General features: G+C 37.6%; 1 long non-coding RNA gene across 1 annotated transcript; it reads right to left on the bottom strand.

Moving 5' to 3' along the window:
- Positions 1–22387: 22387 nt before the first annotated feature.
- Positions 22388–39637, bottom strand: LOC144288825 (uncharacterized). Its single transcript, XR_013356849.1, has 3 exons — positions 39480–39637; positions 25794–25915; positions 22388–22520 (listed from the first exon to the last, which is right to left on the bottom strand). It is a non-coding gene; the product is annotated as an uncharacterized LOC144288825 (long non-coding RNA).
- Positions 39638–72089: the final 32452 nt, after the last annotated feature.

The following is a 72089-nucleotide window of genomic DNA, read 5'->3' as shown; positions in this document are numbered from 1 at the left end:
ACCCAGGACCTCATTCATGGACTGAATCTTTTAGGATCTTAAAACCGTTTTATTTGTTTTAAAACAGAGATGTGGGTCTATCATGTCAGCGTATTTGAAGAGGAGAATATCAAAAGGTCTCTTATTCCCACTTTCTCTTTTTTTCCCTCCTGTTTGGTACACACTGTGGTCTTAGAGATTTGAACAAACTTTAAAACTATGTGTTTACATACCAAGTAAATTTATATTAGTTCATTTGCAGTTTGCAAACTGTGTTCCGATTGTAAGTGCAAACATACACATACACACACACACCTTAAAGTTCAAAGGAAAAAGGTCAGTCCTTCGAGTTCATAAATTACACCAATTAATTGTACAATACACTGTTGCCATTTTGCAGAGGATTGATGAAATAAAATGAAGCAAAGCAGATTTCATTTGGAAGAAAAGCCTCAATGTAAAAACATAAAGGAAGTAATCTTTGCCCAAAGTATTATGAACCAAACCAAAACAGAAGAAAGGGAATAAAGGAAGTCTTGCAAGGAGGAGAGGGAGGTAGGCGGAGATAGGAAATAGCAGTGGGTGCCATTCCCACCACTACAGAATCTGCGCAGCAAATTGCTGTGCTTTAAAGAGAAGTAGCAATCAGCACCGATTGAAATATCCCTGAATGCAGTTATAATGACATTTCTCTTCTCCCTCTTGTGTCTGGCACGATAGGCCATCATCAGAAATGTGCACCATCATGCAAGGTACACTTTTTAAAGATAGGAAGACCCCTGCATATGATCCCAAGACCAAGAGCCTTCTATGTATGTGAGGCATATACCTCGTTTCATGAGGAGTCCAGTGCTCAGAAAGGCCCCACACTTGATTACATGCTCTGATGTCACCATCTTGAAATTGAAAGTCTTGATTTTTTAATAAGAGGTTGCACAATTTTATTTTACCCTGGACCCCATGAATTATGTAGCCAGTCCTATTGCCATCTAGTTAGAGAATGCCCAATTGAAAAGATATTTCTTCCATAGTTTCCCTGACTAGGTAATCAGTCGAAGAGAAAAATGCAAACAACAAATAGAACATTGTCACATTTTGTGAGGCTATTCCTGCCTCTGTCCATGCTGGTTACCAAAAGAACGGTGGGATGTTCAAAAAGCAGTCAGCAGCCGGGGACCCCAGCTTTGTATCAAAGATCCACCAAGGCTGTTCTTGGTTCCTCTATTGATTGGGCTGAGTTACATACCACCCCATGTCATGTCACATCAAACATGACTTGATATGACAAGACATAACATGACCTGGTGAAAACAGAAGAATTGGAGGAAAGCATCTTTTTGTTTAAAATGCCAAGGAGAATGTGAGACAAATCTAGAAGAGCAGAGGTGATCATAATAAAATAATGCTGCTAAATTATAAATGATAGTCTGAGCTTCCCTGGCCCTTTTCATCCATTGCTATAAAGGCACCACAGACTTGGTTAAGCCATCTTGCAGTTTCTTTACAGGTTCTCATTGCAACATGCTTTGGTTGTGAGTAGGTCATGGTTAGTCTTCCTTATTCAATAGTGACATGAGTCTATCAATGTTAGATGCTGTTTATTTTTTTATGATTTTACTTATGTATGCATGAGAGACACAGAGAGAGGCAGAGACATAGGCAGAAAGAGAAGCAGGCTCCCTGCAGGGAGCCTGATGTGGGACGGGATCCCGGAACTCTGGAATCATGCTCTGAGCTGAAAGCAGATGCTCAACCACTGAGCCACCCAGGCATCCCTAGATAGCTGTTTAAAGAAAATAGTATACAAAAGTTTTTAAAAGGTAGTTAAGAAAATTGTCAAAGGTTAAAATATTCAGAAATCATCAGATGGTTTCTTTTTGGTTAGTGGGGGAAAATAGCTCTTTTTGAAATGGGCGTTGCTGGTGACTTAGTCATGACAGAGTACATGACTTGGGGGAGGGAAGCTAATGTGGTAGGATTTTGTCACCTCAGATCTAAAGGGTAGTACTGCCACCAGGATTTATCACCATCTAGTGTGATTATATAAAGGAAAAGGGCTTTAAGGATAGCCAGTTCTTCCAAAAACTGCCCAGTGCTCCCAGGCAGTCCATTGCCAACAAATGCAAGCTCAGGATTCAGTTTCCTCTCAGTCAGGCTTAAGTAAATCAGTGACCTTTAATCTCATTAAAGCCTATTGAAAAGGAGATTTAAGAAAACTATGGATCTCAGAGATGGCCCATCATCCCGGATTCCTAGTTGGGTTAGAATGGCTCTGCCCAATAGACAGGCAAATGATCCCATGGGAAGAGGCTGATGAAATCATCATGGGGCCAAGGCCTAGAGCTGTGGATGCAGGGTGTTCTGAAACCACACACTTTCCTGCCACACAAGGACAAAGACAGAGTTCGCTCAACACCTGCACTTCGCTAGACCAAAAACTTCTGCAATAACCTAACCTCACACTCTAATTACCCGTGTTCACACCTCAGCTTGACCTTTTCTCAACTAGCATAACTTTGGATGAGTGGTTTAACTCTTCTGTGACTCAGTTTCATTGGAATGGTGATATACCTATTCAGTGGGTTATTGTCAGGATTCAATAGAAGCAAATACGTGTCATGAATTTAGAATGCCTGGTGCATACTAAACAATTAATAAAAGTGTTTAATAAATCACACACAATCAAGTGAGTGATCTCAACAGTCTTATATTTATAAGACAACATTTAGAGAATTTCTCTTCCCGTCAACACTTTTTCTTTAGATGTTATATTGTTTAGGTTCCCTGATCTTTCTAGAAGCTGGGCATCTTATGAAGACTTGGCAATTGCAGGTCTATTATTTTACTGGTGAGCCCAAGGTGACAAAATGCAAAATGGTTCACTGGATAGTATATTGACTAGAAAATCTTGGATAGGTAACTGGGTTAATAGTCTGCTCCCGTCATATTCAAGTTCATTCCACCTATAGTCAAGACATAGATGATAATTTTGCTCAAGTTCACACAGACCATATAAATGTTTATAAGCTCTTCTTTCTCTTTTGGTTTTACCACACACACACACACACACACACACACAAACCCCACATAAAAAAACAAACAGATTCTCTAGTTCCATGAAGTTACAGAAACTAAGCAACTAACTTAGCTTTTTCCAAAATGGAAAAAAAAAAAAAAAACTACGAAGAAGGAAGCAGAGTTTTAAACTCATGTGAGCCTTTGGAATGTTGCCTTCTTTATATTACCAGTGACACCTCTAGAGCTTACAAGAAAAGAGATGAGTAGAAAGTAAATACCTTTGACAATGTTACTGAGAGAACATTAAACGTTCTATTTGTAGCCTGTTATGTGAAAAACCCACCTTAATCTCCTGAAAAGTGGCCTTAGCATTCAGCATGCTATCTTATGTTTTGAAATTTATTGTTTCTGTGGCTTTCCAATAAAATTTAAGAATGCCTTAAGGTTTTTTGAATGAATTTAAAAATTAAAGCCATTCGGGTTGCCTTGTCACATGAAATTCAGTGTAGAGGAAACTTGGGAAAACTAGAAGGCCACTTGACATTGGTATCACACAGACGTTGGTATCACACATGGTGTCCTGCCTGCCCACCATGGGCCTTTGGATGAATCATTTCACTACCCTAGTCCTCCCTTTCTCCATCTGAAAATTATAAAACATTCTTGGGATTATTGTGAAGAGAGAAATGACACATGGAACATCTAATACAAAGGCACTGCCCTGATGCCTGACCAACAGTAGTAGGCACTCAATAAACACTAAGTTATTATTGCAACCATAGCTACTGCCACCACCACTCATATTGTCATTCCATCATCATTGTCTTCATTGTTATCACCATCATTATATGTCTGTGCTGGTCACTCTAGAGCATCTTAGCAAATATAGTCAGTATTTTTTAAGGGCTAGTAGTCTCAAATAGGATCAATACAATAAGTATACGCAATATATTAGTGGTATCATTCTTTATCTGAAGTGTTTCCATTAGGAAAGGGTCGGGGGAGAGCCATGAGCCTGCCTGGCATATGTGTTCACTTAAGCTAAGTGCTAATGCACTGACATTGGCAGCAGGAGTGGTGGACCTGCCAACCTTGTGGGGTTTCTAAAAGGAAGAGTTGGCATAAGGGGAATTCAGATAGAGACAGGGATGCAAATAACCGTACAGCAAGCATTGTGGCTGCTCCTAGGCCCTTGGTTTATTTATAGTTCAAAGCTGGCCTGAAAGGCAATAAGAAAATGACTTAATGGTACCTCCTCAGCCTGAAGCAGGGCTTGCTTTTTCACCTGGAGAGAGCTTTGGACAAAATCCCAGTTGGCCTAATATAGCAGAGCCATGCCAAGGGAGTGTCATGAGGGATCAGGTCCTCACCAGGAAGCTGTTGCCCTGAATGGCAGCCTGTGTGCCTTTGTTTGCTTTTTCTTGTTTTTTCTTTTTCTTTTTTTTTTTCTTTCTTACTGAGATTTCAGGCTGCCTGCACCCCTTGGGGGAAGCCCTTGTTTTGTGAGCCATCTTGTGCCTGAGCTCTTAGAATAGGATCCAGGAAAGTACCAACTACAGAGTGACTAAAGCGTTGGGCTAGAACCCAGGAGAAAAGACTCAAAAGAGGGTTAATTAGGCAGTCAGGAAAAGCTGAGGGCAGTTGAACAAAAGTCTTCAAGTACACCTAGTGAGATCCCACAGAGAATAAAATGCAGTTATGTGCTGTCTCTAAGGAGAATAGAGTAAGAGGGACTAAACTCCAGACAGAGAAGCCCAAAGCCATCCTTTTGGGTTCACAGCCCATTGTGCATTCACTTCCCAACATGCTTGCTGCTAAATTGTCTGTTGACAGAAAAGTGGTGGGGGGGGGGAGCAAAAGATTTCTCCTCCCTTGGCCTCTTGAGAGATGGTAGATGATGAGGGTCAATGAAGAGGTGGCCCACAGAAATCTCCAAAGCTTTCTTCTCCCACTCCTAAAAGGGATTCCATTTTTATCGCTTTCACAACAACCTTTGCCTTTATCACATCCAAAGTAGATCCATGTTTAAATCTGCAAGGATTAATGAGGTAATATAAAATGAGGCCACGCAATCATTAGATAATAGGGCTAAGCTGCTTTAATACCAACTTTGACGTGCACCTGCTTTATTAATTTTTATCTGTGTTTGTAGAAGCCAGAATTGTTCAGTGGTTAGAATTTTCAGAGTCAGGTTGTGGCATGATCTCTCTCTATCCTGAGCTGACCACAGCAATCTAGCAATCTGCAGCAAGAGTTTCCCTTGGTGGTGGTAACATGGGACAGGCTCATACCCTTGCAGCTCCAGCAGATCTCATTCTGGCCTCTTCCTAAACTGGTGGACAGAAAGAAACAACCTTCGACCAGATTCTCACTTTCCTAGATTTTTCTTCATTAAATATTATTTTCTATAGATCAAAATGGTGACTCCTGTGTCCTCAGATGTGAAGGCCAGTTGTGAAGCCAATGAAATTTATTTCTTACCTTCCCACTTAATCCTAGGCAACCATTTCTCCCTTCTTCTCCACCATCTCCCAGTCCTGCCAAGTCAAAGTAAATCAAATAATCACAGTTATGAGAGACAGAAAGTCGATCTTTAACCAAACCCACACTACTTGAGTATGCCTTAAAGAACTGAATCAATATATTCATTGACTTGGACTTCACAATATAAGTTATCCAGCTTGAGTTATTATCAGTTATCATGGTGTCTTTTACTCCCCAGGTACTGGAGAAGAAGTTATGAGGGAACAGGTAAACTACACAGCCCTTACCATTTTTTTTTTTTTTTAGAAACTTGAAAAAATATTTATGGTATTATCATATCTTTGTGAATAGGAAGAAAATTGGCCTGACTCAAATGTATGGTGCCAGGAGGGGTGGTAGAAAATGAGGCCACAGAAATAGGTATTGAAGGGATATTATCTGTCATGCCAGGAAATTTGTACCTTGTGCTCCTTGTACCAGTAAGGAGGCAATGGAAACCTTTCAGCATGGTCATGATGTGACCAGGTATGATGGCTTCTTGTTCTTCTCAGGTTTTGATTTTTGGTGTTTTGGTTTGGAGATACTATTTTTTGTTTCTTTTTGGTTTGTGCCCTAAGCATGCAAGATGGATTGAATTGAGAGAAATTTTATAGGAGGAAGATCAATTATCAGCAATAAAACATGATGGTAAGAGGTGACAAAGGGTTAAGCTAAGACATAAAAATTAGAAAAACAAGGTGGAGAACACTCTGAAAGACATTTGAAAGGTACAACTGACAACTTGCAGCTCCTTGGTGTTTGTGCATTCAAGACAGGGAGTAGCTGAGGATATCTGAGTTTTCCAGCTTGTTATAAAAAAATTTGTAAAGTATGGAGAAAAAACTCTGAAGGCTGGCAAATACAAATGAATTGTCATAATTTAATGAAGAGAAAAAGAATTCTATTTGGTGACTCCAAGCTCTGTATCTTGCTTCGAGACCTGGAAAGATACTTGAAGAAATAATCAAACTATCAATTTGCAACTTTCTTTGAGAAAACAAGATCCTGAGTTGCAACCACAGCAACTCAGGAAAATCAGATTGTCCGGATCAATCTCATTTCCTTCCATGCTGCAATGACACCCCAGAGTGATAAGGAGAAAACAATAGTTGTGATCTACCTGGATTTCAGCTAGACTTTTGATTCCTATTTCATTTTACATGACATTCTTATTAACAAGCCAAAGAGATATAGGCTAGCTCCAAGATTGTACTCAAAAGAGGGCTACAGGGGACCAAACTAAAAGGAAAAAAAATTTAGAGGAATTCCACTGTGGTCAATCTAGTTAATATCTTTGCCAGGAGCCATTGAAGAGAATGCTTTGCTTCTTTGTTTGGAAGGAGTTGCTAATATAATTTCAAATTGATGATAATGAGTGAGGGAAATGTTTTTGCTCCTTAAAGTGTTGGAAATAGTAAAGGGCAGGGACCTACAAGATATAAGAAGGGAAAGATACAAGATGGAGAGAAGCAGATGAGGCCCTGCAAGTAAGTAAACAGCAGAGGTTATCACTCACATATGTGTGGAAGTTAGCTGAATTTCCAAAATAAAATCAGAAACATCTTCTACCACCTTCATAAGACTTCATGTCAAAGTTTAAAGTAGGCTTAAAATATTTGAGACAACTCCATTTGAGTTACTTAGTAGTACTTGCATACGGGGAAAAATTAGTTAAGAAATTTTCCTTCTTCATATGTATAAGTAGAAGAATGGTAGGAATAGGAATTGGCTCCTGGATGTAGGATTCACTCAATGTGTACATATGTTAAGTAACTCACTTGAATGATTCTAAGGGGACTCACTAAGAGAGCTATCCTAAAAAGCACCAGCCCTAACTGCTGAATGATACCTGAATTTCCACCATTACAAAAGGGAGCTAAAATGGACTGAATCACTTCTATGAGTCAAACACTCTGCATGGCTTATCACATATAACTTCTTTAAATACCCTGCATGGAGGCACTATCTTCTTTATCACACAGTGCAGGAACTCTCTGGCTCAGAGAGGCCAAGTCACTTATTTATAGTCACACAGTTCATCAGCAGTAGAGTCAGTACTTGAAGCTGGGGTGGTCAGCTTCAGAATCTGTGCTGTTTCTGTTATAGCACATTAAAAGTCCAGTGTTTTGGTTATTGTTTTCTCATACCCTTGGGAAATCTGGCATTTCTAATTGTGACTAATTCACTTTAGTGTGAATAATTTTCAGAATCACCTCAGTACCTAGATCGGGAAAGGGCTATTATAAAGAAGGTGAGAGCCAAACAACTGGAAGAATGGGAGAGTGTATCTCCAAATGTAAGATAAGACACAATATAGGAAACTGACAACAGTGAAGACAAACTCCTTAAACATGTGTCTTGGCTAAGCACCTATGATTCCTCATAAAAGATAGAATGATAGAAATTGGTGCAAATTCCAGTAATCAGGGAAAGCTCAAAGAGTCCCCTACCCAACATACACTTCTACACATATACTCATAAACACAACACCCTAGACTTCACACACAGCACACATACTGACGCAGAATAGATTAATAGCAGCCTTCACCCAAGCTAAGCTTATTGTCACATGTTCACTCACTGGTCTGATGTGATGAATTTCTACATGCAGAGTCCCTCAGCTATTTATGGATAAATGCATACTCAGTCCTGAGTCTTCTGACTGCAATGAGCAAGTCTTCACTCCTAGGGACTATACATTTTTTTATAGTTTAGGTTCACATCTGTCTGAAACCATGGGTTTGATAAAAGTACTTTTCATTTGGGATCGTTTAGCTCTTTTCGTTCATGGATTATTTGCTAGCTTAAAATATAAGCTAAAACTAGAAACTGGAAAGGTGTTATAGAGCATATTTGTTGGTTTTGATTTTCCAAATCCATTCATTCTCCCCTTTTCCTTGGTTAACAGCAGATTGATTTCATTTGGGCATCGCCCCCTCCCCACTCATAGAATAGACAACTTTGGTTACAGGAAGATTCCTCTGATCCTAGCTGTTATTTTTACTTGTGAGGATGTGATCCAATTTACAAAAATGAGATATGAAGAGGTATTTACCAGAGGTCCCAGAGAGAGAAGTTTCCACATACTTTAGACAGAACTACAAGAAGAGACTGTCATTCTTCCTCAGAATGGTGTGTGAATTCTCAAACTAGCATGGCCATTTCTTTTACCATAATGGAATTCCAGCTTGAAGACAAACTGAATGAACACAGAAGGGCAAAATAGCAAAAAAGATAAAAATGAAGCATAGAGGAGAGGCCTGATGGTGGCAGGGATCTTGGTATCAGATTATACCAGAAGTTACTCATGTGCTTTGCCATTAAGTCCCATTTTAAATTTAAGCCGATGCAGATTAAGTTTTGTGTCACTTGTAACATAAACACCCCAACAAAAGCTAGCTATGCTTTTTGTTCTTGTTGTATCAGCAAAAATTACCCCACAGTATGGTTGACTGGTCGAATCTAACTGCAGGTTCACAAGATGGCGTAATCAATAAGAACATCTCAAAGGCATCCGTGCACATAGCAAAGTGGAGAGTGTTAGTGTTAGTACAGGGATTAGTTCTCCATAACGCACAAGATCTAGTTAGAGAGACAGGGAATAAACTACTGAGATAAACTAAAGGAAAATGGGCCAGCCAATACAACATATTCCCAAGGATGTGGTATAGAACAAAAGCTATAGTTTAAGGGAGTTTGGAGGTAGGGAGGGTCTGTTTGATATGGGGTTATTAAGAAAGCTTTGGAGAAGAGGGGAGATTTGAGCCAGCTCTTAAAATAGAAACCATGTGACAATAATGGTACCAATCAATATCCATCTGGATTCTTTCTACTTCTCAGAAAACCAGGTAGGAACCTCTGAGATGCATGGGTTTGACAATTTCAAACAGGGGAGAACATATTCTCCATTCTAAATGTTTCTGCATGGAGGTCCTTCATCTAGAACCATGTTCTCAAAATGGGGTTTCTGGGCCAGCATCGTTATCATCATCATCATCATCATCATCATCATCATCATCATCATCCAGGGCATGTAAGAAATGCAAACATTCAGGCCCCATCCCACATCTACTGACTTAGAAACTCTGGGGTTGGGGCCAAACAATGTGCATTTAAACAAGCCCTAACCACTGATCTCGAGGGGTTCTTAAAGTGCCCTTAACTGGGTGTTAATGAACTTGGATGGGGGGGAGAAAGAATTTCATTTTTATTTTCACTAATCTCTAACCAAAATACAGCATTTATCTCCTTATGAAACTGGGCAACAAACCATATTGTATACCATGGTACACATCACCAGTAGAAATCGGAGATGCTGTTATATCACATTCCTGTGGTTGCAGATACCTCAAAATATCACTAACACTCATGGCAACTTTGAAATTATTGTAATTTTTAAGACTGCTATGAGATCTAAATATATTAATAAAGAAATACAACTATTATTGTATCTCAAAATTTAAAAAATACTTTGAAAACTGTCTTAATATAATTGTTTCTGTTGGAAGTCTACATATTTTATTTTATATGTTTAAACAATAATCATAGTAAAAGGACAAGAGGCTTCACTGGACCACTGAGGAGGAGCATGATATGAATATTGTAAACCCCTGACATGTGGGTAATACTGGTGTCTCCCGCTGTACCACAACCTCAGTGTTCCCAGCAGGACCAAGGTTTATGATTTGAGTGGTGAGAGATGCAGAAGCTACAGAAAAAGCCTTACTCCACCCCTTCCCCCTTCCTCTCACTGTATCTTCCTGGGTGGAGAACTCACATGCTCTCTGCCATGCAGTCAGGGCTTGTGAACAGTGGTCCAGTTCTGCCTCTGGCTGGTGAACATGTTTGTCTCATTCAAAGCTGAAGTACCACAAGGCCCACATGGACACAGAACTAGTGTAATGCACCATGTTCCAATCCAGCTTTTACCACTCACAAAGCTAATACTTTGATGTCCAGCTGTCTGTCTCATATCCATTTATTAATTGGTTCCAAACTCAGGCAGGGAAGAAAAGCATCATTCACTGGGCTTCTAAAACTTCACCTGTCTGTATGCCTATCTTGTTCTTTTATTTTTCTTCTGAAAATATAGTAATGCAAAGAAGACAGTGCAGGAAATCAGGCGGCCCCATCTTCACCCAAGGGGTTTCTTAATTGTTCCTTAGCGGCGTTGGTATCAGATGCCAGACAGAAGCTGCAGCCATGTACTTCCTCCTCGGTTGTCCTAGAATCAGTTATAAAGTAGTTGGGTCATTGCCCTTTAAAAGAGGAGGAAAGGGGATCCCTGGGTGGCTCAGGGGTTTGGCGCCTGCCTTTGGCCCAGGGTGCGATCTTGGGGTCCCGGGATCACGTCCCGGGATCGGGTCCCGCCTGGGGCTCCCAGCGTGGAGCCTGCTTCTCCCTCTGCCTGTGTCTCTGCCTCTCTCTCTCTCTCTCTATATATATATATATATGTGTGTGTGTGTGTGTGTGTGTGTGTGTGTGTGTGTGTAAATAAATCTTTTAAAATAATAATTTAAAAAAATAAAATAAATTAAAAGAGGAGGAAAATATGAAGTGATAATAGTCAAGGTCATCGTTGTGCATCCAGTGAAATCTGTAAACCAGCTGTAAAGATTCTTCTTTAGCTCCCCAGCATAGAACCTAACACAGCTCTATAGACAGACACTGACTGACTTTCTAGATCTTCAGATTAAACTTTTCCCCTGAGCAGCTCTTTCCTCTTTGCTACTATTAACCTTTGGGGACAAAAATGGCTAACCATATTATGAACTGAAAGAGAACAATCATGATCACAATGTTTAGCTATGTAATATGCAAGGACAGAAAGCCAACCAAAATGTTGACTCTGGAATTTGAAGAAAAGTCTCCCAAAGCAGCCTAGTTCCATATTAACACCTACTACTGGTAGAAACACTTACTGTGTAGAAAGCCCTATCGTGATGACTCTTGTATCATTCACAGTAACTCTCAGAGTTGGAATTAACACTATCCATCTTTTACAGCTGAGGACACTGAGGTTTCCAGAAGTTAGAGCAACTTCCCCAAGGTCAACAGAAGTGGTGGAGTTAGGATTTAAATCTATGCCCAGATGTAGAAAGCCTGCCAGGCTCCTAGCTACTGTCTGAGATACTAGTCTCTTCTTTCTGCACCTCTACCAACATTCTTGTATCTTCACTTTGGAATCCATGAATATTTAAGATGCCCAAAACAACCGTGTTGCAAGAGTCATATTATCATCTCAATTGTATAGATAAGCAAACTGAGACTTAAGGAATGAGAGTAATACACTTGAGGTCAAACCACTCAGCTAATAAAGCATCAGAATTGACATGTGAAGCTCAGTCTTAACCTGAGTCCAAATTTTATAAATTCTGTTAAGTAATAGTCTTTGGTGACAAGGATTCTTTACCCGTAGCATCTCACCCCAGCAAATACCGGTTGGAAGTAGCTGGCGGTATACATGTGAGGACACAACCTCATGTAGCCTCCGCGCACAAGGGCACTAATGCTTCTTGGACTTCCAGTCTACCCACATTACTGGTAGGAATACTCGTTTGTTTTCTCCAGCTCCTAGTGAATTCTTCTGATTCCTATTTCAGACAGAATAGGAATACTTAACACAGCGATCACATTTCTGCACATGGCATATAGCCCTTTTGAATTTTGAATACAAAGACTGATATAATTGCCAAATCTCCCCATTCTGATGAAAAGCAAAAACTGAGAGGATAGACTCTTGGACATTTGTCACCTCATCAGCAGGAATCTTCAAGACACATCTCCAACTCCTGGTGCTCAGTCACATTCAGTGTTAACACATAACTGGCCCTGTGGGCACAGAAGTAACTTCGTTGTCCCACTGAAAAAATAATGCAGAGACTGGGTTATTTAGCTAAAATTGGGCTTGCCAGCCCTAAAATGGACCATGAGTTTGGTTACTCAAAGGGTAAAAAGTGCTTTTGGGGCAACAGTTGTTTTTGGCCATCCTTTGAATGGAGGTACTCGACATAATTGTGGTAAGTAGTGTAAAAAGGAAACCTACTTCAAGGCTAATAATGAATATTTCTGGGAAACTAGAGGAAAGGCAATAATATAGTTTTCTATACTTTTTGTTGTTCAGCTAAAAACAAAAGTGTCATTAAGAGAGTTTTAAATGAATTCTATTTCTCCATTTCTCTCACCATTATTTTTTGTGCAGCCCAATTGCAATTTTTGATCCGGATACTTTTCCAAGCAGGGAGGCCTGAACGGCTTGGAGAACAGCAGAGGGCAGTGCTGAGCTGAAGCTGGTGCTGGAAACTTGCTTCTGGCTATAAAATTGTGCTTATTATTAAATGAAATCTTAAGGCTAACTCAGCCACAGAGGAAATTAAACTGCTAATTATATGTGTATAAACCACTAAAAATGGGACCAGTTGTTGCTCAAGATTTTAGAAACACCTCCCTCTTCTTGGTTTTAAAATAAGTCATCATGCCTGGAAATAATACTTACTAATGACTTTATATAATAAAAAAAAAAATCTTTGGAATTGTCTGTTTGGATAGCCGGCCCTTTCTATGTAAATAAACAAAAGATTGGTGGTGTTGGTTTAGATTTTTGGGTTTTTGGATTTTTTTTTCAATCGTCCACATCAATGTCTTTATAAAATCTGAGTCACCCCTGTTCAAGCCATGTAGAGCTGAGTCTGAGCAGATTGAGACAAGATAACCACATTCTTTATATGGCACTTTCAAGAAAAAAAGAAAAGAAAGAAAAGAAAAAAAAGAAAAGAAAAGAAAAGAGCCAAAGATGTAGATTCAGAGAACAGCTTTTTCTGATAAGGGAGGGAAAAGGAGCAATGATTGCATACAGGTGCATATGTACTGTGAAAGGTGAGGTCCCTGTGAATTTATCCTCATGACAAGGAAATAAAAAACAGATAGCTCAAGGTAAGTGAGGAGTCTGTGACTGGCCAAAATTATTTTGTGTTCTTTACACTGTGCCGTACAGCCTAGTAGCTGTGGGTAGGTGATCAGGGAAAGAAATTTAATACTAGGGTTTAACAAAAAATACGAATACAAAATGACACCGAATGTCTGTGTTACAGTGAATAACTTGATTGATTTCCATGGCCAGGGCCTTCTGTTTGAGAACAGTTTTTCATCTGGCTCTCCCTGAGGTCCTTAACAGTACGTTCCTTAGGCCAGCGGCATCACCTGGGGACTTGTTTAGAAATGCAGAATCTCCACCTTCTAATTCCAAATCTGCATCTTAACAAGTGTGCAGAAGGTAGCATTGCACGCTCCAGTCGGAGAAACAGTTTAAGGTCTTCTCTCCAGTAATTTGCTTTCTCTGAAAAAGGAGTCCCCTCTGCTTTAGTAGAGAGACAGTACATAAAGCCCAGAACAGGAAACTCTCACTTAGAATCAATTAAGACAAGTTTTCATGCTTGCAGATGTTTTCCTCTTTGCGACAAATAGAGCCTTCTGAAATCTCTCATGGAGGCTTTTTCCCAGCTGATTTTTAAAAATTTTATTTAAATTCAATTTGCCAACATGTAGTATCACACCCAGTGCTCATCTCATCACATGCCTTCCTTAATGCTCATCACCCAGTCACCCCATCCCTCCACCCACCTCCCCTTCTGCAACCTTTTGCTTGTTTCCCAGAGTTATGAGTCTCTCATGGTTTGTCTTCCTCTCTGATTTTTTTGCCACTTCATTCGCCCCTCTTCCCTTATGGTCCCTTTCACTATTCCACATAGGAGTGAAACCATATAATTGTCTTTCTCTGATTGACTTTTCACTCAGCATAATACCCTCCAGTTCCATCCATGTCAATGTAACTGGTAGGTATTCATCCCAGCTGATTTTAACCAGGCCTAATACATCCCTGGTCCCGACTGGGAACCCCGAGGGAATGAATGTGCAAGGAGGCCATGGCCACTGTAGATTGCGTTTTAGCGTCTCGGGTCCTGCCAAAGGTGGTGAAATGTTGAAGGTTCACCACCCCTCCCATAGACTTGTCTTTCCAGTTCTCTGTTTTTTATGAGTATCATGAAAGGGTGATAATCTATTTTACTTATCCATCAAGAGCTATGAACCAGAAGCTTCTTCCCCCTTCCTCAAGCAAGGAGGGTGGTGTGGCTAGGTCAGCCAATCAGAGTAATGAGGCTCTCCTGCTTGGCAAAGTGAGATTAATCTAAATCAAATACTTTCCACCTTGGTAATTTTAACTAATTCCCTCAGGAAAGTACAAGAAACATGTGAAGCCCCGACAGTCAGTGGAGCAAGCCTCCTGGTATGGCGAGGCAGGTAATACCTTTTAAGCTTGTTAATATCTTCTCCTGCTGGGTTCTACAGCTGACTCAAAGAATAGCAGCGACTCCTCAACCAGCATTACAAAGAAATGCAGCTTTCAGGGAGGAAGACCAAAAGTCCCAGGCTGCACAGTGGATGGCTTTATTCTGCGGCAATAGCTTGAACCGCTTTGATTAAACTGCTTCCTGCATTGTCTTTCTGCCTCTGTCCCAGCAATCATGGGAGGATGTAAACTGCCAGGATACAAGGGCTGTACCGAGAGAGATATTCAGGCTGCAGATTAGAGAGGCTTCCTTCCCTCCTCCCACAAGATGCATGTGCTTTCCCCTGTTCCATCTGCAGGGACCACCTGAGAGGGGAACCTGGGCCACCCACGACAGCTCAGGTATGCGGTGGCTCCTGGGGGTGTGGGGAGCCTCCCTCCTCAGCAGCAATAACCCTCTGAACACCAGGAGGCCCAATTGGATGGTCTCCCTGGATAACACCGCAGGGCTTCTCAGATCACCTCGCTTTTCCACCTTCAACAAAAGAAAAAGTCTTAGTTAAACAGGCCCAGCTTTCTTGCTTTTTCAAGTAGAAGCTGCAGTGGAAACAGGCTGGTTTGACTTTGTGGGCATCGACTTAGGACTCTTCCCCTGAAATTCTCCCCCAACAGTTTAGTAGGAATAAATTGCCCACGGTGCTAAAGATAAAAATGCCTCTGCACCCAGAAGAGGTGTTTATCCATGATAAACACCGTTGGAAATTTTTATTTGTTGGAGATTTTTGTTTCCTGTTCTCTTTTTTATATCAGGTTTATTCAAGTGTGATTTACATGGAGTAAAACCCATCCCTTTTAGTGTACAAATCTGAATTTTGACAAATGAAACCACAGTCAAGATAAAGAACATTTTCATTACCCCTATCATCTCTTGGACCCCTTTATAGTCAACCCCTCCCCACCAGTCCTTGGAAATTATTGATCTCTTTTCTGTCCTACAGCATTGCCTTTAGTTCTGAAAGATTTTTTTTTCCTTTTTTTTTTCTTCTCTGAAAGATGTATTTAATTTTGAAAGCAAAACCCCTCTTTCTTCACAATAATTAAAAAATAGGTGCAATTCACACACTAAGATGTAGTTAAAGGAGCAGCTCTGGAGTCATAAATGCAAATAAATCTAATCTTGACTGCCTCTTTGCTCACACTGGTTTGGGCTATATTCTTTAACTTAGTTAAGCCTCAGTTTTCTTATATGTTAAGTGGACTAACATCACTCAGCAATAGTTACTGAATACCACATTGTCTGCTGAGACTTGTTTAAATCACCATGAGCTGCTACCCTACCCTCATGTCGTCACTTTCTATTTAATCTTAGAGGGTTGATTTCCTAAATCGCACATGTTTTATCCGCCACAATGCCTGTCAGAGTGCATATCTTACTCTATCCAGGCTGCTACAGCAAAATGCCATAGACTGAGTGGCTTATAAACAGCAAAAATTTGTTTCTCACAGTCTTGGAGGCTGGAAGTCCAAGAGCAAGATGCTAGTAGCCATCCATATGTGGTGAGGGCCCATTTCCTGACTCATAGACTGTCATCTTGCTCAATCCTTAAAAAGGGTGAGGAGGGTTTTCTCTGGGGCCTCTTTTATAAGGACACTAAATCCCATTGGTAAAGCCTCTGAATAATCACCTCTCAGAGGCCCCACCTTTAAATACCATCACATTGGGAAGTTAGGCTTCAACATATGAATTTGGGGAAGACACATTCAGTCTATAGCAGTTGCGGAGGAGGAAGAATTTCCTCTGCCCTTCAGAGTCCTTCTAGCTGGACTATGAATCAAATTGACATGAGACAGATTAACAGAAGAAAATCAAATTTAATAGCCTACTTATGGGGAATCCACACAGACAGGGAAATTCCAAAGATGGTGAGGCAACAGGATGATTAAGTGAGGTAAGGAGAAGGATAGAGGTATGAGGATAGGAGAGGAGAAAGACCATTAGCAGGAAAGTAAGAGATGTTTGGAAAACAAAGTTTGCCTTATTATGCAGATAAATGTTTTAGGTAAAGCAGAATCTCTTAATAGCTTTCTCCCTGATACAAGCAAACAGTTGAGGGGGAGGTAAAGAGCTTTTCCTGAATCTGCTGGGGTTTATTTGCTTTTAATCAAAATAATGTTCATGCCAAAGTGGCTCACCCTGGGGCAGCCTGCCCTTGGCCCCTACACAGTACATAACATCTTTGCGAAGCCTATGCCTCAAATAAAAGAATATTACACATTACAGTGAAAAATAAATACATTTGTATGTGTCATATGATTGCTACATATATAGGTATTCATAAATGATTTATATTATTGACATATGCTTTTAAAATTTACATGAACAATATACTTTTTTGTATCCTTTTGTGACTTGTTTTTTTCCTATTTAGTAGTGTTGTTTTTTAGATTTATCCATTGTTTACTAGATAGTATTATATTTCATGAACAAAGCAGTCTATTTATCCAGTCTGGTGTCCAGGGACAGTTAGGGTGTTCCCATGTTTTTTGCCATGTGCAGGTACAAGCATTACCTTGAATAGGAATTACCTATTCATTACCAAGCCAGGGAATGATTTCCTTTGGGAGAGAAGAGAGAGGTAAAAAGGAAGCAGGTAAGACGTTTTAGCTGTAGCTGTAATTTTTTTTTTTTAAGAAAAAAAAGAAAAGAAATAGCACACTGGAGCAATACAACTAGCAAATTGTTAATATCTGTCTATTCTGGGTAATGAATTAATGAGTATTTCTTGTATTCAGTATTCTCTATATTTTAAATTATTTTATAATTAAAAAGAAAAATAAATATAAAAAGAAATACATAAAAAGATAAATGGAGAGTTTTATCCTGCAATGTATAAATCATTATCAATGGTGCTGAATTTGTCCTCTTGAATCTTCCATAAATAATGAACTTTTTTTCATGACCAATGTAAGGTACTTGTGACATATCTTAGTTATCCTGAATATAAAAACTCAAGAGTCAGGCTTTCTCCTGATAACTGTCACCCCTTCATCAATGACAACTGGATTCTGCAATGTTTTCCTGTAAGAATCCAATTGTCTTTTTTGGATTTTTTGTTTTTCCCTCTGTTCTCATTTTTTTGCTGTTGTGGTTGGAAGTAGTGAGTTTTGAGAGCTAAGAAACATGTACCAGAGCCCCTTTAAAATAACTAGATGTTGTTTGTATGTTAAAGAGAAAAGAGTTATGAAGCATCTAGCAATTCATCTCATCAAACTCTGCTGTTAGCAGAACTTGGCTAATACAGGGTGCCTAGGGAATAAGCATGCTTTTGCCTTTATTTTACTCATATTTTACAAAATAAAGAGAACTTGGCTTTGGACAGGAAATAGCTAAGCTTTGGAAATAGTTGTGAGGCTTATCCCATTCTTTAACTTTAATGACTTTCCCTGGTATTTAATCCCATCTTTCCTTTCTTCTGTGACTACGCTTATTAGTATGCTCTTAGGATAGCTAAGAAAACAAACTAGGGTATGAAAATACAGCTTACACCAAGTTCCCTGGCTGAGGTGGCAAGTGAGGATGTTTTCCTGCCCCCTTGTGGCTTGATTACAGAATTCCTGCTGTGGTTACCCCCATGGCTCATTACCCTGTCTCTGAAATTCTGGTCTAAGATTCAGGTCTGCCACTTGCTGCAGAATAGGTTAACATTTTATTAGTGACTGAGCTTTATCTTACAGAAAGCATTTGCTTCTTAAGGAACTGTGGATTCCAAAATGCTTCTGCTCAAAGATGACCTGAAAAGGCCTGGACTTCAAGCCCAGAAACAAGTCTGCAAAGTAGGTCATGAGCTGGATCAACAGGCATTTAAGAAAAGCCATGACTTAGGAAAGTAACTTTTCCATTTGAGTTTGTGACATGATCTCCAAGACAAGCCCTGCTTGTCAGCACCAACTGATAATTGTTTAGGGATAATTAAAGAAGTTACATATTATCAGAGAATGTCTATTGAATGGAATTTTGAGCAGGGTGAAACGTGTAATACCATATAGAGGGAGGTACGACTTGCTACTATTAAGATGTAAGGTGCAAATTTCAACATTAGCAAAGAGGGATTTCCTAGCTAGACTATCATGGAAGACCTTTATGTAAGACAAGGCCCAGGTGAGAGCAAGTCAGGGAGATAAATAGTTCTTCTCAACCTATGACAGTACTAAAGTCAATCACCTGTTGTCATTCAATTTAGTCCCTCGAAATGTGCCTTTCCAAAATTTCTATTTACTAAGAATGGGCTGCAAATGCAATCACTCTCTTAGGATTTAAAAAAAATTCTTAAGTGTTGGGTTGTTTTCATTATATAGACAGAAAAACCGAGTCACCAACGAATTAAAATTGTTTGTCTCACAGATCTCAAAGTAAATCAGTTGCAGAGCAGGAAACAGAATCAAGAGTGTCTTGTGCCTTAGATAAGAATTCTTGTCTCCAGAGCAGACTTTCTCTCTGTAGCAGTAATGAACTGCTTCACTGCTTCCTAATGCACCATGTGCCCTCGTCAACTTGTCCTTCTAGGATGCTGGAGGCACCAGGTCACTGTGTCACAATGCAGTGTCAAAATGTCACAATAATATCAGCTGGGTGATGACAACAGGGATGCAAGCCAAGGGCTACAGAAACATAACACTTTTGCCATGCAGCATGTAGATGGCATTATTTTCTGTATCAATATTCAAAAACATGTTTGGAAATAACATAGAAAGTAAGAAATAAAAATAAATGTTTGCCCCCCTGGTAAAATGGTTAATCATCCTCTACTTGCTAGCGTCAACTTTTCATCAGGCATTCATATTTGATTGATAGTTTGAAAACCATAAAACAAGGAAAACGCTGCATTCGAGCCAGTATTGTAATTGTGCAGATAACTGCACCATAATCATGGTGCTTGCCTTCTACTTTACAGGATTACAAATGATCAGATGAATAATATAGTGTATTAAAATATGTGATATATGTGCAAGGTAAGTACCATCCCTTCATATCAAAAGTAAAGCTAATAAGACTTAAGAAAACTGTATGTGTACACATACAAAAATTATATACAAAATGATATATATGTATATATCTCATGATTATAGTCCAGAGAGAAATAGAACACTAAGCTATAAAACAATAAAAACTATCTTTTTTTGGAATGCATCGTTTCAGTTCTCTAAACTGAAATAGGTTTTCCTAATGAAGTTGATGATAAAATATATAAATAGATTGGTGGAGATAGACATAGATATAGATATAGATACATCACATATATATCTGCACCACTTGGTTTTCCCCATCCCTTCTGTCTTGCCATCTTGCTACTTCTCCATCTAACGGCGCCCTCACTCTGTGCCCTACCTACCTACCCCCACCTACATTCTGCCACATAGTTCCATTGGTCTAAATTACTTTGGCTCATTATAGATTAGGGATAGCCATTTATGGCCCTGATTTAATGTTTCTGGAAATATGTTCCTTTGGCCCACCTGGAAAACATAGGATCATTTAGGATGCTCACTAAAAATGTTCATTAATAGGACATACCCCAGACCAATTGAAACAGATCTGTTTTTAACAAGCCTCCCACTTTCCCATTACTATGCATATTCAAATTTGAGAACCCCTTCCCTGGAGCAATGATCCTCATTAGGGATAGGCACAAATCTGAGAAGCTTCTCAAAAATTCAGGTGTAGCCACTATAGAATCGGCAACTCATATGTTAGGTATGACGGTGATGGTGATGGATAACAGAATTCAAAGTATCCCACCACATGCCAACTTGGAAATAACAACACAATACCCAAGGAGTATCTCTGCCAAAAGGACTGAGAATCACTGCCTTGGAAGTCACTGGTAGTGATGGGGTATTTCCTTTCCCAGAAGTGTGTTGAAATATGAAAATGTTGAGAATAGTTGTTACCCCTTGGATTTTGTGATGTCCCTGATAACAAGTGGTTTGAATTTTAAAAATAGCATTACACATTTAACTTATTTTTATATTATAAAATGATATAATCATGTACAACATAAAACCTAAACAAATTTCTTATATAATAGAAATGATTAATAGATATCATAAGCTTTTTTTTTCCAGCTATAGGCAACATGATAATTTTGAGGGGCAAATAAGTATACAAATTGCTAATTTTTTAAATTGCTACTTTTGGTGACCATGAAAATGTACCACTCAGATCAGAGAATGTAATTGAGTAATGGCCTTATTTGCCACCCCTCTGGATCAACCACACACCAAAGCCACACTTCTGGCAGGCTATGCCAGCCAATGTCTGAGCACAGAGTGGATAATAAGATGGCCCCATTCCAGTGCCATGCAGAACTCCCGATATAGGGACTTTGGCTTAAGGGCTTCCCACTGGCCTGGCCGAATCTTTCTTAGAATAGCAACATAGTCCATAATGCTTTATACACAGTCTTTCTTCAGTCTCTCCTTCTGCAGGTATCAGACCTGCATCCTGATCCAACTGAAGGCTCTTTCTGCCTCCTCTTGCTCCCTTTCCCCATCTTCCCTTATTCTCTTGCCTATTAAATCTCCTGCTAATCTAATCTCATCCTGACACGTTTCTTGGCAATTTGGATCTATGCTTCATTGAAAGTACTACTCATTTTATGTTCTATTCACTCCAACACACACACATACACAGATTGCTCATGCTTTCCTCAAATTAACTTCTTCCCGGTCATCAGAATGGCTCTCTTCTGAGTGTCGTTCTTATGGTTTCTTGCTCTCTGGTGAATGACAATGAATGGTAGTATATTCTTTAGATAAAACGTCCTCCTTTGGTATTCTATTATTCGTTGTATCTTCCTGTTAATATAATCCTTCAAACAGTAAAGATTCAAAGGATTCCTAAAGACACCTAAGGAAGACTTTTAATTGTGGGAATTTCAGTGCCTGGTCAAGGAAATATTTGGGGGTCACATTTGTTGAGCCCCACAGCCAGCACTCTGTAGGTAACTGTCTACTGCATTTAATTCTATGTAATCATAGAGCTATCATTCACCTCTTCTTTCCCTTTCCACTCCTGCCTCCAAAGCAACAATGAAAGCGGGGAAGGTTTTCCTTCCTCTCCAAATTACCTCAACAATGCTATTTCTTGCCATATAAAAGAAGAAAGCAACTTTAAGCATAGTAATTGTTTGACCTCTGTTGGAACTATGATGTAGGAGAAATTGAGGTCTACCCAATGGTTTAGTTTAATATAAGTAGTTACACTCGAGCATTACCAGGTAAGAAAAATTGAGAGGTCGGGAAAAATCTCATAGCTAAGTTATTATTAGCTATACTACATTATGTAGTGACTATGCAATTAGACTTTCTGTATCCCAGCTAATATGGGACATAAGCGAAACCCTAAGCTAGTAACCATTGCAAAAAGATCCTGAATGTTGAATCCTATAATCCTTAAGGTCTTTGACAGAAAACATGTTTTAATACTTTCCAATTTTTATCAGTACTCAGGATGTCAGAAAGAATTAATAATATTTAAATGGATATTTAAATGGTATTGAATGGATATTTAAAAACTGATATGTAAATATTTCAAATTAGGCCTAACATTCTTTATAATTGCCTCTGTATTTATCCTCAATTAATTTATTTACTTACTTTTTTTACTTGCTAAATTTGGAATGAGACTTCATCACTTCCTTTGGATGATTGGTAACTATAGCAATTAGAAGAAAAATAAAAAGTAAATACAAAAGTGGCTGTATCTGCTAAGCAAGTCATTTTAAGAACTAGAGTTGCAAATCAATTATTGGAGCTAGTGGTGGGCTTTATCAGTGGTGGGATTATACACTCTTTCCTACAGTGTTTTACTCACCCATTTTATCCTCTTCTATACACATGAATTCTTAAATCAGAAAGAATACCTTTGGGACAGCAGTGAAGAAGAAAATAAATGTAATAATGTCTCACAGTTAAAATAATCTGGCTTGTTAGTTATTAAATCCTATTATATCAGAATCCAAGCTACCTTTATGATATTATATTTCTGCTACCTTCCACACACACCTTATATACCAGTCAAACAGGAAAACTCACTCTTCCTAGAGCACCAGGTGGATGTGCTGGCCCTTGAGCCTTTGCTCATACTATTCCCTTTTCTTAGAAATCATTAAGATTCAGCCCTCAGCCTCTGGGAACCATCAGTCTACTTTCTGATTTTATGAGTTCAACTTTTGTAGATTCCAAGTGTAAGATCACACAGCACTTGTCTTTCTCTGGCTGATTTATTTCACTTAGTGGAATGATGACTATAATTAATAATATTGTATTGTATCGTATACTTGAAAATTGCTAACAGAATAGATTTCTAATGCTCTTGTTCCCCCCCACACACACACACACAGGTAGCTATGTGAGGTGATAGATAAGATCACCAATCTTATTGTGCTAATCCTTTTACAATATACATATATATGAAATCATCCTCTTGTACCCCTTCAATTTATACAATATAAATGTTCCATGACTTTTTTTTCTCTTTATTTTATTTTATTTTTTTGGTAAATGGATGAAACAGAGTGAAGTAATTTTGACTTTTGCATTTATCCTCAAAATAGTTAATTTTATTGGGGGTTAAAAGTAATTGGATAAGAACCATGACTGTGATATGAGGACAAATGAGAAATTTACCTTTAGGGGACATCAGGGAGGACATACCTGGTTATGACATTGGAGATAACTTTTGAGGTAGCTTCCATTTTTCCTATCCCTAAGGCAGCCACTTCCTAAACTTCTTTCTTTTCTTTTCTTTTTTTTTTTTTTTTTTAAATAGTAAAATTTTAGGTAATCTAAAGCCTAACAGATTCCACTAAGTCCGGTAGAGAAAAGATAGGATGGAGGTTGCCAACCAAGAAGATTCACAGGAAACCCTAGTACTGGGGAAGTATGTGAAGTTCAGATGCTGCCTCCTGACAGAGGCCAAGTCTAGTTAAGCCAGCATGGCTGGTCTCCTTTCAGATTTCAGTCTGTTGCACTAGACTAAAATTGGCCTTGCTCCTTTCAATTTATACTTGGAAACCAATATTAAATATTGTCTTCACTGTTATCTAAAACATACTGATAGGTGTTAAATATGAATCCTATATGAACATAAGAATTATCTTTCTATATATGATTAGGGATTAAAAGTTTTCAAACTTCTGATTGTTTTTAACATGTACACCTGATTTTGTCCAAGAAGAATATATCTTTAATTTGATCATAAAAATTAATGGTAAATGGGTTATAAAACAGAATTTTGTTTATCTTCTTTGTAGATGCATTCTCTTTCTGTCAGATTATTGTCTGGAAGGGTAGAAAGCTACCACTATATTCCTGAGGTCTTTGTTTTCTCTCTACCCTCATTTGTGATTACTCTTAGCAGAAGAAGGGGTAAACAGGCCTGCCTTAGAACTTACATGCCCTCGAGCAATTGTTAGAACACCACTGGGAATGGAGCTCAAGGAAGAAGTAAGAGAAGTGAGAAGAAAAAACATGTTATGTTTTAGTCATTATTTGAAATATTAATCTTAAAAATATAGATTAAACTCCATTTAGTTAAATCATTAGTAGTAAAGCCTCCTTAGAACATTCTTCGATTCTCTAAATCTGTATTCTAAGGAAAACATGCTGTATGTTTGGTACTGAGAGAGTAACAGGGAATATTTGTTTTCATGCCATTCATTTTTTTTGTTTTTGTTTTTTAAGAGAGAGAGCAGGAATAGGGGCAGAGAGCGAGAGAGAGAGAATCCTAAGCAGACTCCACCCTCAGCTCAAACCAGATGCAGGGCTCAATCTCACGACCCAGAGATGATGACCTGAGCCACAATCAAGAATCGGATGCTTAACTAACTCAGCCACCGAAGCACCCCTTCATGCCATTCTTTATAACCATTCTTATGATGTATATATTGTGATGGTTAAACTACTAGGGAGTTCTAGTAGTTTGTTATGGACCATTTCTGTGGTCCTTATAATGTCTTAAATTAGTGTTCCTATATTAGTGGTACTACAGTGTAAAGTTCACAAGATGTAAATCCTTATTATAAACATTGCCTGTGCTCACATATAAAAGAGAGAAGATATCAGGCAACCTATATCCCAATCTCCTAACTTTCTAAACCATTCAGTGTAGAGGTGTATCAATCTCTTTAGAAACTGTGTGCTCCCTTAGGGCTGGCACCATTTATCACTCATCTCTGAATGCACTGAGCTATGTATGGTAGGTATATTATAAGTAGTCAACAAATAATTGTCAAAAGGAACTTCCCAAATGAATCCATTTTGTTCCTTTAAGGAATTAATTTTTGCTAATTATCGCCAAGTAATGTGTGATCTCATTTAGGATATTGACTAGGTGAACCTATAAGTTCTATGGCCATGTGAAGAATGCATATCCTAAAATTCCTAAAACATGCAGCGAAGTTATTGTAAAGTTTCCCAGTAGAAATCACTGGGTGTTCACTACATGTATCAGATACTACACTAAAGGCTCTACTTGGATTATCTTGTTGATTCCACACATCTACCCTACTGAGGACTATTATTAATTTCAGTTTTCAAATAAGTTGCAGTACAGTTGAATAACACTGTAGCTGTTGTTTGGTATTTGCCCAAAATCACAGCTAATAAGTGACCTTGATTTTACAATAGGGAAGTCTGACATTAGAGCCTGAAGTCTTAGTAGCCATTTTGCTCTACTGCCTTTTAAATAGACTCCAAAAATGCACATTCTATACAAGCAAACCAGGTGGGAATCATACACATCAAAGCCCACTCATTCAATCAGTAAATGTTCATCATGCACCCAATCTGTCCATTTTTTCAACAAACCCTTGCTGGAGTTTCAAAGCTTAAAAGAGGGTCCACTCCTGCCTTCAGTGTGTTTTAGGAGATAATACGGCATAGTGAGGACTATGCTGCAGGTTTGAACATGGAAGAGTGAGGTCACCTTCAAGGGGTCCTCAGTTGTCCCAGGTTGGTTTGAGATTGCTTTGCAGAGGAATTGTCTTGGAGGATGAGCAGGAGTTACCAGGGCCACAGGACTGGGAGTATTCTAGGCAGAAGAACAGCCTGTGGAGAGATGCAAAGATGAGAAATATCAAGGCTGACATGTTCGGACAAATTGAAATTGGAACTACAAAAACACAAAAAGTGGGCAGAAAAGGGTCATATGTTTACCAAAGGCATTGTGCTCAAGCTCACACATGCTGTTTGTGGAGCCTAGATTTTAAAAACTGGGTCTCCTAGAGTCAAACATGCTAGCCTAGCCTTATGGTATGAACTAGTAACAGCTCAAGGTAGAGACATACTCAAGCATCTATCAAAATGTTAGAATTTGCCTTCCCTTTCATTCACTGTCCCTCCACAGACATTTTCAACTTCTTACATTAGTTCTGTAAAGAAATTTTAATTAATTGTTCCAGCAATTCCAGGTTTACCAACAAGAATAAAAAAAAAAAATACAGGCTTCATGTTGATGGTAAAGATGATGGATGTTCTCTGCTTTTTTAATAGTTTTGCCAGGCATGATTGATTTAATAATAGGCAGGTTTCATTTTAATGCTAGTGACAACTGGGGGAAGAGTTGGCAAGGAGAATAAGAGAGTGGTACTCTATAGCAGGTATTTAACGAAGACAGCATGAAAATCAATATTAATCCTTTGCTGGCAGCTGAAAATTTCAAACAACTTAAACAGACGAATGGGCCATAATGTCAGTCAGTAGTATTAGTCTATTCATTGGCTCACTCTTGGACTAGATGAGAACTGTTGTTGATTAAAAATCCATTCCAGGAATGCCACCACACATGTTAAGCAGAATAAGTTCTCCCTGGGGGCCAGAAAATTTTCCTCCCTTTGCCTTTTTAGGTCTTCCTTTAATCCCATCAATTTCCAAGGAGTTCTGTGTTCCCCCTGTGGGCAAAATTCTTATAGGCTTTTCTAGCTTCTGGGCCGTCTGTCTCCCACTTAAAGAGTAGGTGACCTCCCCAACCAGAGAGTGCATCTCCTACACACACCAGAGATAATCCAAATCTGTGCCAGCTGCAAAGAGAAGTCCTGTAGAACAAATCAAATCTCAGGCATGGCCCTATGGTTGCATTTCTTGTCCTAATCTGTGCAGATGGGTAGAAGACATGTCATGGGAAAGCAGTGAGAAAAATTAAGAAAGAAGCACTGTGAATTTTCTATATGTTGTATTTAGTAGATGTCTCCCAGGATGATTATTATCATTTAGTCAGTATATCTGGGTTGACATGGAGCTTACATTAAGTTAGGCTCGAAGCTTGCCAGAATGTTGGAATGCTTAGAAAAACAAGCCTTGATCCAGTCAGTCTCCCAGGAAACACTGAGGAATTTCCTGTGGTCTTACTTGTTACTTGCACCTGGTTAGTAGAAAGATACATACATGCCTGAAGTACCCAGAACAATCGGGAAAGTGTAGAAGAGCTTAAGACCACCCCTGTTATTGATAAACAGGAGTTCCTTGAAGAACAAGTGTGAATCTTTGCGTCAATCAAGAGTAGCTGTGCATCTCCATGGGATCTTGATGACGTCTTCTTTCATTGAGGGTGCTGTCCTGTCCCTGATCAATGTAACATAATCATTTATGTATGTCCTCATATCTTTGACTTACATTAATGGAACAAATGTGTTTTTTCTCCTTTTTTTTTTCTTTCCATCAGTCAGGTCTTTGTAATCATTGTGACAATGCCCAAGAACCTCAGTTTGCAGAATTGTCCTTTTCACATTAATGATTGGAAAAGAGCTAGAAAAATATGAGTTTTCCCAAGGCCCCTTTGATAAGAAAGTGAGGGAGGGTGCACCTGGATGGGTCAGTTGGTTATGCAGCTGACTTTTTATTTCAGTTCTGGTCAGGATCTCAGTGTCCTCGGATCCAGCCCCATGTCAGGCTCTATGCTCAGCAGGGAGTCTACTTCAGGATCCTCCCTCTCCCTTTGCCCCTTCACTTCCTTGCTCTCTCTCTCTCTCCCTCTCATGAATAAATAAAATCAAGAAAGAAAGAAGAAAAGAAAGAAAGAAAGAAAGAAAGAAAGAAGAAAGAAAGAAAGAAAGAAAGAAAGAAAGAAAGAAAGAAAGAAAGAAAAAGGAAGGAAGGAAGGAAGGAAGGAAGGAAGGAAGGAAGGAAGGAAGGAAGGAAAAAGAAAGAAAGAAAGAAAAGAAAGAAAGAAAGAAAGAAAGAAAGAAAGAAAGAAAGAAAGAAAGGAAAGAAAGAAAGAAAGAAAGAAAGAAAGAAAAGAAAGAAAGAAAGAAAGAAAGAAAGAAAGAAAGAAAGAAAGAAAGAAAGAAGAAAAGGAAGGAAGGAAGGAAGGAAGGAAGGAAGGAAGGAAGGAAGGAAGGAAGGAAGAAAAGGAAGAAAAGGAAGGAAGGAAGGAAGGAAGGAAGGAAGGAAGGAAGGAAGGAAGGAAGGAAGGAATCTACAATGTAATCTCTTATCCCCTGAGGTGCTATTAGAATGAAATGAAATCATTCAAATTTATAATAGACTATAGTTCTAGGAGTTAGACCCTGATGTCCACTTCACATCCTAGGGGAAGTGGATTCTTGGTCTCTCTCTACATATGTTCTTTTGAAGAGAGGAAACTGAAAATTTCAACTAGGAAAACTTACAGAATTGGAAGTCCAGAAACTGGATAGATGTTTGATTTAATTACAAAGATTCTCCAAAATGGGCCTACTACCATTAACAGATTTAGAAAAGGAAGGATAAAAGGTAGAAAGAATTTAACTCTTACCAATTTCTTACTGTAATATAGGCACAAAGTTAGATGCATTACATTACTACCTTGTTTGATACACATATGGCAACTTGGTGCTCTATACCATGTTAGGTAGATCACTGGGACTTGTACAGGTAACATTATGGGTGAATGATATATCCTCCATGAGGTCTCTCTTTCTTTCATACCTCACATTCAAAGCTTTAGGCTACATATATATACACACATTATATATATATAGTTAAAGATTTCATTTATTTATCCATTTATTTATTTGAGAGAGAGAGAGAGAGAACAAGCAGGAGGAGAGGAAGAAGCAGGCTGCCTGCTCAGCAAGGAGCCTGGCACAGGCTCAATCCCAGCCCCCTGGGATCATGACCTAAGCTGTAGGCAAAGACTTGACTGACTGAGCCACACTCAAACACCCCTATATCTATACATTTATTTTTTTTTATTGGAGTTCAATTTGCCAACATATAGCATAACACCCAGTGCTCATCCCATCAGGTGCTCCCCTCAGTACCCGTCACCCAGTCACCCCCACCCCCTGCCCACCTCCCTTTCCACCACCCCTTGTTCGTTTCCCAGAGTTAGGGGTCTCTCATGTTCTGTCTCCCTCTCTGATATTTCCCCACTCATTTTCTCTCCTTTTCCCTTTATTCCCTTTCATTATTTTTTATATTCCCCAAATGAATGAAACCATATAATGTTTGTCCTTCTCTGATTGACTTATTTCACTCAGCATAATACCCTCCAGTTCCATCCATGTCGAAGCAAATGGTGGGTATTTGTCGTTTCTAATGGCTGAGTAATATTCCATTGACCACATCTTTATCCATTCATCTTTCGATGGACACCGAGGCTCCTTCCACAGTTTGGCTATTGTGGACATTGCTGCTATAAATATCGGGTGCAGGTGTCCCGGCATTTCACTACATCTGTATCTTTGGGGTAAATCCCCAACAGTGCAATTGCTGGGTCCTAGTGCAGATCTATTTTTAACTCTTTGAGGAACCTCCACACAGTTTTCCAGAGTAGCTGTACCAGTTCACATTCCCACCAAAAGTGCAAGAGGGTTCCCCTTTCTCCACATCCTCTCCAACATTTGTGGTTTCCTGCCTTGTTAATTTTCCCCATTCTCACTGGTGTGAGGTGGTATCTCATTGTGGTTTTGATGTGTATTTCTCTGATGGCAAGTGATGCGGAGCATTTTCTCATGTGCTTGTTGGCCATGTCTATGTCTTCCTCTGTGAGATTTCTGTTCATGTCTTTTGCCCATTTCATGATTGGATTGTTTGTTTCTTTGGTGTTGAGTTTAATAAGTTCTTTATAGATCTTGGATACTAGCCCTTTATCTGATATGTCATTTGCAAATATCTTCTCCCATTCTGTAGGTTGTCTTTTAGTTTTGTGGACTGTTTCTTTTGCTGTGCAAGAGCTTCTTATCTTAATGAAGTCCCAATAATTCATTTTTGCTTTTGTTTCTCTTGTCTTCATGGATGTATCTTGCAAGAAGTTGCTGTGGCCTCTATACATTTATAAAGAGAGTTCAGTCACCTGCAAGCTATCAGCATCTCTTTCCTGGATTATGTAATATCCTCCCAACTGGTCTTCCTGTGTCTACCCATGTCCTCATATTGTCTAGCCTAGATATAGAAGCTTGAGTGGACCTTTTAAAATGTCAGATCAAATTACTCCTCTGATCAAAACTATCAGTGTTTCTCTATTTCACTCAAACTAAAAGGCCATTATAGTTTACCAAAAGTGGTGAAGTGCAGAACTCCAGGTCTCCATCCCTCCACAAAAGCAACCAATATGCTGGCAAAAACTGTCAGAATTAACTTTTGCAGAACTCTAAAATCTAGTCATAAGCACAACAACCAAGGAAAATGAAGGAGAAAGAAACTGCTGTAATGCAGTAAGAGAGAGCAGGGATGTTATTGAAAATCCTCTGACTCTGCCTACTTATCCTTCCATTTGCTATAACCCCTGTTATCAATTATCTTTTCACAGTTTCCATAATTTTGCCTTTTCCAGAATATCATATAGTTGGAATCATACAAAATGTACCCTTTTCAGATTGGCTTCTTTCACTTAGTAATATGCATTTAAGTTTCCTCCATATTTACCACTTTTATTTCTTATTTGATGAGATGGATAAACTATAAAAGGTGGATAAGTTCCTGGAAATATACAACCTACCAAGATTAAATCATGAAGAAATGGAAAATCTCATCAGAAAAATAAAAATGAGACTGAATCAGTAATCAAAAATCTGCCAGGAAAGAAAAGCCCAGGACCAAATCGTATCACTGTTATTTCTACCAAACATTTAAAGAATAATTAAGAACAATCCTTTTTAAACTCTTCCCAAAAAATAGAAAAGACGGGAACACTTTCTTATTGTATCATGACAGCAATACTATGATTCATCAATTGATGCAAAGGAAGCATTTGACAAAAAGAAAAAGAAAAAAAAGAAAAGAAAAGAAAAGAGAACACCCTTTTATAATTTAAAAAATCAACAAATTGTAAATAGAAAGGAACTTCCTCCGCTATAAAGAGTAGTTGGAAAAAACCCACAGCTCACATTTCACTTAATGGTGAAGGACTTAAAGCTTCTCCTTAAAATGAGAATTAAGATAAGGACTGTTTTCTCTACTTATATTCAAAACTGTATTGGAAATTATCCCCAAGAAATTAGGCAATAAAAAAAATAATAAGGCATCCAAATTGGAAAAACAAAAGTAAATTTATTTCTATTTACAGATGATATAAAAGCTATTAAATCTAATAAACGAATTCAGCAAAGTTGTAGAATATAATAAGATTAAGAGGGCAGCCCCAGTGGCACAGCGGTTTAGCGCTGCCTGCAGCTCGGGGTGTGATCCTGGAGACCCAAGATCGAGTCCCACACCGGGCTCCTTGCATGGAGCCTGCTTCTCCCTCTGCCTGTGTCTCTGCCTCTCTCTCTGTGTGTGTGTCTCATGAATAAATAAATAAAATATTTAAAAAAAAAAGACTAAGATTAAGAGCAAAATTCAGTGATATTTGGCAGTCTGGGTGGTTCAGTGCCCTGCTTTCAGCCCAGGGCATGATCCTGGAGTCCTGGGATTGAGTCCCACATCAGGCTCCCTGCATGGAGCCTGCTTCTCACTCTGCCTGTGTCTGCCTCTGTGTGTCTGTGTGTGTGTGTCTCATGAATAAATAAATAAAATCTTTTTAAAAAAAATAGTGATATTTCTACACACAAGCAATGAACAATTAAATTAAGTAAACAATTTCCTGTACAATAACATCTAAAAAATAAAATCCTTAAGAATAAGTTTAACAAAGGAGGTTTTAGGCTTGTACATTGAAACTACTAAAATATTGGTGAAAGAAATGAAAGAAGATATAAATAAATGAAAAGATGTCCCATATTCATGGATTGAAAGACTTACTATTGTTGAAACACTATTATTCAAAGCAATCTGTGGAGTCACTGCAATCCCTATCAAATGTTGTGTTGTGCAGAAATGGAAATATTGATCCTAAAATTCATATGGAATTGTAGAGGATTTCAAATAGCCAAAACAATATTTAAAATGGAGGAAGAAAGCTGGGGACTTGCAATTCCCAATTTGAAAACTTACTACAAAGCTACAGTAATCAAAACAGAGTTGTAAGGGGAGCCTGGGTGGCTAAGTGGATTAAGCTTCTGACTCTTGATTTTAGCTTGGATCATGATCTCAGGGTTGTGGGATCAAGCCCTGTGTCCAACTCCATTCTCAGCAGGGTGTCTGCTTGGGATTCTCTATCTTCCTTTCCCTCTGCCCCTCTCCTCTCTCTCTCTCTCTCTCTCTCTCTGTCTTTTTCTCTCTCTGAAATAATCGGACAGATCTTAAAAAACAAACAAAGTTGTAAGGGCATAAGAATTGACATATAGATCCATGTAATAAATTAAGAGTAAAAACACAAACTTGAATTCAAAACTTAATTTTCCACAAGAGTGCCAGGACTACTCAAGGGAAAGAATTTTCTCTTCAACAAAGGACATTGGAACAACTGGATATCCACATGCAAAAAACAACAAAAAAAGACCTTGCTCTTCTATCTTATACCATCTTATACCATCTAAAAAAATTAACATAGAATGGTTCAAAGACTTAGGTAAATGAAAGAACTAAAACTAGACTCCTCTTAGAATGAAACATAGGAGTAAATGCCCATGGCCTTGAGTTTGGATTCTTAGATATGGTACCAAAACTAGAAGCAACATGGAAAAAGATAAATTGAACCTTATCAAATTAAAAGCTTCTATGCATCAAAGGATACTATCAAGAATGTGGAAAGACAAAATTATATAATTGAGCAAAATGCTTGCAAATCATATATTTGATAATGATGTAGTATCCAGATTCTATTAAAACTCCTAAATCTCTGCAACAAAAAGACAACCCAATTTAAAAAATGAGCAAAGACCTTGAATAAATATTTATTCAAAAAAGATATACATTTACATGAAAAGATGCTCAGTCTCATTAATCATTAGGGAAATGCAAATTACAACCACAGTGACATACCACTCACCCACTAAGGTAGCTATAATAATAATAATTTTTAAAAAGAAAACCAGAAAATAACATGTGCTAGTGAGGATGTGGAGAACTTGGAACCTTGTGGTGCTGGCGGGAAGGTAAAATGGTATAGCCTATGTAGAAAATGGCATGGTAGTTCCTCATAAAGTTAAACATGGGATTATTGTATGACTCAGCAATTCACACCTAGGTATATATCCAAAAGAACTGAAAACAGATATTCAAACAAAAACGTATACACTCATGTTCCTAGAATCATTATGTGCAATAGACAATATGTGGAAATAACCCAAATGTCTATCAGTTGATGAATGATTAAACAAAATGTGGTATAGCCATGCGATGGAATATCATTTAGCCATAAAAATGATATATTTTACAACATGGATGAACCTTAAAACATAACGCTAAAAAAATAAAAGCTGGACACAAAAGGTCACATGTTATGTAGTTCCATTTGTAGGAAATGTCCAAAACAGGCAAATCCATAGAAACAGAAGGTGGGTTGGTGGTTGCCAGGTGCCGGAAAGCTGGGAAAATGGGAAGCCACTTCTTTATGGGTATGGGATACCCATTCTATCATTTAGGGGTGATAGAATGTGTAGAGCTAGGTAGAGAGGATGGTAATAATTGTTGTTTCGTGTTCAGACCACAACCAACACTTGGCAGGAAATTCAAGAATGTGAAAAGAATACTGGTGTGAGGTTACAGTCCTGGAAAAAGAAGTACCTAACGTGTGATCTGGAATTCTGGCTGAAATTCATACCAGACACCAAAAGGAGGTAAAAAGCCTCTAGTGGCTTTAGGCAACATAGCAAGGGAGTGTAGCAACCTATGACTCAGTGAGAGCAGTGTTAACGTGACTAACTCCACATCCCATATCTGGAGGGCTGCGGCTGCGGACACACTCCCTGTGGTTTGCAGGCTCGGTTCGGAAGCTGGGCAGGTCCCAGGCTGCAGGTGGCAGACATCAGTGACTCAACCGCCTGCCGTCAGGAGAGGCATGGGAACATACCTAATTATAGGTCTGGAACTACAAAGTAAATTGGAGAATTGAAACACTTACCCAAGGATTTGGGGAAGAACAAGATCTTAATCCCCTACTTTCTTCCTTTATCTGCTTGCTTTGGGCAATGACTTTTCTTTAGCCTGAATCTAGAGCAGTTTCTTAAGTGTTCTGCTTTGGAGTGTTAACAGATGTTATACGGAAAATGGGTTCTTTGGAAATATTGCCTTAAATAAAATTAAACAGGCTTCATTATTACAAGACTTCTGAAAGTTTTGATGTGGGCTTACCCTTTAAGAAAGGAATGTAGCATTGCCCAAACCTATTTGCCTGTGAAAGTCTTGTTTTGTTTCCTTGGTTTTTGTTTTGTTTTGTTTTAGTAAAATGTCTTGCCAAACTGATACTTCAAGGAACTTTTTTGGGGGAAATGCTAATCTAGATATTTTCTCTTTGTTTTTTTGTGTAGATTAAATCAGAGGGCCTTGAAATTCTTGCTATATATATGCTGGCTATTAAAAATCATGTGGTGCAAAGGGAGGCCCACCAAGCTTAGAATCCACTCATCCAGCAACAAGAATCTAGAGTTAGATTCTAGATCAATCAGTGCCACTGCATTACCTTGGGCAAGCCACTTTATCTCTATTTTCTAGTCAATAAAGAAAAGCCTTGAGCTAGCTGATCTCAAAGATTTTTCTTTTAAAGCCTCTGAAATTCCAAGTCCTTTGAAGGTGGATCTGAGATTTCCCCATTTAACATAACATCTGAAAATATTCTACATAGACTTATCATTCTACCCAATTTTCCAAACTCATTTTCACAAGTATTTCATCTTACTTGTTTTGAGATGTTTCCTTTTTCTATATTAAATTATCTTATTTTTAAAAAATATTTGTTTAATTATCTTAGAGAGAAGGACAACATGAGTGGAAGGGGCTGAGAGAGAGAGAACCTCAAGCAGACCCTATGCTGAGTGTGGAGCCCAATGCAGGGCTCGATCTCACTACCCTGAGGTCACAACCTAAGCCAAAACCAAGAGTCAGATGCTTAACTGACTATCCCACCCAGGCAACCCTACATTAAATTCCCTTATAAACTTTGGTCTCTTTCTAGACTTTCTAGTTTGTTCCATTGTTTTTGATGCTGCAGTGCCACACTAATTATTGAGACATTTTAATGGGTTTTGCATGTAATTTGACTACTTTAAAATGTTAGCAATATCCAGGTAACTAATGAAAATAGGAACTACAGTTCACTTCTATTACTTAGGGCATAATTTGTATATTAAAAATGTGTCTGCTATTGGAACACCTGGGTAGCTCAGTGGTTGGGTCCTGGGATCAAGTCCCACATCGGGCTTCTCCCTTTGCCTGTGTCTCTGCCTTCTCTCTCTGTCTCTCATGGATAAATAAATAAAATCTTAAAAAAAAAAATGTGCTTGCTATTATCTAGTCGATGTTCCAGAAGGATAGGTGGGTCAGTTGGGTGGCCCTCTGTAGAATTCCACAGGTGCCAGAAAATGACTAAATACAAATAAATCAGTGCATGTTTCATTGCACTGTTCTCATCTCAGTTATACTGGGGAAGCTAAGTCAGTACTCAGTATTTTCATCAGCCTTCTGGACTATGTAGCCAACTTTTTGTTACTTGCTTGACTACTAGGAATCATGAGTATGGCCTTCTCTGGCTTTGAAAATTTAATCATTGTTCTTGCTTTCAGACTGTCTATCTGCTTGGTTTTCCCCATCACCATTTTTAAATACCTATGTCCCAGCCATTTATAAATCTTGCTTAATGATCTAGGAATTGATTAATGGTAACATGAATTGATTACAAAATTAAATATGTCCATTTGCAAATCTGTGTGCCCAGGTTTAAATAACCAGGTTAACACTAACCAAATGCAAAAGACAAATTCATTGCAGACAAAATATTGTTCTACTTATTGCACAAACTGGAAGCATATTTAATCTTGCTAATCTCAGGAAAAAACAAAGACCCTTGTTTTATGCTTTGGATGTGGCAGATATTCCCATGTTATAGACTTTGCACCAAGTCTTTATTGCAAGCCTCTAATAAAGGATATTTTCTTAAACTAAATGACTGATACTAACAGCAGGTAACATGGAACTATTTCTCTCTCTCTCTCTCTCTTTTTTTTTTTTATTTCATCATTTGTATCTAAAAGGAAGACTTTCGTGTTCATTGGCCTACAAAAGTCTTGGGGTAATTGCAGAAAGTTTTGGCAAACATTATGAAAACCAATCAAATGTATTCATCTTACATTTTGTGTTTCAGAAAATGTAGAAATAAAATGTATATTGCACATAAAATTTTGTTTATCATCTGATATTTATTCTAATTTCCACCTGGTAGAGATTCAACTAGCCCTTTGTGATGTCTACGTTAAAAGATGCAAACTGAAAATTAGATTTAAGGTTGAAGGAAAAGGAAGCTGTGCCTAAATAAACAAAACAAATAAATGTAACGGAACCAAATGCTTGATAAATCTGGCACAGTGTCTTTCAGAAGTGAATGAAGTACTCACAAACTATATTAAAAAGGAGAAGAATATTTAAAATAACTCACTCCTCCACATCCTACTGATACAGACACAAATCTCAGAAGTAATTAAAATAAAGATATCAAAGGGGAGGGCAAATACCCTTGCAAACTCAGAATGGTAAAATACACACAGCCTGACCTCGGTTACCATTGAATCAAATAAGCTGTTAATTACAAAAGGATGAACACCCTCTGGAGATAACAGCAAACTCCAGACAGTCAATAGGATGTGATAACATCCAATACAATCAAGAAACATTTGAGTTGAGCACAGGATTATACACGAGGATTGGAGGATTAGGAGACATGGCATTTCTGAGTCTAGTAAACAGAAAGCACAAGATGCCAGCTGAGGAAGGTATAGGTTAGGAAAGACAGATGTGATGAATTAATCACTAAGAGAGCAGGGAGATAATGGCCCAGTTCTGTTCCTGGCTGGCAGGGAATGAATTTACCAAGATGACCTCTCTTGGATCTCTAATCTTCCATTATGAGTAGAGGGTGTGTGTGACTCCAATATTAAGAAATTCTGACAATTCTGTAATTGTTGTTGAGTTTTGGTTAAGTAGGAGAGTGGCTACTTTGTATAATTTAAAAATTATGGGCATACTGTGTCCCTTTAAAAACCCTGGTATTGGGATCCCTGGGTGGCTCAGCAGTTTAGCGCCTGCCTTTGGCCTGGGGCATGATCCTAGAGTCCTGGGACCAAGTCCCACATCAGGCTCCCTGCATAGAGCCTGCTTCTCCCTCTGCCTGTGTCCCTGCCTCTCTCTGTGTGTGTCTTTCATGAATAAATAAATAAAAATATTTTTTAAAAAACCCTGGTATTTCAATGTTATCACTCATTGTTGAGATAATAGCTGAAGGCATATTTTAAGATAGAGAAATTAATTTTGACAAACATGAGTATCTGACATTTATCTTCTGTATCAGTTTCTTATTGCTGTGTAACAAATCACACCAAAATTTAGTGGCTTAAAACAACACACATTTTTTAATCTCATAGTTTCTGTGCATCAGGAATCTGGATGTGGTTTTGCTGGGTGCCTCTGGGTCAGGGTCTCTCACAAAGCTCCAAGGAAGATGTTGGATGGGATTCCAGTCATGACAAGGCTCAAATTGGGAAGGATCTGCCACCAAGTTCTTTCACGTGACTGTTGACAGCCATCGGATCCATTCCTGAATTCAGTCATGTGGCTATTGGAGACCTCAGGTCCTCAACGACTGGTTGCCTAGATATGTCAGTTTCTTGCCATCCAGGCTTGTCCACAGGGCTCTCCATGATGTGAAAGCTTGCCTTCCTCAGAAAGCAAGAGGTCCAAGAGGGCAGCGGGTGGGGAGGGAGATCAAAGGAGAGAGAGCTCCAAGATGGAGGGCACAATCTTTTTGTTACCTAATCTCAGAAGCAAAATCCCCTCACCTCTCTTGCCTTCTATTATCTAGAAGCAAGTCACCTATTTTAGCCACCCAAGGAGGCAGGATTACACAAAGGCATGAAGATGAGAAGATGGGGATCATCGAGGGCAATGTAGGAGGTAATCTCCTACATTCTATCAAATATTCATGGGTCAAGAGAGGAATATTGATATACTAATAAAAAAGAGTTCTTTTGCAGTTCCTAACTAGCTCTCTTTAGCATTATAGCTGACTGTCTAGGGACAGTAAGTGTGTATGTATGGCAAGTATGTAGTGACAAGATTAAGGAACTTCTTGTGAGAATCTACAATTTATTCTCTTTATCCCTCCACCAATATCTAGTAGGAACTCAAGTTAGCATCTCAACTCATACTTTTTTTTTATTTTCTAAGATTTATTTATTTATTCATGAGAGACACAGAGATAGAAGAAGAGATATAGGCAGAGGGAGAAGCAGGCTCCCTGTGGGGAGCCTGATGCAGGACTCAATCCCAGGACCCCGGGATCATGATCTGAGCCAAAGGCAGATGCTCAACCACTGAGCCATCCAGCTGCCCTCAACTCATACTTACAAGATCTTAGTGGACCCTTTGGCAACATGAGCATAGTGAACCACTCCCACCATGAAACAACTCTCTTGGCTTCTGAGAGTACTTTTCTATTCTGGTTTTCCTCCTACCTCTCTAATTTTGCCTCTTAATGATCATCATATACTTTTTCTGTCTCTACTTAACTAAATTTTGATATCCTCTGTGGTATCCTTCTTAGTCCTCTTCCCTGTTCACTCCATTTATTTTCCTTCAGCAGCCTTATACATGCTCATACCCATACCCTCGATACTGATGATCTCCAGAGAGGCATCCCCAACACAGAAATCTCTTTAAGTTTCATGTATTTTATGCATCTATGAACTCCTCATTTCCACTTTATTCTGTCACCCCACAAATCTCGCTCTTTACCATCTTCAGCATCTCAGATAAAGACAACACTGTAAATCTGTTGTCCAAAGCAGAAATATGATAGAACACCCCTTCCCAACAGGAAAAATGGTCAAAACTTGTCTCTCTATGTCATTTTTATATATTTCTCAATTCTTCCTTCTCCCTTCCAATTCTACTGCAATGGCTCCAAATTTGGTATCTTTTCCAATCTAGAATAACATTGTAGACTCCTAACTGGTTATTGTCTCCAGTGACAACAACTTCCAACTTGCCTTAGTGTCACCAGAATAATATCTGAATGGTTGAAAAGCCCTTCTCTGGCTCCTTGTCACGGCCATGACAAAAATCCAAGCTATTTAGCTTCATGTGTGAGAAACTTTATGTTCTTTACCTTCTTCTTTGCTTTCATCTCTCAATCAGCTCCACGTGCATTGAAGACTGTAGTCCTCTGGAACCACTTGCAGGGTCCTGAAGCTACTTTCTTATACCACTGTAACTCCTCAGCCTTGTATGTTTGGCAGGCCCCACTCTAATTGGCTAACTCCTATTTATTTTCCCTAGCACAGTGGAAGAATCAGCAGGTCTCAAATTGCCTCTCTCCACCCTGCCACTCCCACAACGTGAGTGCATGCACACAAACACATACACACATACATATATGCCACACAGCTGCACGGGGACCTGAATGCCCTTCTTTTGTCTTCTGGTAACTTCCTCACATACCATGCCATTGCCATGACCATTCTGCATTGTATTTATCTGTCTACTTAAGCATTTCTCCTATTAGACTGTGAACATCAGAGGGTAGGATTTTTATACATTTTCTTCATTCCCGACATCTAATTCAGAGTTTGGCATAAAATAGGCAGACAACAATGTGGGACTGAATGAAGAAAAACATGTATGCATGAATGAATGTTGAATTCTCACATTTTGATCATATACAACATATAATCAGCTTAATTTTTATGAGAACATCCATTTTTTAAAGGGGAATGGAGAGTGAGAGTCTTAAGAAATATGGAGCTAACTATCTCCCAGTCCCATTGGGTGAATAACAGAAGCGGGAGTCTCAGAAATACTTAGTTGAAATGGAGAGCTTCATTTTTTTTAGCCGATTGCAAAACTATGTCTACCAAGCATGTTCACCAGTTGATCTGTGTCCTATGTGCTTACCTGTAATTTTTTTGGTGCTTTCAGCCATTTGGCTGCTAAGTTATGGTTGATTATATTCAGAGGATTCCCTCTTCTGCAGAGATAGAGGGTTTTCTCTGTCTGTGCCTAAGTCTTTTCTGCTTTGGGGGCCAGTTGTGGAAGGCAGAGAGCAAAGATGATGAAGTTTTGCCTTTGGTGAAACATTCGTCTTTGACAGAATCTCTGGGAAAACGATCAAGAGCTATAATGAAAGAGTAACTTCAGTCAACCAAAGTCAAGTCCAGAATTTCAATTCTTGTTGTGGTTGAGGTTCCAGAATCTCACCATAACAGGATTGGTTATAGTTCTGTTGAGTGATTCACAGAGTGATAATAACAGAGTACAGAGGTTGTTTTTGGCCTCTTTTAACAGTTCAAATTCCTTATAGATACCATCTTATTAATTCTACAAACATACCTGCATCGTAGAGGAAAGCATTGAACCTAAGCTCACAGGTAGGTACTTGAGTCTGTTTCATTGCCTTGGGGCAGGACCACACCCAGTGCATACTAGGAAAGTGAGATCTACCTGGTTTAATTGTGGGTTCTAATGCCTTTTATCCTCTCTGGAGTCCCTCAGCTACAATTTAAGTCTGTTTATTATTACTGACATTATTATATAGGTATGACTTAGGGTCCTAAATTCACCTGTGTGTGTGTAATTGATCTAAATATAATGGCCTACATTTGTCTGTGTATGCATCTGTGTGTAACTAATGTGGATTTTTCCTTGAAGGGGAATGATTTTTATTTTCTGAGTTCAATCACAGAGTGCTGAGTTCGAGCCTCTCAATCTCCCCAGCACGTAGCCCATGTCACCCTCTTTCAGTTATCTTGAACAATACTTTTTCTTTGGATAGACCTGAAGTAAGGAGTCTATCTTGAAGACTTCATAGACTAGATGTTCCAACTCTAGCTTTGGGTGAAATAAAAAAAAGGTAGTTGTGAGTAAAAACCCTTCTTTCCCTGGTGGGCTTCTTCTTACCTCTCACATTCCCCACCCATCCCCACTTGCACAGTTGTCCTCAGGGTATCATTTTTCTCTCTCTGTTGTCTGATGCTTCATTCATCCAAACAGACCACACTTGGCTCACAATGATACAACATGTTGTTTTTCTAAAATACATCGACTTGGTAACAAAAATCAGATACATGATACATCAGATACAGGGTCAAATCTCTTATGGTCATGCTTTAAACATTAGCCAGCAAAGAAGGAATGACTTTTTTTTTTTATCTGAAAAAAATGCCTCTCCTGTTTAGGCTACCAGCCCACATTCACATAAATATGATCTTCCTGCTACTTTCAACACATATTGACAGAACATCTCCTTTGGTCTGATATCCTCATCCCCATTATCAAAACATTCACCCAGCCAAACATCAACTTAATTTCTTTCACACCGATTTCTGACTTGTATTCTAAGCTACCAAACTGCTCAAGAGTTCTGATCAATAACATGTAGTAAAAGTATACTTTGTAATTCAATATTAAAACCTGGCATTGGTGAGGATGGAGAGAAGCATGCATTCGCATACTTTATTGTTCTTTACAGTGTGGTTTTAGATGTGAAAACTAGATCTGCTCTATCAATTTGTTCCCATCACCAAGGGAAGCTATTCAGGGATGAAGCTGATACAGGAAATGCCAAGCAGAACAATGAAAAGACACTGAGTCTTTGATGATATTATTGATCCTTTAATTCAAACCAACCCTGAGGTAACCCCACCTATGTTCTTCCTAACTAATGAGCTTCTACATCCGCTTTATATGTTCAGCCAGGTTGTACATTGCTTGCTTCTCACCCTATATTCTATACATAATATGAGATACGATGGAGGTAGTAAAAAGAATAATGTGAATTTGTATACTAATGTGAATAGAATGTAAGATAAGTTGCTACATTAAAAAAAATCAAGATGCAGAATGTTGTGTATAATAATATCCCATTTGTATATAAAAGTGATTTTGAACTTTTATATAATCATTATTAGTTTGTATATCTTTGTACATGCAAAGAATATTTATTTCTTTATATTATATAGAAATATAAATAAGATATTGTTGACCATGGGCATGGTAACGGAGTTGGGAAGGAGAAAGAGGACATATTTTTACCTTATATATTTCTAAATTGTTGGACTTTTTTAAATGGGACTTGTTCGCTTAAAAAGTTGAGCATGACAACTAATGAAAAAATTTAAAAATCTACCTTGTGCCAAACAATCCTAGGCTTGGATATTATATCACTGGCTTTAAGGTGTTCATTGGCTAAAGTAGATAAAAATGCATAAACAAATGTAATAGTATGTTTATTGAAAATGCAGAGATAATGTTAGAGAAAGGGGTGCTTAATTCTGTCTGGAAAAGTCACATACATGGACCTTCCTATAGGAGGTAAGGACTGAACGGGGTTCTTAAGAGGCCATAGAAGTTTAACAAACAGACCAGAATGAGGCTCGGGTGGAGCTTTCAGGCAGAAGTTGTATCACTTTGGGGGGCATATAGAGGGATAGATTTATCTTTAGGAACTGTGAATAATTTAGAAATTCTGGAGAGATCACAGAGAGGGAAATAAGGGTAGAGTGATGGGTAGAAAGTAGCTAATGGCAAGCCTATTTACCATGCTAAGAAGCTTGGATTTTACTTTTTGGGTACCTAGAAACCATTTGCTGAGACAGAAAATTCTATTAACTTCTTGAATAAACTATTTTCAAGGAATATGAAAGAATAATAATAAAGAGTATAGGGTGTAATATAAGAACACTGAAGTGTTCATCACCAGTTGTCAATCTTAATATTTGTTATAGAATTTTTAAAAGAAATAAAACATTACAAATATAATTAAAGCCCACTGCAAATCCCATTGCCTCCCTATGCTTTATAGGTTAATATTAATGGAAGGGACAAAACACACAAATATGCTATGCCCATTCGTTTTTTAATTTTTAATTCAGCCATTCACATACCACCATACAATGGATAAAATAACCATGCAAAATAGGAAAGCATGGTCAGCATGAAGTTTTTGCACATATCAATTATCTTCTCATAAAACAATGTCCTTCAGAATCCAAAGATATGCATGTGCTATTATGGGAAACCATTAAACACTGACTTCGTACCAGAAAGGGACATGATGATATGTAAATCTATTTAGAAAATGAAGATTGGGAAACGTGGTCATGAAAATCATTAAGAATTACCAAGATTCCTAACTTCCGTTCATCTATTATTTACATTATTGGTGTGCTGTGATGTGAGGTATACATACATGTGTATCTTTATGATACAAAATAGGTTAGTTTGGGTTTCATTACCTGGTTGATAAGAAATAAAATCAACAAAGTGGTTCTTGCAAGAAAAACAGCTCCATCATGTGCCATCACTTTGCAAAGTGGAGGTTTAAATGATATTCACAAAGCTAATTATTCATACACAAATACAAGGTATGCAGCTTGCTACATACCTTACACCAAACAGAACACGGCATCTTTCTCAGCACTTCCTTTTATTTACTCCATGTTATTTACTCCACATTGTTTAATATTAACCAGGCTTAAATTCAGTTACCTATTTGCTATAAAAGAAGAAATCTTAAAAAACACAAGAAAACATAAATATATACTGGATTACTTCATGTATTTAAGAGGATGTTTTGCAACTTACAGCAAAGCTTAAAGAAATAAAACATCTTGGAGCAATAAGTAAGTATTTTTGTAACTTCTAAGTGGTAAGAAGGGTTTGTGTTTATAACCCATACTAAAGTCATTTTAACCGCTTTGTAGAATAAACACTCATGCTATATTTTCTAGATTTGTGCTAGGGATTTTTAAATACCTGTGCAATCTATTTCTAACCACATTTTGAAATATCACAGCCTCAAAATATAATTGTCTTCATTCCTTTGTAATTACTCAAGAATGACACATCCTATTACCCTTCAAAAATTCTACTCAAGTAGAATTTCTCATTGTACTGCCCTTCAAAATTCAAAACTCCAAGTTCTCCATTTTCTTTTTTCCCCTCATTTTCCAACAATTAAAAGAAGAACTAGAGTTTTAGCAGATGTAATTATTTTAAAAATCTAACAAAAGGGGCAGCTGACTGGCTCAGTCTGAAGAGCATGTGACTCTTGACCTCAGAATCCTGATTTAATCTGACGATAAAATAAAACAAAGCTAAAATTAGTGTGATCTTTTTCCATTTTGTGATTCACCTGACCTGCTGTCTTCATCCAAATATTCTATCCCATCCAATATACCAATACAATAGAATCAGCTTCTTAACAAGTACATTAACAATTCGATACAACTGCTCTGCTTTAAAAATTCCATAACTCCTTTTCCCAAATCCAAGATTTCAAATCCCACTTAACCAGAACAAAATTTAACTGATACAAAATTATCTGCAACTAAATAAAAGGAAAATAATTTACAACGTGGCCTTTAAATAAATGACTTATAATAAACTAGGTTAATACCATATTTATTTGTATTAATTCACAAATGAAAAATTATAATTTTAAATAATGGTCTTAATATAATCTGTTAATTATATATAATCAACATTTACATTTATAAAATAATGTCTTAATATGGTACATGCATTATTTATAAAAAGAAATCTATTCATTAAGTTTAGACTATTTATGCATATATTTTTATACTTTTTCTCATTAATCCAACATTCACTCTTTTTCTAGAGTCAAGAATTTCAAAAAAACAAAAATCAAATAGTTTAGGATAGCAGAAACATGATTATGTCTTTTTCTTACTCAGACTATTGAGTTGCAGACTATTTCAAAGAGACTGGAAGACTCACTTGGAAATGCTGTCAAAAATGGATTGAAAAGTTTAAGCTTTCTGAGAAAGGAGACCAGTTAAGAGGTTATAACTGTAATCCAGATCAGTGAGTGCTGTTTGGGCCTCTCGTGACATGGCAGTTGGAAGGAAGAAATGGCAATTGCTATGAACGACATTTTGAAAGTAGAAATAACAAGTTTGGGAGAACATTTGAAAATAGGGCATGGACGAAACAGAAGTCTTGATGATAACTCTGAGATTTTGGACCTGGGAACTTGAAGCATTGAAGGTACTGTTGACTGAAAATGGGAATCTGTGAGCAAATGTCAGTTTGGGGGAAAGAAACTAAATTAATTCTGGAGCTACTGAATTTTAAATTTTGTATGATATAAATAACATTATTATTACAGTTTTACAGATGAAGAACTTAGACATGAGGCAGCAAGTCACTTGTCCCAGGTCACATAAGTCAGTAAGTGAAAGGAGCCAGAATTTGAACACAGACAGCTAGCTTTCTTATCATTCTAATGAAATTTTAAATCTCTAGACTGACACAGATGTGGTCCTTTTCTTTAAAAGCAACTATAGTTAATAAAAAGGTTATAATTGGCATCTGGTCTTTATCAGCCCAAAACAGTTGTTTGGAAAGAAGCTTCTACTTTCTTAAAGATTCGTGGCCACCATTATCTGGGTTCCTGACTCCAGTGGTCCAGTTATTATAACTCAATACGTAGGATCATTGATTGGTCCAAAAATGAGTACTAAATCCAGGTGGAACCAATCAATGCATTTCTTCAAAAAATTTTTAACCTAAAACCCAAAAGTTTCTTGGAGTTGCAAACGTGTGGTCATTATACAGCCATGTACTTAATTCCAAGGAGAGAGCTGTATGAAAGAATGAAGCCAGAAATAATGGAAATCGAAAGTAGGAGTGACTCTGGCAGCATTTTAAACTTGATTCCAGTCATCCTTGAGGACTACCTGTAATTCCTCATTCCCTTGGTTTGGTTAAACAAAACAAATCTTTTTCCTACCTAATATATTTCAAGCCAAGTTTCTATCACTCACTCAGTCAAGGGAGTCATAGTTGATACAGCCATAATACAACTGGGGGAACTTGAACAGGTTACTTTAAATCCCTGCATCAGTTTGCTCATTTGCATGTGGGAAAAGCAGGCATGTACTTTTCAGGATTTTTCAGAGGATGAAATGGCATATGTAAACTATCTGCCTTTCTTTTTTTTTTTTTTTTTTTTTAGATTTTTTATTTTTATTTATTCATGATAGTCACAGAGAGAGAGAGAGGCAGAGACACAGGCAGAGGGAGAAGCAGGCTCCATGCACTGGGAGCCCGATGTGGGATTCGATCCCGGGTCTAGGATCGCGCCCTGGGCCAAAGGCAGGCGCCAAACCGCTGCGCCACCCAGGGATCCCACTATCTGCCTTTCTTTACTTAAAATTTATTTTATTACTTTGAAAAGTACCAGTCACGTAAACTTCAGTAAAGTTTCCTTTGCATGGCATACACCAATCCGTCTAGAATGCAATCAGTTACACATCACAGGGACCTCCATGTCCCTAATTTACCTTTCCCTCCTTCTGCATATCCTAGATTTATTTAAGTGGGGAGAGACTGGAGCAAATGCCTGGTTGATTTCTGTATCCACAGTACATGACAAATTCCTCCGTAACTCTTATAAACATGAGACACAACAATTGTATTTCCTTAAGAAATAATTATAGGATGTGAAGGACTAATTTTCAGCACATTAAAGTCTCTGTGAGTATTCATTATGCTGCAAAATACACAACGGTGGATTGGTGTGTTATATTGAGTTTGCAAATTAATCTCTTCCTTTCTTTTTTCCTTCCTTCCTTCCTTCCTTCCTTCCTTCCTTCCTTCCTTCCTTCCTTCCTTTCCTTATTCCTCCTTTCCTCTGTCCCTCTCTCTTGCTGTCACTCTCACTCTCTAGATGAGGAGCATAGTCTGGATGCAGAGTTCCAGTTGCTATTTATCTCACCCTTTGCTCTTTCTTGTGAGCTATTACTACCTTTTGGGATCATTTCTAGTATTACTCATCTCAAACAAGGAAAGATCATTATAACAAGGGACCAGAATGAAGACCCCAAATCAAACATCATGCTCTGATACTATGGACATTTAAGATACTTGTCAGCTTTTGGCATAAACAATGGTACAGAGTTATTAATTTTTACCAGGTAGTTTGAATAGAAAAAACTCCAGTGATGGTAGAAAAATGACATTCCAAGTTTCCAAGTTTAGACTTAATGACTTTGTTAGTAAAGACATGGAATCTAAGAAAGATGCTATATCTTTTTTAGGTACAAGAATTAGTATTTATGGAATATGTGTGTATTCAGTGCTCACCTATAACAAAGAATACAAAGTAATTAGCAAGCTACAGCTTCCAACATGGGTTTCACCCACTTCGGCAAATGCTGCCAAGATCTTCATGGCTAATTTAGCATCTTGCTTATATGAGATAGGTGGATGATATTTTCATTATAGGTAAGAAATAGGAGTCTAAGAAATTCATTACCTGTAATGCCTACTATGGACAGTTGCCAGGTATCATTGCGTTCCATACCAATTGAGAATTAAAAGAGAACAATTTAAATGAGCAGAGCTTTAATTGGACTGGAATCTAAAAACAGCTGCAAAACATTTTTACACTTTTTGAATGGAAGAGCACTCCTTTTCCAGAAGTCTTCACAGTGTATGTTATCCTTTTTCTGAATGGAAATGTTTGCTGCCAAATACCTGCTTAAGAGGTGAAAAGCCAGATTTAACTTTTTCTTTCGTACAGCCTGGCAATTAACCTTTTGCTTTAGAAGAGAGTTTGGGGTCTTCATTGTAATAATGGTTATCATCGTGGAAAGGTTATTAATTATTTAGGGCCTATTGGACAATATACATGTTATACAAAAAATAATCCCTATTTTCAGAGAACTCATATCTTCTATACATAAGATTAATTTCACAAAGAAAATGCCCTAAGTTTGGTGTACATGCTCATAGTATCAGTCCTCTAAACATAAAAAAGTTCATTGGTCTCCTCTTGCAGAGATGTGAATATGAAGCTCCAAGTAGTTAAGAGACCAACCCAAGGCCATAGAAGTGAGGAAAGTCAGTCATCTTTCCACTACACAGTATCATGTTATTTTTTATGCATTCGAATAGGCATTTGCCACAGGCAAAGTTGCAAAATTGGTAAAGATTGCCTTATTTGACTCAGCTTCCTATTTTTTATCTTTATACTTTTCACCTTCTTCAAGCTCTCATGACCCTTGTCTTCCATTACACGCTTCTGGCTACCTCTTAAGTATTCCTACTCACCTTCATAGATACTCTTCCTCTGCCCACCCATACCTAACATGCTGGTTCCTCAGAGTTCTGCCCTAAACTCTTCTCTTCCCTCATTGTACTCAATATTCCTGGAGGATATCTTTCATACCTGTAGCTTCCACTACCACCTATATATTGATCACACCCAAGTTTGGTACTCCTAGCTCCGACTTCTCTCTTATATGCTATTACTGCCTTGATAACCTGCAGTTACTGTAAATTCAACATATCCCCCAAATGAATTCAATTGTATGCTCTTTGGTACGTGTTTCTCCCCTATCTTACTCAATGGCTCCACCATCTACTCAGTTGTCCAGGCCAAGAGCCTCAGAGATATCTTTGAGCCTTTCTTCCTCAATCACTCTCTTTACATTGACCTCCATATCTAGAGATTTTAAGAACAAGAACTTGTCTGCCTATTTTTCTTTCAGTTCTCATTGTCATTGTCCATTCTTGGTCCTTTCTGTCTCACTCAAGAATTTACTACTTTAACCATTTAGATTATTTCCTAGCATTTCTCCATTCAACCTATTACTCATGGTAGTCTGTTCTATTCTTCCCACCTGAGAAATCTTCTTTTCCTTATATTTAAACTGTTTTCTTCTCTTGCAGGCTAGCAAATCTGTACCTTATCTTGTTCCATGTCAACTTGCAAAGCTTGTCTGGTTTTATATCAACCACCTCCCTAAAACCTCATCAAGGTCGGAGGATTTGGCAAGAATAGCCAGTACAGCCAAGTGCTCAAGCAGCAGTAACTGCTTTGGCCCCCTGGGTCTTGGCAGCTGGCTGCACTGACTCAACCATGTTCTCCAGTTAAAATGGTTACATTTTTTAAAGAGCCTTTGTTCTTGACTTGTTTGAGATGCCTGTTATCTAGCCTTTAATACAATCCAAAAGGAAGACAATAAGCAGAAATATGTACAGTTAAGCTGGTGGTAGCACAAAATTATCTCCAGGTGAAATAATAAATGAAAAATCTCTGGCTCTTTGTTCAAGCCAAACACCCATGATACTATCTCCTTGTGCTTCACTCTCAAAACTTGCCCCTGGGGGTGGGGGAGGAAGGTGTGGAATTCTGTAGCAAAGTAGTAGTGTCAGGTAGGCACAGAGCCCCGCCCTTTTCTTCTGCCTTTCCCTAAATGGAGTCCTTTCATTATCTTAAAGTAAATTGGATTTATAAACTCATTGGGGATTTGAATTCACTTCCCTTATCTCTCCCCTCCACCCCAATTTTGATCCCTATACAGTCACAAGAGTAAATTTCAGTGAAATACTACACACTCTTAGATTGTTACTACTAGAAGAAATCTTACAGATCACTTCATTCAACTCATTGAGTAAAATGAGTAGGAAAACAATGGGTCTGTGGTCACATGATGGGTAGATGTCAATTAACAAATAATGCTTGTGTTGATTTCTCTTTTAAGTCAGTGACATTTCTAACTCCTGTAACTTTGGCAAATGAAAATAAAATTGATTTGCACAAAAAGCACCAAGATGCAGTGGATGTGCACGGATATTAGCATCAGACCAACAAAGTTCAAATGGTAGCTGTCTGCTTCTAGCTCAGTCATGTTAGTTCCATTAGAGGCTCAATTTTTCCATATGTAAAATATATATAAAATTAACTATCTCATGGAATTTTTATGAAGGTTAAGTAAAAAAAGAATGTATGTAAAATGTTAACATTGTGCATAGCATAGGCTTTTTTGCTTTTTACTCAGAAAAGTGGAAGAAAGAAATAATAATATGATATATTAACAGATTCACTAGTTTTGTATGAACTTTAAGAGGCAAGAAATTAAGCTCACAACTCTTGGCTTTAAGGTGTACTCAAAAAAAGTGAAGATATGCTTATGCAGATCATTTAATCTTCTCTTCCTTTAGATTTTCACTGGTACAAAATAGAAATTAGGGAGGTAGCCACCTTACCCCCAAGGATCACCCAAAAACCAGGATGACTCATCCATGTAACCACAACTTAAGGTAATTTTAAGGTGTTTTAGTTAATAAAATACACACATTCTAAGTGATAATTATACTATGAATAATACGATTAACAGAATCTCATAAAACGAGTGCCCAGTAATACAGAGAGTATGTTCATCAGGGAAAAGGCATGCTGGAGGTGGAAGGAGATAAACAGGCAAAGCCTCTCAGACAAGACACAATGGGCTGTGGGCTGAAATTTGCAGAAAAGGAGGGACCTGATTTAATAGCGAAAGGGCATTTATGTGTGGGAGAAATTATTGCATAGATTAAAGTTAAGCAGTTTGTTTCCTTGACAGTGGATGAAATATTCTCAGTCTAAATGCCCTAAAAACTATTGTGTAACCAGAGGTTTGTCTTCTTTCTACCCTTATCTTTCCAATCAGCACACTCAACAATTACACCCTTTGCTCCAAGGCACTCCCACCCTTAAGATCTCTCCCATAAATCAGGGAGTAGCTTTAAATATGTTCTTTACTACCTTGTGTTGCAATAGAACATACCAACAGGACATAATCTCCATGTGGATTTGTGGGAGCTGTGGTCAAATTCAATTTAAATATGTACTTTCCTCCAATCTGCTTTTCAACAGAAGATATAGCAAAAGAAAAAAAAAAAAGAGTTTTTTTTACAAAGTTGACAAGGGAAGAAACTAGTCATAGCAAACATAGAATGGTGCCTCTACGTTGTAGATAAGGACTATTATTAGAAGACTCTGCGTGCATGTGCTTGTGTGTTGTATGTATGCTTAAAATAAATAAAAATTTAGGAATAAGAAAATTCTTAGCTTGGCCACCGGTGGACATTTAGAATTTGAGAACAGCTGACTTTTTATTATGTTTCTCACTTTAGAAGGATTATCTAGTTTACTGGTTTTCCAACCACATTCTGCTGAGCCCAAATGTTTCACAGAAGGAGTTAGCAAGTTAACCCACACCCCCGTACTATGCACAAACACACATTTGATTTGTGTTGTAGGCTGACTCACTAACAAACAAGAAGGATGCATCTTGGAAAGCACTTGTGACTTTAAAAAGTCACAAGTGACTTCTAGGCCAATGTGATGAAAAGAGTCAAGTGTGCCAGTTCTAGGTAGTCCATGCTACCAGAGAACTCACATGAGCACTGCTTATTTGCAGCCAATAAAAATAGGAATCAACATGGCTCCTGTCTCCTAATGCTCAGCTCCAGCCCACTCCTTGGTCAGGCTCCCCATATTCTCACTTATATCACTATCTAAGTCCTGTTCTCCCCAGAAAGGTCTTTTGTAAATTCTACCACCAGGGCTTCCCTCTGAACCACTGCCTGACCTTTTCTGATAATCACAAATTGTTGACCTAACACATAAGTGACACCCTAACACAAGTAATTTCTCAGAGCAAGTGTACAAACTCCATCTCCTAAACAGGAGAGATGATGGAGTACCTGTGGGGCCATTCACCGTATGTATTCACAGTCCCATTGTATATTGTTGTGACAATTTATGGTAGCCTTCATCCTCATTGATGAATAAGGTTTTCTGAACAAGGATGTGTTAATAAAGTATCTAAGCATATATCAGTTAAATATACATGAACGAAGAACTGCTTATTTGAGGTTTATTAATATTTAGTTTATGAAAAAAGCTTCACTACTAAATATTCTAAAAGATACTGATTAATACTAATCATTTCTTCTTATGGGTAAGGAAACTAAAGGCCAAGGAGCTGAAGTGAATTTTTCAGTCACACAGCTTTTATTTTTTTAATTTTAATTTTTTTTAATTTTTTTTATTGGAGTTCAATTTGCCAACATATAGTATAACACGCAGTGCTCATCCTGTCAAATGACCCCCTCAGTGCCCATCACCCAGTCACCGCATCCCCCACCCCTTCCCATTCCACTACCCCTTGTTTGTTTCCCAGTTAGGAGTCTCTCATAATCTGTCACCCTCACTGATATTTCCGATTCATTTTTCTCTCCTTTCCCCTTTATTCCCTTTCATTATTTTTTATATTCCCCAAATGAATGAAACCATATAATGTTTGTCCTTCTCTGATTGACTTATTTCACTCAGCATAATACCCTCCAGTTCCATCCATATCGAAGCAAATGGTGGGTATTTGTCGTTTCTAATGGCTGAGTAATATTCCATTGTATACATAGACCACATCTTCTTTATCCATTCATCTTTCGATGGACACCGAGGCTCCTTCCACAGTTTGGCTACTGTGGACATTGCTGCTATAAACTTTGGGGTGCAGGTGTCCCGGCGTTTCACTGCATCTGTATCTTTGGGGTAAATCCCCAGCAGTGCAATTGCTGGGTCGTAGGGCAGGTCTATTTTTAACTCTTTGAGGAACCTCCACACGGTTTTCCAGAGTGGCTGCACCAGTTCACATTCCCACCAACAGTGCAAGAGGGTTCCCCTTTCTCCACATTCTCCCCAACATTTGTTGTTTCCTGTCTTGTTAATTTTCACCATTCTCACTGGTGTAGGGTGGTATCTCATTGTGGTTTTGATTTGTATTTCCCTGATGGTGAGTGATGCAGAGCATTTTCTCATGCGCATGTTGGCCATGTCTATGTCTTCCTCTGTGAAATTTCTGTTCATGTTTTCTGCCCATTTCATGATTAGATTGTCACACAGCTTTTAGACATTGGAGCTAGTGCTAAGGCTGCTGGTATTTGACTCAGTGTTCAGAATTACCAGCCCCTACTCTTCCAAACAGAGTCACAGAGTCACAGGATATCAGAGTGATAAGGGATATTAGCATCCATTTAGTCCATCAGTATTCTAAAGCACAGAATCAAGCATCTCAGCTTGATTCTAGAATTCTGGCACTACCTAGCTATGTGAGTGTAGGCTCTTTAGGTTTACACTAGGTAATTATTCTGGGTATCAGTGAATTTTAACTAACTAATGTCAACTCTTTTTGGTAATAGTATCCCCTTAACCATTCAAGAACCTTTTCTGCCTCAATCTCAGACACTTGACATGGGAGGGACTGACCCATATGCTGAGAGTGGGCTTGAGTCCAGGCTTGACCACTTACTGTCACAATGGATCATCAGAGCAGTCTGCTTGATCTAGTCTCCATCAATGAATCCAGATTGGGATTTTGCCTTCTCTCTATGGGGGTGGTTTATCTGGGAGGATATGGGTTTACAGCTGATGAGAGGCTTGTGAAGAAAATATGCCTAAAAATTAATCCACATAAAAGAAAGAAGACCTGAAGGATGGAGACACAGAGCTTTAATGCCATCATCTGAGGCTGTGAATCCAATATTATTAGCCAAGAGATTCCTCTTTCTGCTTAAGCAGTTTGGGTTAGATTTTGGTCACTCACAACTTTAACCATTCTGAGACAAGGCCTTAGAGCATCTCAGCACTAAAATCGCATAGCTATGTGAAGAAGGTATCAACAATAAGAGATGCACTTAGAAATACAGAGGAAATTATGAAATAAACTTTTTCAAGAATAGTATCTTTAAGAGTTTTCTGAACTTTTTTTTAAAGTTTTTATTTATTTATTTGAGAGAAAGAGAGCATGTGCACAATCAGGGGAGCAGCAGAGAGAGAGGGAGAAGGAGGCTTTCTGCTGAGCAGGGAGCCTGACGTGGGGCTAGATTTCAGGATTCTGGGATCATGACCTGAGCCAAAGGCAGACACTTAACTGACTGAGCCACCCAGGTGCCCCAAGAGTTCTCTGAACATTTTTTATATTTATTCCTTGAAGACACTGTAGCAAGCTTGAGTACTTTGGAAGAGAAGACCTACTTTTTAAAAGAGTCTCCTTATATCAAATGTATATTCTTTGGCCCTGAACCATTAGAGAAAGAAAAGGAATGAAGAAGGGGTAAAGGGCATGGCACCATATTTTTAGCAGGTTTATAAATGTATGTATTAGATTTATTCAATTAATAGTTGTCTTAACAGGTTGGACAATTTTATCATTAAGTCAAGGTTTCATTCATTTATAACACCATTCCCTCATTAAATATTCTCTAAGAGGATTTCAGTTGAGTATTTAAAATGAGGCAGGCACCATAAATCTTTTCTCTTTAATGAATTTATTCCTTTTTAAGGAATTAATTAAAATCAGTTGTAGAAGGGAGATATGCAGTAAATGAATAAAGTAGTGTCCAGGCAAAGGTTAAAGAATAGCTGTCGTTAAATGAAATGAAGCACATTCTGAAGGCAACTTGTTAAACGAAGAATTTTCATACCTATATGCACCAACAAGAAGTTCATTACTCAAAGAACTTACACTCATCTGAGATTACTGCTTCTTTCCCTCCCTCCCTCCCTCCCTCCTGCCTTCCTTCCTTCCTTCTTTCCTTCTATTCCTCCTTTCAAATAAATAAAATTGTCTTCACTCCTGTTTTGAAACACATTCATGCTTTTGTCAGGAACCTGAACATTCTGTGATACAAAATTGTCATAATTCTCTGGCTTCAGTCCAGAGGTCTCATTCTTAGAAAGACATGGAAAAGAAGAAAGAAAAAAGGAGACACAAGAATAGTGAAAGAGCTGAACTTTCAAACTAGGGAAAACATCCTTTTAAATTTAATTCACAAACTGGGAATGGAAATGTCATTGCCTCACTCAGAGGGTTAATCACTTTCTAATTTGAACTGGCAAATTTTATAATGACACTGTGAAATTAGCAGCATTTTATTGTGTTAATTATCTGCAGGACACTACATCATTACTTCTAATAAATGTAAATGAGATTGTGTCTCCTAGGACAATACACAGACAAGGTGAATTTTTATTGGCTATTTACGGGATTCCTGCACAGTCTTTCTTTTTTTTCCCCCCTTATAAGATACTTTCAGTGTTGGCTTACCATGCCAATTTCCCTGTATTTTATTTAATATAATATCATAAAGGTCATTAAAGTTCTCCTTGGCTCACTTGAACTCATTTTCACTCAAAGCAATGGCAATTATTAAAAACCATGTCAAGTGTCAACCCAATCAACCAAGACTGAGAACCATAATCATACTATAAGAACTATAATAATAAAAAATTAGCCTTTCCTTGTAAAGGCATTTAAAAACATGCTGCCCATTCACTCATTTGATTCAACTGTGTACCTACAGATACAATTCTGCAATGGAATGAACTAGCAAAATGTTGAGGTCAATGGTAAAAAGGAAATAAAGTTGTATTTTTTTTCCTAAATCATTCAATAAATGTGGAAATTAACCATGCACAGTACTGTGCCATCAAAGTTGATAAATACTGTCACATATCTACCCTGAGTGAGTTACTACATAAGACATAAGAGGGTTTTAAGGACAGAACAGGCAGTTTTTAACAAGCTAAGAGAGAGACAGAGGGAAATCAAATATAGAAATAAGTAATAAAAGAGAAAATATAACATCTATGTAACACAAGAAGATACTGGGATTCAAAGACAAGGGTTGTTGGTCATATCAGAAAAGAAAGAGATGTCATTTAAGATGAACCTTGAACAGAAAATTAGATTTTGATAGCCTGAGATAAGGAGAGGGCACAGCGATAATGAGTGATAATTATTTCAACAGTAATAATAGCTACCAATTGAACAACTACCATGTGCTAACACATTCTATACATTGACACTCTTTATCCTAATAGCTTTGCAATGTAAATATGATTCCTCTTTTATAGATGATAAAATCAGGGACAAGGATATTAAATAATAAATCCAAGTTCACCAACCAACAAGCAGAAGAGTCAAAATTCTAGGCCATTTCTGTTTAATGTAAAATCCTGTACTGCTTTCAGTGTAGGATGCTGCATCTAAAAGCAAAATTTGTTGTCAGGTACTTTGACAATGGATCACAAACGAGTGCGGTGCCATAGTTCTAAGAATAAACCAGAAACAAATCTCTCTCTCTAAATCTTCAGATTTCTCATGTTATAAAAAGGGAGAACTGTAGCTACTCATATAGGTTCAAGGTGAGGATTGTATCAGGTAATTGATGTGGGCGTTTAGCATTGTCTCTGGCATTCATTAAGTCACAGTTATTTCTTATTCTTGTAGTTGTAAATGAAGTCAGTGTTCTTGTCTCTCATAGAATTTGTTTCCTTCCTCATTTCAGTTAGTTGCCTACCTTTCAACCATTTCATCTTTTTTTTTCTCATTTTGTTCATAATGTAAGGATGAAAAGTAAATGATGGATCTGAAGTAGGCTACTATATTCAAGTTCACTTTTGGAAACTTAGATGAAAGAAGAAATTTGAAACTCACAACTGAAATTTACCTTTAATGTGATCAAACAAGCAAGAAATATAGCCAGTGCCCACAGTGTTCTTTGCCATTCTAGATCACTGGCTCTACAGAGAAAATAGAACATGGCCCCTGCCATCAAGGAAATTACTATTTAGTTGGTAAGATAAGAGAAGCAAGAAAACAGCAGTGAGAGATAATATAAACTGGATTATAATTAATGGTTTAATTATGAAATATAAACCATGAAAGTTATAGGAAGTCAGAAGAGGGTGAACTGCCAGGAAGAGGCATAGCCTCCTAATGGAATTATACTTTGTACAATGAAAATAAGATGGGGTGGATGGCATGGAGTCTCATGTGGATTATGTTCGTCCAAGCTTTATTATCACAGTAAACTATCTCTGTTGTGAAATTATCGGAATAAATCATCTCTTACTTTAGAATTGAGCTATACTGACGATTTGAGAAAGGAGTTTTGACTCCACTTAAATATGACTGGGATTATTACAGTAACAGAAGTGTTGTGGTAATAAGACCCAACAATTCTATATAGCTAGGAAATTTGCTTTATATATGTGAAAGAGACATATAATGAAAATATGACTAATGTTAAAATTGAGTATAATAGCTTATATTATAAAATATGTATAATGAGTATAATAGCTCATATTATTCACTAAAACTAAGCAGTGTTTTCTTTTTTTTTTTTTTTTTTTTCAGATAAATACCCAGAGGTGGAATAGCTGGATCAATGGTAGGTCGATTTTAAATTTTTTGAGGAACTTTTATACAATTTTCCATAATGGATGCACCAATTTACATTCCCACCAACAGTGCACGAGGGTTCCCCTTTCTCCACAGCCTCTCCAGCACTTGCTGTTTCTTGCCTTTTTGATACTGGCCATTCTAACAGACATGAGGAGCTATTTCATTGTGGTTTTGATTTGCATTCCCCTGATAACTAGTGATATCTTAATTATTAACCCCTTATTGGATATATGATTTGTTTTGGTTTTGGTTTTTTTTTGGATATATGATTTGAAAATATTTTCTCCCATTCAATAGTTTGCCTTTTTATTTTATAGGTGGTTTCTTTTTTTGGTACAGACGTTTTTCAATTTGATTTATCTAGTCCATTTGTTTATCTTTGCTTTAGTTTCCTTTGCTATTGGACTCAGATCCAAAAATCCAACATTAAGACTCATGTCAGGAACTTGCTGCCTATATTGTCTTCTAGGGTTTTTATGGTTTTAAGTCTTACATTCCAAGACTTTAATCCATTTTGAGGTGGTTTTTTATGGTATGAGATAATAATATAGTTTCATGCTTTTGCATGTGACTGTCTGGCTTTCCCGGTACCATTTATTGAAGAGATTCTCCTTTTCCATTGTATATTCTTGGCTCCTTTGTCATAAATTAATTGATAATTTATGTGTGGGTTTACTTCTGGGCTCATTTTCCTGTTAGATTAATCTATGTGTTTGGTTGTTTTCTTTGTTGGGTGTTTTTTTGTTTTGCTTTTTGTTTTGTTTTGTTTGTTTTTGCCGATACCATAATGTTTTGATTCCTATGTTCTGTAATATAGTTTGAAATCTGATAATGTGATATCTCTAGCCTTGTCTTTCTTTATTAAGATTGTTTTGCCTACTCAGGGTCTTTTGTGGTTCCATACAAATTTTAGAATTATTTTTTCTAGTTCTGTAAAAATGGCCATTGGAATTTTGATAAGGATCACACTGAATCTGTAGATTGCTTAGGTAGTGTGTATACTTTAATATTAATTCCCCTAACCTATGAACACAGAATATCTTTCCATTCATTTATGTCATCCTCAGTTTCTTTCATCTTATAGTTTTCAGTGGGTATTTATATAAAAAGAGCAAAAAAACTAATTCAAAAAGATATATACACTTCTATGTTTATTACTTATATACAAGATGTGAAAATGACCCAAGTGTCCCATCAATGGATGAATGCATAAAGAATATGTCACACACACACACACACACACACACACAATGGACTACTCAGCTATAAAAAGGAAATCTTGCTATTTGTGACAACAGTGATGGACCTTAAGGAGATTATGCTAAGTGAAATAAGTCAGATAGAAACAGATAGCATATGATTTCATTTATACATGGAATCTAGACAAATAAATGCAACAAAACTCATAGATAATAGATTAGTGGTTATCAGACAGGAAGGGGGCAGGTAGATGAGAGAAAAAGGTGAAGGGGATCAAGTATATAATGGTACATGATAACTAAACTTAATTGTAGTGTATACAAATAATGCATTATTATAATTGTGTGCTTGAAACTAGTATAATGCTATATGCCAATTCTACTTCAATTTTTTTTTAAAAAAGTAGAGAAAACACAGAGAGAAATCTTTGTGATCTTGGATTAGACAGTAGTGACAACACAAGCAACCAGAGAAAATTATAGATAAATTAGTCTTCATCAAAATTTAAAAATTTTGTTCACTAAAGGAAACCATCAGGAAAGCAAGAAAACAACCTACATCATGGGAGAAAATATTTGCAAACCTTAATCTGATGAAGATCTAGGATCCAGAATATATAAAGAACTTATAATTCAACAATAAAAAAAACATATAACCCAATTAAAAACCAAGCAAAGAATTTGAATAGACATTTCCCCAAAGAAGAAATACAAATGTCTATTAAGTACATGGGAAGAGTCTCGGTATCAAGAGATATTTGGGAAACACGAATCAAAACCACAAGGAGATACCATCTACAACCACTCTCAGGCTATAATAAGAGAAAACAACAATAACAAGTGTTGATGATGATGTGAAGAAAGTAGAACCCTCACAGATTTCTGGTAATAGTGCACAATGTGCAGCTGCTTTGGAAGAGTCTGGCACTTCCTCAAATAGTTCAACATAAAGTTACCATCTGATCTACTAATTCTACTCCCAGGTATATAACTAAGAGAATTGAAAAGAAGTGTTTACACAAAAACATGTACATGAATGTTGATAGCAATATTATTTAGAATAGCCAAGAAGTAGAAACATTGAGAAAATCCATCAACTGATGAATGAATGAGCACAATGTGTTATCTCTATACAGTGGACTATTATTCAGCCTCAAATTGGAATAAATTTATTGATACATGCTACAACATGGATGAACCTTGGAAACATTATGCTAAGTGAAAGAAGCCACACCAAAGGGCACATACTGTGTGTTTCCATTTACATAAGATGTCTTAAATACACAAATCCATAGAGATGGAAAGTAGTCCAGCAATTGCCAATGGCTGGAAGAAGGGGTATGAGAGAAATGACTGCTAATGGGTACAGTGTTTCTTGCTGAGGTGATGAAAATATTCTGGAATTAGTGGTGAAGTAAAGCATTAGAATATACTAAAAGACACTGAATTATATATTTTAAAAGGGTGAAAATGAATTACATCTCAATTTTTAAAAGTAATAAAAAAAAAAACCTCAGCAGTGTATGGGAGTGAGTAGGAAAACACAAAAGCATAAAAATTTTCTACTCATATTAAGAGAAATAATAAGTCCTTTATTTCATTTACTCATTCATTGATTTAAATAAGAACTTTGGAAAATTGAGCTCTCTATGAAAGCATCATTTAAAAAAATAACAGTCATAGACTAGAAAACAAAATGAATATTTTCCAACTTACTAGATAAAAATAACATAGAAAGTAGATCTAGGATATACTAATAGGAGAACAAATTAGCATGTTGATTGACAACATTAATATAAAATGTGTTCCCAAGTCTGTATGTAAAGACGACGACTCTCAGAAATCAAACCATAATAACAGATGTATAACTAACAGGTTAACTGACAAGTAAATATTAGAAAGGTTAAAGATCTCCATTTAAGAACAACAACTCTAAGATTGGGTCAAAAATCCAACTGTATACAGTCTATAAGAGACACATAGAACAAAGCAATTGAGAAATGTTAGGAGCATGGCTAGGCAAATGCAAACAAACAGGAAGCATGAGTGATGACATTTATTTAAAGCAAAATAGAACCCAAAGCAAAAGGCACTGCTGAGAATTGTCATGTTACGCTGATAAAAAGTAAAATCCCCAATGAAGATATGTGCCATGGATTTGTATGTGGCTAACTACATATGATCACAATGTACAAAACAGTTGCTATTAAATATTTTTAAAAGTTGACAGTTCAGCAAAACTATTCTTTGCTTCAATAATTCTAGTAGGGTAATGTTATTACATCATTCCAATGAAATGTTCTTTAAATAAAAATATCAAGTTACAAAAGAATATATTCAGTATGTGGCTGAATTAATGGAGACTGATTAATGGTTCAGCATACTCATTTTCTTTCTTCCTGGGCACACAAATAAATGATATTTTCCAGCCTCCCTTGCTCCTGGATGAGGCCATGTAGGTTGAGTTCTAGCCAATGAGTGGAATCAAACCATGCCACTTCTCCGCTTGTCCCTGAAACCTGCCCACCTGCAATCACCTATGCTTTTTGTTCTTCTATAGAAACATCAACACCTTGGGAGCTCTTGTTATAAAGATTGCAGAGCCACAATATGGAAGTAGTCTGGGTCCCTCATCTTGCTCATCGCAAACACCTATTGTAGACATAATGCGAGTGAAACCTAAATTTCCATGGTGTTTAACCCATTATTCCTTTTGAGGCTAGGTTTTACAGGAGCTTGGATTACTAGGCTAATACAGACAATGATCATAATTTGTGTGGGGGAAGATTCAGTATACGGTTGTGTTTTCATACATATCATACTTTGTCTTATTTTTTTGCTCCCATGATGTACTTTTAATTATATGCAAATAAAAATTAATTATGTTTATCTCTGGGTGACAGGATATGAGAGGAATTCTGTTTTTAGATGTACTCTTATTTTCCATAAGGAATTTACATTACTTTTATTATCAGAAAATATTATGCTTATTTAATTTTTAAACAGGGGAAAAGCAATCTCCTTTCTCAAAGATCTTAGAAGTGCAGAGACAAGCTCCTTGTACATTAATGACGTGTGAGGAAACGTACATATCTTAAGAGCTTTTAAGAGCTTACTAATCACAGAAAAGACTAGTCATTCTTTATTCATCAAACATTAAATACCAATTATTTGTCCAACTCTAGGCCAGGCACTAGAGATACGATGACACAGGAAATATGCCTTCCCCTTCACAGAGAAGGCAAAGATTTTAGACTCTCCATTCATAGTCTATTTTGAGAGATGGTTATATGAACAAATTGTAGCACAGTAGAATGACTGTAACAGCATAGGCTAGTGAGAACCTAGAAAAGAGAATAATTAACTGTTTTAGTAGTCAGGGGGATCTCATGAGAGGAGTCTATTCAGCTAGATTTTGAAGAAAAAATATATTAGCCAAATGGATAAGCAGGGAAAACATTTTTTAAATTAATTAATTAATTTGTTTGTTTATTTATTTAAGATTTTATTTATTTATTCATGAGAGACACACAGAGAGAGGCAGAGACACAGGCAGAGGGAAAAGCAGACTCCATGCAGGAAGCCTGATGTGGGACTAGATCCCAGGACTCCAGGATCACATCCTGAGCCAAAGGCAGGCGCTCGCTTAACCACTGAGGCATCCCAGGAAAAGCATTTTAGAAGAGATACTAACACATGCAAGAATCATGGCACCTTTGCAGATGCTATGTAACTTAGACGGTGGAAGTGCAGCTCCATGGAGGAGAACTGAGGCAGGAAGTAGAGTTAGATGGGGACAGATCATGAAGGCTTCAGAAGGCCAGACTACTGTTTTTTAAATGGGCTTTAGGTAGAAGTGAACTGTGGTGATATTGGCATGATAGAGAGATGTCTTTGTCAGAGTGAGGAATGGTTGGGGGAAAGGAGGCTGGAGGCTGGGCCAATATAAGGTGCTTCACAGCTTCAGCCCATCTCCTGCAAGTCAAGAGCTGGATGAGGGGGAGAGGTATCAGCCCTCTGGGCATTTCCCAGAGCATCCATTGCAGCAAAAGCACCATATGGCTTCAGCCAACTTGGTACTGTGCCACCAACCGTGTATCTTGGGAAACCAAATGGACACTATTAGATTCATGGCATATACCAACTTTGATTCCTTTCCCCATTGCTACTTACCTAGAAAACACCTAACTGCTCAGGTAGTCCCTCCTACAGAGTCAGGAAAACCCACAAATGACTGAAGATGATCTTGAGCTGTTTTTCCTACACCTAAAATTTGAGGCAGTTTTAAAGCTATGTCTAGCACACTGGGCACATGTTTTACAAAATGTTAACATATTTTTGAGGGCAATTAAACATTGGCTTGTTTGCAGCTGTTCACTTTGAATGTCCCAATACTGATACTCAGCATTACCAGCAAGGCTTCTTCCCATTTACTAATGCCAGTGCTATAAAGATTTACCATCTTGCTTCTTTCCCTCTTACTGTTCAGCAGATTACAAGGCCCTTCTCCCTCTGCACAGTCCTCTTAAATTCTGTATATATAAATTTGAGGGGAAACAAATGAATTATTAGTGAACAATAAAGGTGCATTTTATAGTTACAGTATAGTCACTGTTTGTAGATATCATACTTAATGGCTTTCACTGTATATTACTGTAAAGTTAAATGCATGCTCCCCTGGTTAAAGTTAACCTAGATAAAAGTATTAGTTTCCTAGGATGGCTGTAACAAACCACCACCAATTTGATGTCTTAAAACAACAGAAATTTATTGTTCAGTTCTGGAAGCCAAAGTCTAAAATCAAGGTATTGGCAGGTCAGCATTCCTTCTGGAGGCTCTAGGAGGCACTCCTTTGTATTCTTCCTAGCTTCTAGTGGTTGCCAGCAGTATTTGGTGTTCCTTGATTTGAGGCCACATGACTCTAATCTGTCTTTGTTTTCACTTCCCTGTGAGTCTCTTACAAGGATATTTGTCACTGGATATATATATGCCCACCAGGATATCCAGCATGATCACATCTCAAGATCCTTAACTTCATTACGTATGCAAAGACTCTTTTTCCAAATAAGGTCATGTTCACAGGCTTAGAGAGTAGGATGTGGACATATTTTTTGAGGGGGTCACTATTCAACCCACTACAGAGTTCAAAGAGTTAGAACCTCACAGTATGTGAATTCATGACTAGCTAGGGTACATCTAAACTCTTCAAGGGCAGAAATTATGTTGTATGCCTTGTCTAGAGCCAGGATCTTGCATATCACATAGTGGAGGTTCAACAAAATCAAGGCTGAAACCTTTACTTCAGGATTCAACAGTAGTATAGACTGAATTCATTGAAATAGATGGTGCAGATAAACATCCCAGCTCCTACTTCTTCTGAGAGTTTAATTTCAGTTTAATTTCATCTTCTCTCAAAAAAGCAGTTCTTCACATGTTGGCAGACAGTTTCATGTGAATTCAAGAAAGTGCCTTCCATGACCCTCAGATTAATTATGTTATGTAGAGAAACACTGTTTCATGTCATTCTTTGCTCAGATTTGTCTTATGAAATATGATTACTTCTTCTTAGGGTCACTAGCCTGCTGATGTAAAGGTTCTGAAACTTGCAGGCACCTTAAAGAAACCTTCTCTTGAAAACTTGTTCCAACGGAAATGCACAACTGGATCTAAGAGCCCCTCTCACACACATACACACACACACACACACACTCCCCACACTCCTCCTCTCTCTGTTAATGACACTCCTGGTTGATTTATTGATTGCCTGTAACACCACTGGCTTTTCTCGAAGTACTTGTGATCTTCCCAGTTGTAAGTGCCACCCCCAGTGGAAAGTTGCCCCAAACCGGGATGTTTTGATTGCTGTTTGACTTCCCTAACTTGGCTTGGAAGGGCTGAACCTTCTCAGCTTCCCCGGAATAAAGCTCCTCAAGCCTTTTCCCTCCAAAGCATCTGTAAACAGTTGAAGGTCATGATTGTTCACTCTGCAAGATCGATATGCCATTAAATTGTGACAAAAAGGACTGCCAGACCATTAAGGCCTCCCTCAAACCCTCAGTAATCCTGATAAAGTGATGAGCTGTTTTAACCTCTCTAGCTCCCATTGCTAACTACGTAGGAAACTCCTAACTGCTGAGATAACCCTTTCTGCAAAGTCAGAATGACCCACAAATGACTGACACTGATTTTGAGCTCCTCTCTACATTTTTTTCTGCTATTGTGAAATCACTTTTTTTATGTAATCTTTTTTTTTTTTCCTTTGGTCCACACAGTCTAAAGTCTAGTGTTATTCTCAAAACTATTTTGGCTCACGACTATTTTGTTCTAGGGTGAATCAGTTTCCTAAAAGCCTCGTCATGTCGAAGAATAGGCCCATTTCCTAATGGTTGAAAGACAAAAGTAGAAATATTCATGGGGCCTAAAAATGGAGCAGGACTAGTCCACCTCAAATACGTGGGATTTGCTTAAATGAGATCAGTCTTGGACATGTGATGGGTTCATAGTAGTGAATTCTGTTGAATTTCTCTCTTCTGTTTTCTTAGTCAGCAGTAAAAGGTGAGCAGAAAAAGGAGAGGGTTTTCATAAAATAGGAGAAAAGGCACCTTTTGTGAACAGAAAATAAATTTAATGGATCCAAGTATTCTGGAAACTATCTTAAAATTAGATGTAGACCCACCAAGTCTTGCTCAACATTACATGGTTAGCTCATTTATTGTTTCAAGAATGTTAATTTCATCTAGCTAATATAAAACCAGTTGCTACTATGAACAATTACCCCATGTGTTTAAAAAGTCCTAGAGTGTTTAGCCAGATAAAGTTGATCTCACTCTCTTTGCTAATGATGAAGTTATCTGATATCCAAAACATATATATTTTTAATTAATTATTTATTTATTTGACAGGAGCGGGGGAGAGGGACAGCACTGAGCACAGAGGCCAACTTGGGGCTCGATCCCATGACTCCCAGCTCACTACCTGAGCCGAAATCAAGAGTAGGATGCTCAACTGACTGAGCCCTCTCCACAACATATTTTTACATTTTTGTTTCTACTTCAGAAGTTCTTCACCAGCCATGTTGGCTTTTGTAAGCTACTGCGTCATAATTTGGTGTTTAGACTCTATACCTAATGTGTACATAGCACACACTTGCAAACATACAAAAAACACTAATAACATTGTCTTTTCTGCTCTATTCTAAAAAATAAAGATATCATCTAGGTTGCAAAATCATGTTTGAAAAATTAAATCTCTAGTGCCTTATTTTTTGGTCATTCCTAAGGTCTTAAACTCTTTAGAAGATTGCTAAATCTAGGACAACCTACTGGCTGTTAACCCACATGGTCAGTAAAATGCATCTCTGTTTGAGTTCCCAAGGCTTTGATGCATCAGCAGATTGCACACAGGACTTTCTGGGCACAAATAGCTGTTCATTTACTCCATTTTCCATTTTGCTGATTTACAAGCAGAAGTTTGCAGAGAAACCTTCACTTCAATTTAGGTCTAGCCCTAAATAGCTTATTATGTCAACAAAACATACCTTCAAATGAAAAAACCAAACACTTGAAACCAGCAGGACGTGCAGGTAGTAAACAGAAAGAAAACAGGCTTAATATCTGCTGGGCCCATTAGCTCTCACCTGCGCATAGTCTTTCTTCAGCATATCAATAGAATAATCTAGGAGGGCACAGGAACAAGAACAAAGCTTCAGGTCAATGAAATCATTCACTGATCCACCAGCAAAGCGGATAAGTGGTGTATTAGCTTAAAATCTCCTACATGCTGCTTAGACATCACAGCACAGCTTCTGAAATGAGGCAAACAAACCCTACGAAATGATACCAAAAACTAGAGGATTTTTTTTCTGCTTTGTCTTGTTTGAATTCCCAAAGTAATCCTGAATTTAGATTTTATGCCTTTGAATTTGCTCTACAGGTCCTGCGACGTATGGATAATGATGACTTACTAAAACAGAAGATATCCCTCCCTTTACACTTAATCACGTCAAGACCCATTTACAGATGTCTGGCTCATGTTACTCATTAACATATTAAATACGTGTTGTGTGCCTACTAGATATCCTATGGTTTGCTAAACTTCTTGGGATACAATCAGGAGCAAAATCAAGCAGCTTCTGTGCTTCTTGGATGAGTGTTTCTGTCTTTAAGAGTTTCTGTTATATTGTAACAGAGGAATTAGGGAAATAGGACTTGCAATAGTATTGCCCTTTCCAGCAGCTCTAATCCTTCATCCTGGATATTTCCATTTCTACTCAAATGAATTGCTACTGATAACAGAATAAGGGTGCATCACTATTACAAAACAGAACAAACAGATGTCCCTACAGCCCCTCAGTAAAGTGCCTTGCTGGCTGATGATAAACTTCTATTCTTTTTTCCACTTAACCTTGAGCCTGATTTCTCCATCGGCAAGTGAGCTACCTACCTTTTGGTCTAAATCAGCTGATGTATACTCATGTTACATTTGGTGCCTTGCATAGGAAGACCTAACTTGGTATGTGTTAGGAAGTAATTTATCTATCATTCCCACTCATGCAGGGTGTCATGGAGTCCTGGCCGATTCATTTCAAAGGAGTTTCAATATCGGAAATCCTTTAGCAGGAGAATATTGACTCTTTGAATCCATCACCTCACATTCAGATATATTATCTGAAGACAAGACTGACTACACACTAGAAAAAAAGATGACAGAAAGGAAGGGAGGAAAATGTGGACAGAACAGAGAAAAACGCCTTGGCGCAGAGAGAGCAAGCATAGGCACCAACTCCTTCCAAGGGGTAGTAGTACAGATTATTTATCTTACCACACTCTCCCCTCTATTGTTTGGAATGGCAAAACTTGAAAATTAAAAACTCTGTATTTACATTCTCCTTGGGAGGTATGGAGGATTCTAATAAATCTGTTTGGCTGACTGCAGGAAATCTGCCACTTTTGGTTGCATCACACCCAGCTGTTTGCATTAAAGTCCATCCAATTTGATTTTCATTTGTCAAACTGATCCCTTTGATGTCAAAATTACTTTCTCCTTTGCATTTAGTCCTTAAGAGTTTCCAGCTGCCATTGGCTCTATAGTTGCATTGAGGTCTCAAGCCGGTCTTGGGTCATATTGTTCTGCTTTGCAGTTGTCTAAACTAAATCTAGGTGACCTCATTCATCTTGATGACCTAACTCAAGACACTTATCCAAGATGTCTTGGGAGCTGCTGTTTCTTCAAGATTGTCTTGCATTGTGCTCACCCGCTGGTAACCAGCTTCAGCTGTATCTACTTCTCACAGAGAGCGCACAACTCATACCAACATCTTCTGTTCATTTGGACAAAGAATCTGTTCAATTCCCTTTGGAATCACTGATTGCCACCTGATTTATAATGTCTCTTTTTTCTTCTTCAGAACTGGTAACCTCTTAGTGTTGAATGAGTCACAAATTGGTTTGGGGATCCTAAGCAGACCATAGAGTGTTGAATCAACATTTAAAGAGCTCTTCAGTGTCACAGTACTCAGTTCTATTCCTTGGGACTCTTTATGGGAGAGACATCTATTGTTACATTTCCTTTATAGAAGAGGAAACCAGGAGGTTAGGTGGAGTGTCCAAAGATTTCTTTCTTTCATTTTTTTTTTTCCTAATAGCTATCTAGGCCAGACTTTGCTCTGCAAACTTTTGGCTGCACTAAATTCTATCTGTAAAATTATGTGTGATTTTATCCAATACTCTTTTATCTACCTGTCTGCCTATCTATCTCTTTACCTCTATCTTCCATCTATCTCTTGTATATTTGCTCTCTAAAGGATATATGAATTACCCACATTCTAATCTCTGCCTCATTATTAAATTTTTTTAGTTCTGTCATCAACTTGGAATGTGTTGAACTGTTTATTTTCTCTGAGAAGCAGTTACTTTATTTGTAAATAGGATCTGATACTTCCAATTTAAAGTTGTTATAAGAATTAAATTAAATACTAATTTTAAAAAATCATCACTCTCGTACCTAGTAGAAGTATGAGAAAGGACATTATTTTCCACTTCTCTTACTGTGAAGGTGGCACTGGGCTAAAAAGTTATTAGAATAAAAAATAATCAATTTACTGATTCCTATGGCATGACCCTTTCTGAAATGAGAAATCATCTGTTTGGAGAGCAATTGAGTCAGAATCTATGAATTTTCTTTAAAAAGTAATCCCCTCATGCCAAGTATAATGCATTCGTTTTCTATTGCTGCTATAACAAATTCCCACACTTTGGTGGCTTAAAACAACACAGATTTATTATCTTACAGTTCTGTAGGTCAAAAGTCCAAAATGTTTGGTAGAGTTGCATTCCTCCTGGAGGCTCTAGGGGCAAGTCTGTTTCCTTGTGTTGTCCATTGTCTAGAGGCTGCCCACCTTCCTTACATCATGGCCCCCATCACTTCTGCTTCTGTTTCAATGGTCACATCTCCTTCTCTGACTCCTCTGTGTCCCTTTTTTCCTTATAAGGGCCTTTGTGACTACACTGGGCCCACCCAGATAAGCTACAATAATTTCCCTGTGTTAGAATCCTTAAATTTAACTATAGCAAAGTCTCCCTTGCCATGTAAAGTAACACGTACACAGGTTCTGGGGATTAGGATGTGTACATCTTTGGGAGACTGTTACTGTGCCCACCATGGCTTATTAGCTTATAAGCTGACAAAACGGTTTGATTCTGAAGGTCTATACTCTACCACAACTTTGAATGAAAAATCCATTTTTCATTCACTATTTCTATATCTTTTACTTACCCTATTAATAATATTTTAAGTTACTGAAATCAGGGTAGGTAGATAATCTTTCTGATTTTTTAAGGTAAAAATGCAATAAAAATGGCTCTTTTGATACTGTATCCCATCTTGTGACCTGTATGTCCTTTCCAGTTTATAGATGATGTTTAACTCCTGTACTTATTTTGTTTTGGTCTGTTTGTGTCTTAGTTGCTCTCAGAACATGAGCTCCCAAAAAGGAAACCTTGATTATTGTGTCATTTTATAAAAGAGTTTGCCCAGCCCCATGAATATTCACAGAACAAATTCTCTTTAATAATTATATTATTTACTTTCTTTCCCAGAATTTTTATCGATGGGCATAATTGGAAAAATAGCACATTTGTAATATTTTTTAATCTAGTATCTAATCTGTCATTTCTATATTTTGATATTACTGACAAATATTTCACTACATAAAATGGAGGAATAAGAGGCAAGCAATCCTTCCAATACCTATCTTTCTAATTGTTTATGAGTAGGGTTTATTATATAACCATCCAATCACTGTTGTAAGGATGCTACACATGAGGGCTTAATTTCAGAAATATGTAGTATAGTCATATGGAGACAGAAAAGCAATTTTTATTTCTGAACCATGTGTGTATTTGAGTGCATAATTTTGAAAAAAGACATTCATTCACTCAAGTGGTAGTAAATTTAAATTGAAAGCAGTGACTGGATTTTCTGGATCTGAAAAAAAATGCATCTTGAGAGTGAAGTTTTCTTTTGAGCTTTATATTAAAATGGAATTAAATGTAGGTTATAATACTGGTGGCTATTTTATCCTTGAAGGTGGTAGGTTTTCACAGACACCTTCTGCATAGTGGTACACTTCAGGACAATGTGATCATAAAGGTACCAACATTCCATTTCTGCTCAGGGTGCTTCAGCTCCAAGTACTTCTGAAAACTTAGGGCAGTTACCTACCTCTGGCATTTGTGAGCTTCCTTCTTTTGCAGCTCTGGGTATATAGGCTGAATACACTGATGGGCTTCTTCAGCCTAAAACTGGTGTTCCAGAGTTGTTTTCTGGAACCTATGTGACTGAAGGTAGTGTTTAGCACGAATCAGAGTGTTATTTCCATCATTTCCTGCTCCTTCTCAAGCTCTTGTAATTGGAATGTCCACCATTTGGAAAAGTTATGTAAGAGTATTATTATCCCTAAAAGTTCAGAAACTATCAGTTGGCACAAGTCTAAAACTGGTTTCATAAAGTTATCTTTAAGCAGCGATAAAACTACTATTGAAAAACTATTTTATAGAAATATCAGGATCGCAGTCTGCCTTTCTGCTTTTCTCCCTTCCTTCAATTTCTTTCTTTCTTTATGCCCTTCAACTTGTCTTCTTTCTTTTCTTTCTCCCTTCCTTCTTCTTTTCCTTTTTCCTTTTCTGTTTTCATTTCTTTTTTTTCTTCCTGTTTTCTTTCCTTCCTTTTTTTCCTGTCTTCTTTCCTTCGTTCCTTGTAATTGGACAAGGATATATGAAACCATGTGATTTTGCTTTCTCCTTTGCTGATGTATGATGGTGGATTCTGATTACTTGTTCCCTACCTTTATGTGAAGGTGTGTGCAAATGTCCAGAAACACCTATGAAGTCATGGGACTGATGTTTTGACAGCTGCACCAGACCTTAAACATTGAGATGATTGTATTTCTTCAAAGTAGCCATCATCAGGATCATATGTATTTATTTAGAAAATGCCTCCAATTATTTAAAATATTTTGAAACTCTTTTAAACCTGCCTTCTGTGATGTTTTCGTATTGTCTCACTACTCATTTTAACCACCCTCTATTTGACTCAAACTGCATTTCTTGCATTTGTCATTTATCTCATTGACAGATTTAGCTCCAGTGTCTTTTGCTTGTTTTCAAGTGACAACTCAAAGTCTGAATGTTTACCAACACTCAAAAGAATGCACTCACTTAAAGATCTACAACCTTTAAACTTTTACCCAGTAACTTGCAATGGATGGCATATTGAACAAAAATCTATATACGTTCTTTAACTCAATATGATAGCTAAAATTAAGAAATTAATTTTATTGGCAAATATACATGATTAAACTTTAAATACAAAGCCATTCATGCAGTATGATATAGGCTATACACACACACCAAAAAAAAAAAAAAAAACATACTCCCATACACATTTATAAAAAAGAAATTACTTTCCAATGTTTAGAATGTTTACTACTGAGTGATCAAATTATGGATGGTTTTAATTTTCTTCTTCTTCCTTTAATTTCCAAAGTATATACAATTATTTTTGTAATCCAGGGTAAAAAGAAACCAAGGTGAGCTCCTAAGGATATTTCTAAATATAAATTTAAAAACTGCTGTGAATAATGACACTCTCACTAAAATACATACACATATAACCTTTAAAGATTCACAAGTATTTGAATGTGTTTGGGTTATGTTTGTTTAGAAAAGGCACATTAACTTACAGTAGAATTGTATACATTTTTAATACATAATTGTAAATGCACCACCCATTTTTCCTATTGGAAATGAAGTACCTCAGAAGCATGGAGCCACAGTCTGATGCCATAAAGCCTTGGATCCAGTAGGTGCCTAACTACTGTGGTCAGAAGCCCTACTGTTCGAGGGCAGCTTGGCCAGTACAAACTCTCTATCACAGTCTCAAAGGCAAGAGCTTACATGTTCTGGGCCCACTATG

This window comes from Canis aureus, chromosome 1 (assembly GCF_053574225.1).
Source record: "Canis aureus isolate CA01 chromosome 1, VMU_Caureus_v.1.0, whole genome shotgun sequence".
NCBI lineage: Eukaryota > Metazoa > Chordata > Mammalia > Carnivora > Canidae > Canis > Canis aureus.
The sequence above is the reverse complement of the archived record's forward strand: the minus strand, read 5'-3'. Positions and strand labels throughout refer to the sequence as shown.